The sequence below is a fragment of the Rhinopithecus roxellana genome, chromosome 4, assembly GCF_007565055.1.
Source record: "Rhinopithecus roxellana isolate Shanxi Qingling chromosome 4, ASM756505v1, whole genome shotgun sequence".
Lineage (NCBI taxonomy): Eukaryota > Metazoa > Chordata > Mammalia > Primates > Cercopithecidae > Rhinopithecus > Rhinopithecus roxellana.
This window is the reverse complement of record NC_044552.1, coordinates 123,793,843-123,865,931: the sequence shown is the minus strand read 5'-3', so window position 1 is coordinate 123,865,931 and position 72,089 is coordinate 123,793,843. Positions and strand designations below refer to the sequence as shown.

Below are 72,089 nucleotides of genomic sequence, written 5' to 3'. Positions count from 1 at the left end.
AGAATTTAATGTACAGTAGAGACCTGTTTTGTAGAATAACTTTCCTAGTAGTCACTGTTGAAAGTAATCCTACTAGTTCACACCTCACACCACAGGGATTCCATTGAGGGATTTTCCCATTGAAGGCATTTATTTAGCTAAAAGGACTTCATGTTTAAGGCTGTAATGCAAGACAGATAACCGAGATAAAGGTAACAGGAGGTGATCTTTCAGCTCCGTGATTACATACCATATCAGCGACTGTTGCACAGAGAAACTCAAAAGGTAAAAATAAAATCTAAAAGGATATTTATGACCAAAAGGGAATTTTAACAAATTAAGAGCATGAGACATTTGTCAGCTGAAACAATCCCCAGTAATATTGTTCAATATAATTTTTGTCAAATTTGATTTTGCCATAAAAAACATTTAGGATTTATAATACAAATGGAAACTTGAAAATTCTATTGGAGATAATATCTTATAATTTCCTCTGACATCCTGGTGAATATGTGTTTTTTTTCCCCAGGAGCACTGAAAATCAGAAACAATCCTGTATTTTTTGTGACAATCAACAAGGACAAAACTTCTCTACGTGTAAATAACAGCGTTTTATGAGCAGCAACTCATCCCTGCTGGCAGCTGTGCAGTTGTGCTACGCGAACGTGAATGGGTCCTGTGTGAAAATCCCCTACTCGCCTGGATCCGGGTGATTCTGTACATAGTGTTTGGCTTTGGGGCTGTGCTGGCTGTGTTTGGAAACCTCCTGGTTATGATTTCAATCCTCCATTTCAAGCAGCTGCACTCTCCGACCAATTTTCTCATTGCCTCTCTGGCCTGTGCTGATTTCTTGGTGGGTGTGATTGTGATGTCCTTCAGCGTGGTCAGGACCGTGGAGAGCTGCTGGTATTTTGGGAGAAGTTTTTGTACTTTCCACACCCGCTGTGATGTGGCATTTTGTTACTCTTCTCTCTTTCACTTGTGCTTCATCTCCATCGACAGGTACATTGCGGTTACTGACCCTCTGGTCTATCCTACCAAGTTCACCGTATCTGTGTCAGCAATTTGCATCAGCGTGTCCTGGATCCTGCCCCTCATGTACAGCGGTGCTGTGTTCTACACAGGTGTCTACGATGATGGGCTGGAAGAATTATCTGATGCCCTAAACTGTATAGGAGGTTGTCAGACCATTGTAAATCAAAACTGGGTGTTAATAGATTTCCTATCCTTCTTTATACCTACCCTTGTTATGATAAGTCTGTATGGTAACATATTTCTTGTGGCTAGATGACAGGCTAAAAAGATAGAAAATACTGGTAGCAAGACAGAATCATCCTCAGAGAGTTACAAAGCCAGAGTGGCCAGGAGAGAGAGAAAAGCAGCTAAAACCCTGGGGGTCACAGTGGTAGCATTTATGGTTTCATGGTTACCATATAGCATTGATTCATTAATTGATGCCTTTATGGGCTTTATAACCCCTTCCTATATTTATGAGATTTGCTGTTGGTGTGCTTATTATAACTCAGCCGTGAATCCTTTGATTTATGCTTTATTTTACCCATGGTTTAGGAAAGCAATAAAAGTTATTGTGACTGGTCAGGTTTTAAAGAACAGTTCAGCCACCATGAATTTGTTCTCTGAACATGTATAAGCAGTTGGATAGAAGAAGCTCAAGATACCTTTAAAATTACCAAGTGAACTGTGTTTTAAAAAATCAAGTAAGACTATGAATGAATAGCAAATAAATTGCTCTTCAAATGAAACAAGATAAATCAATGTTTTTCAGTCTTGTTAAGATGTACACTTTCCTGTCCCTTCTGCAAAAGTATTTACTTGACTAATAAATGTTAAGTTTCTATTTGTCAACTGCTTAAGAGCTCAGCATATCCCACTCCCTGCAGATACTCTTTGTCTTTTAATCCATTGACTCTTCCTTCTCCTCTGGTATTTTTCCTAAAAGTATTTCTGTTCTTTTTTTGATTCCCTTTCCTCTTTTCTTTACAAAGCATTCTACTCTTTCTCAGCCTGCCAAAAATTTCATTTGTGAATAGCCTTTATCGAGTTCCTGGTTTCTTCTGCTTTGGTTATTTTACCACAGGAGCCCTTTTAGGTATCAGTGTAATCTATTCAATCTTGGGAGAGATCTCAGGGTGTGTGGGGCGATTTGCAAATGTAGACATCATCTTGACCAGGCTGTTGTAATTATCAAACCAGTTACTGCCATTCTTGTAATTATTTCCTCCCCCAAAGTAGGAAGCAGAAGCCACTGTACTTCCCAGAATGATGTTAGGATGCTTATTTGGCTGCTGTTCTTGCTATTTCACAAAACTGTTTAAAGAGTTGGTATGAATAGAACTCTATGTTACATTATTCAGTTCATACACATTGAATATTACTTGTTCCTTTAGAGAGGATATCTTTTAAGTGCAGTCTCTAGCTTTCTTTTTCCTATAGTAAAACTTAATTACAGCATGGAATTTGCAAGTTTTAAAAGCCATGTGAAATATACATCAATGAGAAGCATTCAGGTATTCATCCATTTTTTTTTCCATTTACCAAACATGAAACCTATGCCTATATTTTACTGAAATCAGTGCTAGATACCTTAGACACAGGCATAACATCCGACTTTTGTCTTTAATAAGCTGTGCCTCTGGCAAGAAGCAATGTTGGTCACTGGAAATTTTAAAAACGGCAAACACTAACTCAACCAGGTAATTAAGACTCAATATCAGTAGTAGTAAGGCTATTGTGTGTTCTTGACATTATGTAATGAGAATGGCTTTTACCTCTATGACCTTTCTTCTCCAAATCCATAACCCCCATGTAGTCACGAGAAAAACATCAGACAAAACTTTATTGAGGAATATTCTGCATAATATTTGATTAGTATTCCTCAAAAATGTCAAAGTCATCAAAAATAAAGTATGAGAAACTGTCATGATCTAGAGGAAACTAAGAAGACATGACAACTAAATGTAGTATGGCATCCTAAATGGAAAGCTAGAAAGAAAAAGGACATTAGGGAAAGTGAGGAAATCTGAATAATGAATGGAAATTTTATTGCTATATTGATAACAATATTGGATCATTAATTATCACAAACGTACTATACTAGTTTAAGATGTTAATAATAAGAGAAACTATTTGCAGGGTATATAGGAATTCTCTTTACTATCTTTGCAATTTTTCAGTAAGTCTACAACTATTCTGAAATTAAAAGTTTATTCAAAAAATATAGAGTTCACAATTCCTGCTTGATAAAATTTCTAGCCTGTCTATGTGAAGACAACAACGCACTTATCCTTCCAGGCATTCATTTATTCATTCCAAAAATATCTTTGAAGAGTTAGTGTGTGCTAGATTCTTGGTTCAGTGTGATCAGGAATAGAAAACCAGGAACTTAGAATATTTTGTGACAAAACCCAAAATACCAGTGATTATGACTTGGAATGCATGGAAGTTTAAGCTATAAAAGGATGTGTTTAAGGAACACAGGAGAAAGGAGAATTCAGACCTGGATAGAAAATGAAGGAGATGTATTAAAGAAGTGAAATTTAAGTAGGGCCCTACATTTTAAGAAGGATTTCTATAGGAGGGAAAAGATGGGAAGGGATTTTCAGGCATGAGCAAAGAAACTGAAGTGCAAAGTGTTCAGGGAATATGAAACTAAAACAACTAGGCTGAGCGCGGTGGCTCACGCCTGTAATCCCAGCACTTTGGGAGGTCAAGGCGGACGGATCACAAGTTCAAAAGATTGAGAACAGCCTGGCCAATATGGTGAAACTCCATCTCTACTAAAAATACAAAAATTAGCTGGGCGTGGTGGTGCGCACCTGTAGTCCCAGCTACACGGGAGACTGAGGCAGGAGAATCTCTTGAACCGGGAGGTGGAGATTGCAGTGAGTCGAGATTGCCCACTGCACTCCAGCCTGGGTGACAGAACGAAACTTCAACCAAAAAAAAGAAAAATAAAGAAGGAAGGAAGGGAAGAAGGAAGGAAGGAAGGAAGGAAGGAAAGAAGGAAGGAAAGAAGGAAGGAAGGAAGGAAGGAAGGAAGGAAGGAAGGAAGGAAGGAAGGAAGGAAGGAAAGAAGGAAGAAAGAAAAAAACACAACTAAACAACCACCAAGAAGTAGTCACACTTTTAAATCCTCCCAAGGTTGGCATCTGAACCCTGCACCTCTACTTCTCCTGGGGATCCTCCATTGTGGTTTGGAGACATTCTCCCCACTCTGCTCAAGTTTCAACTCCCAGAATTTTCATTGTTTTCGAAGAAACATTTCTCAAATGAGGTTTTGCAAAACAGTTATCACATAAAATATATCTGATTCAACAGGAAAAAGATACCTGATTCAACAATGTTTTGGAACTGTTGCATACTGTTTTCTGCTCTTGGAGAACAACACTACACATTGGCATATTGAAGACTTGGAGAAGCCCTGTTTGAGCAAAACCTGTTCAGTTTTGTTTAGATACGCATTCTAAAAATTTATTAAACCATGGGGATTCTTCTGATGTCAGGAACTGAATAACAGAGCTATTGTGCAAGGAAAACATTTCAGGAACTCCATCTCTATCATTGATTTGGTTCTTACCAAATGTATTCTTAATTTTTGTATTGGTCTTTTACACACAATATACTTCATTCAATTTATATTTCTAAAAGGTAGAGGTGATTTTCCAACCCATGGTATAATAATGAGTAAGCACTCATAACATGTTTTTTTGTCAATTATGATGTATAAGATAAATTATACAGTGTGTAAAATAGGATAAATTATGTGACTTTGAAGGAAGGACTGGATACTGTGGGCTGAAAAATCTCAGAAGGTTCCATGGAGAACTCAGAATATACTACCAGCTAAGCAGTGGAGGATTGGTTTTAATAGAAAAAAAACATAGAAAAGGAATTTCTAGGAGAATAAAATTTTCAAGAAAGGTATAAATTTAGCGGCACATCAAATGCAATTAAGCATACAAAAAAGGATAGCCAATAAGATCAGTCTGCCTAAAGCACACCATCTGGGTAGGAGAGTCACAATCAATCAATCCATCAGCCAAGATACTATTTTAAGCCCTATATCTGCACTGTCCAATATGGTAGCCATGAGAAACATGTGATTATTAAGGACTTGAAATGTGGCTAGTATGAGCTAAGATACTTTATAGGTAGAATTTACGTATCAGATTTCAAAGACAAACAAAAGAATGTAAGATGTCCCTTTTTAAAATATTGATTACATTTTGAAATTATCAATTTGAAGATGTATTGGGTTAAATAAAATATATTATTTAGATTAATTTATCTTTTCTCTTTTTACTTCTAAAAATGTGGCTACTAGAAAAATGTAAAATTATGTATGTAGCTTAAATTATATTTCTGTTGCACAGCACTACTCTAGAGAAAATAAAAATGAGCCATAATGCAATTCTAGCCCTCCAGGACTTAAAAATCAGGATGGGGAGACAATACATAAACATAAACAATGAAGTAAATATACATGAACTGTGGTAAAAGTTAAATAATATTTATTTAGCAATTGATGTTTAAAAACAGAGGTACAAAACCCAAATTAATCTTATATTCTGGCCATTTTATAAATGAGGAAATTGGGACTCAGAGAGAAACAAATTAACCTGCATGAAATTACACAGCTAGTAGGCCAGGTGCAGTTGCTCACACCCATAAACCCAGCACTTTGGGAAGCAGAGGTGGGAGGATCACTTGAGTTCAGGAGTTTGATACCAGCCTGGGCAACATAGTGAGACCTTGTCTGTACTAAAAATGAAAAAGTTAGCCAGGCATGGTGGTGAATGCCTGTAATCCCAGCCACTCAGGAGGCTCAGGTGGGAGGATCACTTGAACCCAGGAGTTCGAGGCTGTAGTGAGCAGTGATTGCATCTAGAAACAAAGTAAGATCTTGTCTAAAAAGAAGAAGAAGAAGAGGAAGAAGAAGAAGAAGAAGAAGAAGAAGAAGAAGAAGAAGAAGAAGAAGAAGAAGAAGAAGAAGAAGAAGAAGAAGAAGAAGAAGAAGAAGAAGTTGTTGTTGTTACACAGCTAGCGGAAAAATCTTTGCCATACTTTGAACCCAAATTATTTGAATTCTAAGCTCTTTTTTTTTTTTCCTCGACATGGAAATGAGAGTTTAGGAGAAACAAGAAGGGATATTACCAAGAAGTACAGTTAAATAAATGCTATCCACAGGAAGATATTTAGCACTTAGAGTTTCTCTCATAAGTCAGTGGTTCTTGATAATTTTTAGATCATAGTCACAATGAAATATGCTGAAATCTATGTATTCTCTTCTCTAGAAAAATGCACACAATCACATATACACAATATTTAGTGTACTGTTCTGGGGGTTCCATAACCTTTGGGGCCAATTATAGGTCATGGATACACTGTTTAGGCATGGACTAGACATGGATGAAGTGAAAATGACCTCAACTAACTCTGTGACTTAGCACAACAAAAGTTTATTTCCTGCTCATGTGAAGTCCACTATGAGTCTGAGGAGCTATCAAGGGCAGTTGTCTTCAACAGAGTGCAGGCTGCTTTGATTTCATGGCTCCATCTTTTCAACAAGAGACTTCTATACTTCAGCCTGAAAGAACACATGAACACCTTAACCTATTAGCCAGAGCCAAGCAGACAGTCCATCTAATGGCTTGAAAAATGCAGGACAGTAAGCACAATGTTTGCTGCATGCTAGGGCCTCTTCCAAACACTGTTTTACTGAATGGGACATCACATTGTGTGAATGATGTATCCCTCAGGGTTTGAATTTGGCAGAAAATATTTTAAACACATTAGGGTTTATTTTAATTAATATTAAGTCTACATGAGATAGTTGCTGGCTTCGGCTGGGTGACTCAAGTATGTTAGAGTCAAGGATGCTGTACAGATTTTCCTGATGCTTGTCTAAATGGTTCCAAAGTAACTACAGGAGTTCCAGTCAAATCATACATGTTCCTGGAAATAGGGAGGAGGAAGACCCATGCAGATGGGGCTCTCTGAAGCCCTACTTGACAACTTCAGTTTCCTCAAGGGGGAGAAGATTCTGATGCTATGGAGGAAATTAACCCAATGGTTGTTAGGTGGGAAATAAGCATTTCTGCCACATGAAGTAATCTGGAAAATGAAATCTAACAAGTGAAAATAAAACTTCTTACCAAATTCTCTCACAAGTATTTGCTGTATAAATCCAGAAAAAACTGAATTGAGAAAAAGAGAATGGAAGAAATAACAGGTTTTCTCAAAGACCTCTATACCATCTTTTTCCTAAACTTCTCATTTTGTATTATTTAGTATTGTATTTTCAGCCAATGAACATGCACTATGTATGTATTACATAGTAAATGGCCTGTTGACAATGCAGAGGTCATGAGAATGAATGAGACTCAGTCACTTTAGTAGAGTTTTCAATATTTCCCAGAAGGTTGTGGTTACAAGCAGAGCCAGACAGCCAGTCCTATTTTGGGACAAAGATATCTTGCTGGAGATCACACAGTGGGTCAGCACCAGGGACAGAGTCCCCAGAATTTGAAATAGCCTGGTTGTTACAGTCTTGGAGGAATCAGTAGAAACATGTAAAGGCATATTATTTTATTTTACATTTCAAGGTACATGTGCAGGATGTGCAGGTTTGTTACATTGGTAAACATGTGCCATGGTGGTTTGCTGCACTTCTCAACCCATCACCTAGGTATTAAGCCAGGCATGCATTAGCTATTTTCCCTAATGCTCTCTGCCCCTACCCTACCCTCTTCCAACAGACTCCAGTGTGTGATGCTCCGCTCCCTGTGTCCATGTATTCTCATTGTTCAGCTCCACTGAAGAATAAATATCATGAAAAAGGCCATACTGCCCAAAGCAATTTATAGATTCAATGCTATTTCCATTAAACTACCATTGACATTCTTCACATAATTAGAAAAAAAAAACTATTTTAAAATTCATATGGAACTTTAAAAAAGCTCATATAGCCAGGACAATCCTAAGCAAAGAGAACAAAGCTACAGGCATCATGCGATCTGACTTCAAACTATACTACAAGGCTACAGTAACCAAAATAGCATGGCACTGGTACAAAACTGGCACACAGACCAATGGAACAGAATAGAGAACTCAGAAATAAAACCACACATCTACAACCATCTGATCTTCAACAAAACTGACAAAAATCAAACAATGGGAAAAGTATACCCCATTTAATAAATGGTGCTAACCATATGGAAAAAGTACTGAAACTGGACCCCTTCCTTACATCCTATACAAGAATTAACTCAAGATGGATTAAAGACTTAAATGCAAGAACAATTAATATTTCACTAGTAAGGCTGCCCTCTACCAGATGTGTAATGGAGTCACAATGCAGGGCTAGGAGATGGAGGGCAGGGGATGCTGTGGCTAATTTTAACCACAGCAGCAAACACAGAAAAACCCACAAGGTCCTATAGACTCCTGACTAACCCCAGCATCAGATCTTGGTCTCTGTGGGCTGTGTGATTAATTCATAATTCAAAGCCCAAAGCCTAATTTCTATTGTGTTTGGAATCAAATTCTAACTCTGTGATTCTGATATATGAGGTTTTGCATAGTCTTACCCCTGCACAACTCTCTACCCACTACCTATTCTGTTCTCCCCTTACTTGTTATGCTCCAGATGTATCTGTCCAATCCCAGCCCCTTGGCTACGCCCCACAGGATGCCTCAGGAGCTGTGCACAGGCTATCTCATCTATTGTATGAAGTCACTCAGGAGATTTGCACAGGATATTTCATCTGCTGGATCACTCCGCCCTCAGATCTTCACAGGGTTGGTTCCTTATGTAGGTCTCAGCTTTCACATCACTCCCTCAGAAAAATCACAATCTCAGCTAATGTTGGTATCTATTTTTTATTCTTTTATTTACCTTGCTTTTCTTTCATTTCCTTAATTGTACATATCAGAATGTGTTACAATCTTATTCATCTGTTTATTTTCTTGTGTTTTAACTGTCTGTCTCCTAATGACATGTAAGCTCTAGGAAGTCAGATACTTGCTGAAGTATCACTATGAGTAAATCAGATAGCTTGTACTGGTGATTTATTTCTTTGCTCCTTTGTTGTTGTTTTACTTTGGTCAGTTGAGTAAATAAATGAGCGAATACATAAAATAGGAATCGATTCCCCAGCATTGGGAGGATACATTAAATGTATTCTTTTTTTTTTTTTAAGTTCTGGGGTATATGTGCAGGATGTGCAGATTTCTTACATAGGTAAATGTGTGCTATGGCGGTTTGCTGCACCTATCAACCCATTACCTAGTTATTAAGCCTGGAAAAATTCATTCTTTTTATAAACTTTTTTGGGGGGCAGGGCAGAGTCTTGCTCTGACCTCGGCTGAGGTACAGTGGCATGATCATAGCTAACTGCAGTCCCAAACTCTTGGGCTCAGGTGATACTCCCATGTAGCTGGGGCTACAGGCATGTGCCACCATGCCTGGCTAATTTTTTTAAAAGCTTTATTTTTGTAGAAAAGGGATCTCATTTTGTTGCCCATGTTAGTCTCAAACACGACTTCAAGCAATACTCCCATTTTGGCCTACTGAAGTGCTGGGATTACAGATTTGAGCCACTGTGCCCAGCCTTAGATGCATTTTTAAAATAATAAAATAGCTAGGTTGGCCTTATCTGAAGACTTGTTGAATGTGCCACTACATCTCTTAACATCTAGTGTTCAGCAAGACTTTTCATTCTTAGAACTCAATCAATAAAACTCAATCATAGAAAACTATTTCAAAAGACTCACTCTCTGAAAAAAAAAAAAAAAAAATCTTCCTAAAGAGTTTATGGGGTCTGGGGATGGTGGCTCACACCTATAATCCCAGCACTTTGGGAGGTGAAGGCAGGTGAATCCCTTGAGGCCAGGAGTTAGAGACCAGCCTGGCCAATAATAGTTAAACCCCCTGTCTACTAAAAATACAAAAAAAAATTAGCCTGGCATGGTGGTGCAAACCTGTAATCCCAGCTACTTGGGAGGCTGAGGCACAACAGTCATTTGAACCCTGAAGGCCGAGGTTGCAGTGAGCTGCGATCACTCCCCTGCACTCCAGCCTGGGCAACAAAGCAAGACTGTCTCAAAAAAAAAAAAAGAAAGAAAAAAGAAAAAAAAATTTATTGGAAAATATTTGAGACCTGAGATCTGAACCATTCATGAGTTTCATGTTACTATTAAACATATCTTTGCTTGCTAATCGTTTTCAGAGAAACCTCTAAGCTGTTTTCCAGCTTGCACTCTTTCTAAAGCCTACACAATTCAAGCAGCATGGCCCAGAGCAGTGTTGGTAAGAGGCAGACTGGGATTTGGAACCAACTCTGTTAACTCTAAAGGTCCTACTTTCACCTACTGTGTAATCCTCCTTCAAAGCAAGATTGAGGTGATGGAAAGTGTGCTGGCCAAACATTAGGTTTCTGGGTTCTAAGTCCTGTCTCTGCCAATCATAGTTTGTGGGACTTCAGACAAGTCAGTTTATCTTATTGGACCTTAATGTGAAATAATGTTAACTCCAATCCATGGCCACTAAAGTTCCTTCCAGTCCTAGAAATTCTAATACAAAGCACATGTGAGCAACATAGCAGGGCTTTCTCTGTGTACCCACAGTGGAGTTTGATGTGCTAAGGCTCTCAGAAGCCGATTTTGATGATAACCCAAGTTACTTGAGAGATGGTCAAGCCAACACTGGCACTGGAATTCACAGATTTGATCATGGGGTTAGATGGAAACCACCAAAAACAAGAAAAAGAGAAAAGATTACCCCAAGCACTGTCAGGGGAAGCAGTATTGGAAAATGAGCTCCAAGCAGGCAAGGAATTCACCTGAAAGCATGGATGAAGGGCAGGTCTGGAATGCACCAAATGACTAGGATCAGGAGTGTCTGTAAGTGTCAGAATGTAGCAGAGAGCATTGTACAGAGTTCTACCCGGAGACTTTAATACACAGACTTTCAAATGCCATGCTATATTTACCATCAAATGCAGTCAGTTAGGAAGCAGACGATCTAAGCTTGCCTGACTGAGCTGCCACATATTGCAGGAGAGTCTCCTGTAGTGTAAAGTGGAGCAGTTTGAAAACTTGGGAAGAGAAAGAGAGTAGTGAGGGCTGTGGTGGAACTCAGCGTCAGAGGCCAGGGTAACCAGTGCCATGGTAGCAGCAGAACATGAACTACCTGGGACTCACAGAAAAGAGTAGTGCTGAGACCTGGGGAGTTTTTTTTTTCTCCTAATGTCTTTTTGGCCTGAAATAAAAGAACACACAGAAACAGTCCTTGGATTGAGTTGTGGGAGCAACAGGTCAATGAAATAAATTCTTCTTTCCCATCACTTAACTGCATGAGGACTTGAGTTAAACTCATCTAAGCTACTGATTGTTCCTCAGGATGGTTGGTGTTATCTAGAAAGCTGCCCTTAACACACCCAACCACTGAAATGTCTCCCTGCTTGAGTTGTGCTTTCTTTAGTGTCATTTAGTAGCTGTGCTGTGCTTTCAGGCTAAAGCCACATTTTTTCAAGCTAGAATTGAATTAGGGTGTGTAGCTGGAAGCCAAGAGAATGCAGTCATTTTAAAGTCAGAAGCATGGGGGAATGTGTGGCTTTGATAGTACAGCATTCAAAGTAATTGATAGTGAAGATATAAGGTCTTGGATTAACTAGAAGGGAAGAACATCCTAGGGGCCTGTGGTAGGCAGCACCATCCCCCCTCCCCCAAACATGCCCATATCCTAATCCCTGGAATCTGTTAATATGTTACCTTGCTTGGTCAAAGGACCTTTGTTGGTGCAATTTAATTAAAGATCTTGAGATGTGAAGATTACCCTGGATTATCAATATGGACTCGATGTAATGTAAGAGTTCTTATGAGGGAAAGAGCGAGGTAAGAGGGCCAGGGTCAGATGAGATGCAATAATGGAAACAGAGGTCAGAGTGATGCAGCCACAAGCCAAGGAACACAGGCAGCCCCTAGAAGCTGGAAAAGATGTGGAACAGTCTCCTCGGAGCCTCTAGAAGGAACACAGCCCTGCCGACATCTTAATTTTAGCCCTACAAAACCCAGTTCAGATTTCTGACCTCCAGAACTATATAATAATTTTTTTTTGTTTTAAACCACTATATTTGTGGTGATTAATTACTGAAGCAATAGGAAACTAGCACAGTGCCATTTGCTACAATTCATCTTTTAGCAAGGATGGTGTTTAGGTCTGTCCCATTTCCATCACTACCATGCTGACATATCTGGAATCCTTAATTCGGTCTATCACTATGACCCTCTCCTGGAAAACAGAAAATGAATATCAGCTTCACAAATTATTACAAACCCACAGAAAAATAAATATAGAGAAATACAATCAAAGAACTGTATTTCAAAACAGCATGCTTTGAGTGGAAGGACTAGAACGTATAAAATGTTGACAGCAGTTTTCTCTAGAAAGTGGGAGTTAGGAAAAAATTCTTTTCTTCTCTGTGCTTTTGGGCATTTCCTAAATTACACACATGTGCCATGAATTATAATGTTTATAAACCAAAGAACTTATTTTAAAAAGAAAATAAAAAGCAAAAGCATATCATCTGTATTGTCTCAACCTTACCCATGTCCAGCAATACTCAACCCAGCTGAGTCCTTTAACTTTTGCTCCTGGAAAAGAGGAAGAGTGGTGTTCCAGAAATCACAGACACTTCAAGAGAGCACAGATGGTTTAAGTCTCAGCTCTTTTCCTTGCTGACTGTGTGAATTTCGAACAACATTCTTAACCTACCTGAACTTTACCCCTTTGCAGAGATTTTCTGAATAAGAATTCAAGTTTAGTAAAGGCGGTTTTTAAAAAGTAGCTATTAGTTTGTATACTGCTCTTTTGGTTTAGCTTCAAAGTATATTTTTCTACCTTTTATGCCTATTGGAAAGTGACCTATCTCTAAAACCCAGTTCAAATTTCACTTCTTTTTAAATTAAGTCTTTGTGATTGTGACAATTTATGGAGAACTTACTATGTGCCAAGTACTATGACAATTGGTTTATTCACATGATTATCTGATCTCATTTTCACAACACAATGAGGTAGGTGTTATTATTTTCATTTTACAGATGACGAAACTGAGGCTAAGGAGAGGTAAGTAACTCATCCAAGACACAGGAAATGCAAAAGCTTCAATTTGAAATTGGCCAGGCCTGTCTGACTCCTTAACCCTTGCTTTTGAATACTGGCCCCTCTGGAAAGAAGCCACAACTCCCTCCTGTGATCACAGTAGCTCTTTGTTCCACCTCTGTTGAGAACTGATTTTACACTGCTTTGTTTATTCTTACTTATAGTTATTTCTATTTGTTTGGACTGAAAGCTTTTTCGGTGCAGTGTTGACGTTTCCGGAATTTTGGATTCAACAGATTTTAGCATCACATTCTGCACATAGCAGGTTTCCAATAAACATAGAGAGGCTGATAAAAATCACATTTGAAGTATTTGAAGTAATATTGCACTTCTTCCAACTTAAGGCCTGGGAGAAATCATTCAGGGCCATGCGCTCTGGACCTCCGGCCACATACGCAAGGCTTTCAGAGCCCCTGGGCTTTCTGTTCAGGACCCAGGTCCACAGTGGATGTCCAAGCCCTCCCTAAGAGGGAAGAATTGAATAGGCATGCAGGAAAATTGCCTGCCCTGTGAATTCAAACTATTCCAGGATCACTGGTGTTGCCCCTCACAATACACTTAGGTGAGATCAAGATGTGGAAATTGAGAAAGGTCACTCTTAATGCTGGCAGGTACTTTCAATGTTAGCAGGACAGAAACAGAATAGACAGATGGCAGCATGGAACAAACACAGGGATTTTGCCTATATTCATCAACTTTCCAGCACAACAAACAGACTTTCAGTGGTTTATGACAATAAAGATTTATTTTTGCTTATGTTCCATGAGGGCTGCAGGATGGCTGCAGCTCTGCTCCAGCTGTGGGCTAATTGTATGTCTGCTCTTCTTGTCTTCTTACTCTAGGACCCAGGCTAAAGCAGCAGCTCCTACTGAGACAATCTGTTCTCAGGGCAGAACGAAGAAGTGCGAAAGCTGGACTGACCCGTGCAATTACATTTAAAGTTTTGTTTGAATATAGCAAGCGCCACATCAGTCTGTGTTGATGGATTGAGGCAAGTCACATAACCAAGCCCAACATCAGTGGGTCTGAGACATTTGCTCCTTCCAACGAAGTAGAGAGTGAGGAAAACTACAGTGAGAAAAGAGCATAAAATAGAGGTGGAAGGTGTAGAAACCAAACCTCTTAGTGACAACAGATGATAGGTGCCCAGGGCCAGCTCTGAGGATGGTGAATCCCTTCTTTTTGATGATCAGAGGTTTCCTTTACCTTTGCAACATTGCAGCCATCAGAGTTCCAGAGACAAGGTATGCAACCTGTAAAGCTCTGCATAGGAGAAGGGGCCTCATTCTCTCTCACTTTGTGGGCTATCGTTAGTGTGACCTCTTGATTCTCAGTGCTCTCTACAGAACTAACTTTATGAAACAGAGTGAATCAGAAGCAATACAGAGGGGCCCTTGCTAGGGAAATTGCCTACCTCAGAACCTTTGTCCATCTATATGGCATATAGGTCACATATTTCTACTCATACTCACAACATATACTCATACATATACACAGCTCTTTCTACTCATACACACATACACTCAAGTGTATTACATACTTAACACACGCTGCCAGTTGGGATGAGCTATAATGTGGTTTGACTAAGTTGTAAGAAAACAATATAATTAAGTTGAGAGATCTTTGTAGAAAAATATAATGGTCAGGTTTATATAAAACAAGAAAGATCTATCATGAAATTTACAACCATGCTGATACATTTAACGAAGCAGGAAGTTTTTTAAAATACCAAAAAATTCTAAGCAAGCACAAAAGCACCAAAAAATGATTGTACTTTTCCATCAATCTTCCAGTAGAATGCTCTTGATAAACATGAGTTTTTATTAGGCTTCAGCCTTTCAGTAGTTAATGGTGAAGTGTGACTGTCACTGCCTTCTGTTCACATATGATCACAAAGCTTTCATGCTCAAAAGAATGCCCCAGTGTTCACATTTAAAGGAGATTCTTAAATCAGGAGGTCCCTGAACTTATATAGGAAAAAATTCTATCTTTATATTTACTAACCTCTATCTGAAATTTTATCACTTCCTTCCATTTTAAATATAGGCAAAACCACAGTGGTATTAGCACTACCTCTCATGTTTGTCACTAATAGAAATTAATGGTTTTATATCTCAATATAGTTGTTGTGGATATTATAAAATTTCATTTATGCTCATCACTACTTTGAAATTACAGTAGTTTTATTGCACCTGCCAGCAGATCTTGCTATTTGCTGCTTTCAAAAAGAAGCACACATATGATTATATTACACATTTGACTATTTTTAAGATTTTTATACAATAAAATTTTAATAATTATTTTTCTTTATAATTCCATGTTTTAAAAAACTTTATTCCCTCAGAAGTTTTCATCATGAGTAGGGGTCTGTGGTCTTTACCAGAGTGTCAAAAACATCCATGGCACAAAAAATCAGTAACACTTGCCTTACATGTGGTTAATTCTCGCTCAACTAGAGAGAGTGAGTAAGGGTTATTATCACCACAGACACTCTACTGAGATCTCAAGAGAATGTCATTGAGTACAGGCTTTCATTTGTCCAAGGGCCTAACCCAATTTTCTGGGTGCAGCAGATTTGCTTCTTACATTCTATTCTCCTAACAAAGAGGATGAAAAAGCTGGGCTTCAAATCCTGGGGTCGGGTGCCCCCCCTCTCTACCCATCAGCTCACGCTTCCCTTTGTGGTGTCCACCGAAGGTGCAATTCTTGTTCTCATTCTCCCCTGGTTCTTTGGTGATGTAAACATTGTATCATGACACTCATGTCCTTGTGTTTCTGTGATTCACTGGAAACTGGAGTCTCCTACCTGCTCTTCAGTGTTAGTCCTATTCACAGATTTGTTAGCTGTCCAGGTTTCCCCAATATTTCAGAGAAATAGTAGACAGGTTAACAGCTTTCAAGTACGAAGATAGGTTAAGAGCTTTCAAGTAAGGATGCCAAGGTAGATTACCAGATCTTTGTGGGCCTCATCTGTTGTGCCCTGTAAGGGTAATAATATCCACCTCACAGGTGTATAGGCATTAAGTGAGATGCAGAACATCATAGGTTCTCAGAAACTGTTAGTTCCTTCCCTTCTTTTCATTGGGGGCCTATCTGGCTAAGGCAGCCTTCTCCACCTAACGGGAAACAATAATATATGCAAGAAGCAGAATCACTTCTTGCTTCTATCTAAGTGACTAGTTCAGAGCTCCACCTTGTGAAGCAGCCAGGTCTCTTACTTCCAAGATGGAGACTGCTATGCCTAGTTGATTGGGAATGGGGTGGCTTATATTTAGAAAGGCAAGAGAAAAAAAATGCTTTTTAAAGTAATGATTCACTTATAGGTTGCAAATTATATTTATTGTTATACAAAAGGCACAGTATTTCTAGCTTCTTAATAACTCAAAACTATATATACTAGGATAAGTTTTAGTTTATAATTTATCTGTAATTTATTTAATAATGCCTAAGAGTTAACAAAAAAGAAACTATAATTACTTCCAAAGAAAAATTAAGCACTAAAGAATACATAGAAAAATATTTTTACAACAATTTTTTTAAATAAGGAGGAAAGTTTGGGGTTAATAGCACTTCTTTCTCTCTCCATAAATCTATATATAAATAAATGGGATAAACCCATTTTAGCTAAATTCATTGACAAAATAAGATTTTTACTCCTTTAATGATTATTATTTATTTATTTATTTATTTTTGAGATGGAGTTTCACTCTCATTGCCCGGGCTGGTGTGCAATGTTGCAATCTTGGCTCACTGCAACTTCCATCTCCCCGGTTCAAGCGATTTTCCTGCCTCAGCCTCCCGAATAGCTGGGATTACAGGCATGTGCCATCACGCCCAGCTAATTTTGTGTTTTTAGTAGAGACAGGGTTTCTCCATGTTGATCAGGCTGGTCTCGAACTCCTGACCTCAGATGATCCACCCTCCTCAGCCTCCCAAAGTTCTGGGATTACAGGCATGAGCCACTGCACCCAGTCACTCCTTTAATGATTATTATTGAGATGTGAATGGTTGTTTTAAGTATTTGTTTAATGGCTGCTTATCTGACTATTGACATATGAATTGCTCTTGAAACACATTCGCTCCTTCATTGTCTAGGTTTCCTGTTGAGATTGATTCACCTGTGTCTGTATCTGTATCTATAGCTACATCTATCTGTGCATCTGTAGTTGAGAGGCTTTGAGGCTTTGAATTAATTCATAAAGAAGTTTTTCAAATAAGCAATTATTAATTTGAAAAAATCTCAGTAATAAATATAAAGGAATGGTGATTAGAGGCTTTAGGAAAATATTTAGGAGAAGACAGGCAGGCTGTACATAAAGGTGCTCGGGCCTTTACTAGTAATCGCTGCTGAGAAACCTTTGGTTCAACTCTGAGCAAGCATGGGGCACAGAGGCTTGTTTTTATAAAAAGCAAAACCAAAAACATATGCTGGTATTCCTGGAGAGATAGCTGGTCTAACTTGTGTGAGAAAAATTTAAAGGAAGAAATAATAAGATGAAAAGATGTGGATAATTACCATTTAAAATATTCCAAGTATGTTCAGGTTTAAATCATTCAAAAAGATAAGAAAAACATTCCTTCAAGAATATGATACTTTTACTCAGTGATTATCACAACGGACAAACCTGGCTGACAAATCAGCCTAGTGCTTGGGTTTCTAGGAGATGGGGATTCTAAAATGAACACTTTGAGAAAGAGATATTCTAAACAGTTGATTATGATTATGAAATATGAAATGAAATTATGATTCAAACCAGGTTTCCTGAAGTTAGATTATGCCGTATTTTCACTTAGTAGAAAGGAAATAGTACAAACACCTAATTTTAGCTGAGGAAACTCTGTGGTGGGAGGAGGGAGGATTCAAAGATTGTTGATATCTCTCCTGACTGCTCCGTGTGGCAGAACCAGTGTGAGAACTCAGAAAGCCAGACCTCAGTGCTCTGTTCCTTCCATCGTTGCATCTTAGTTGTTTCAAGGAAGCAATGAATGAGGAACCAAATACGTGCACAGTGTTCAGGCTTATCCAGTGGATATTAAGATGATTTCTTGCTCTCCTTTTCCTCCAACGTACTATAATACCATTGAATGAGGGGAGTGCTTACCCTTTTCCAAATTAAGGAGCTTGTCTTTCTCTTCTACTTAACCCATGCTGTCCTGGAAGCATGCCCACAAACCCAACACCACACAGCCCACGGTCACAGTGCCGCTCATCCTTCCTGTGAGGTTCTACTCCTTGCCTGCATTTAGTAGAAGGAATCATTCTTGGTACAAATCAACAGTGCGTGTCTGCGGTGAGAAGACCTTCTGACTCAGTGTGAGTTTCAGTGCCTTCCGAAACCACCGGTAGGAGAAGACATAGATGATGGGGTTGCAGGCTGAGTTGAAGTAAGCAAACCAGATAAAGATGTCAAAGACCAGTGGGGGTGTGACAAAGTGAAGGAGGCTGTCGACCATCGTGTCTATGGTGAAGGGCAGCCAGCACAAGAGGTATATGCCCACAGCAATGCCCAGGGTCTTGGCAGCTTTTCTCTCATGCTTGGCAGCCCCAGCCAGGCTATTGCTCAATGTAGTAATCTGCTGAGCCTGCCTGGTAGCAACCACAAAGATCTTCACATACAAGCTTATCATAATGAGGCAGGGGACAAAGAACAAAGGGAAGTTTAACCAGCCCCAAAATTTATTGAGCAGCAGCTGGCAAGTGCCCACACAAGGCTTCTCTTCCAGCCACTGGCTGAGCCTTGTCTCTACCATGTCTGTGTAGAGAAAGAAGGAAGTGTATGTTGCGGGCACCCCCCATCCTGCTAGGATGTACCTGAGGGCCACCCTCACTGTGAACTTGGAGGGATAGAGCAGGGGGTCACAGATGGCACAGTGGCGGTCAATGGAAATGAAACATAGATGGAAGATGGACGTGAGGCAGAAGAGGGTGTCCAGGTAAGTGTGCAGGCGGCAGAGGAAGTCCCCGAAGAACCAGCAGCTCTCCACTGAGCGAATGGTGCTGAGGGGCAGCACGAGCAGACCCAGAAACATGTCAGCCAGGGCCAGGGAGAGCAGCAAGAAGTTGGTGGGTGTGTGAAGCGCTTTGAAGTAGGACACAGCAAATGCTACAAATAAATTCCCTAGCACGATAATCAGCATGCCTGCTGCACAGGCCAGGTAGATGACCAACTGGATGCCCAGAGTATGTACTGTCCTGGGGCAAGACCCATTCACCTGGTAGCAGAACGCCGCAGGGTGCTCTTCAGCACCTTGGATAAAGACAGCTCTCATTTATGGTTTCTACTCTTCCTGTCTGAGAGCTGGCCACCTTCTCCACTGGGGGACAAAAAAAAAAAAAAAAAAAAAAAAAAAAAAAAAAAAAAAAAAAATCTGTCTGCTAAATAATCACAAAGTGAAATGAAGAGGAGGAAACTAAAGTACAATTTGGAACCTAGTGCATGTCCCTGGGTACTGAATCAACTGTGCCCTGAAAATCAAATGCAGCATGGTATTCAAGGTTTCATGAGAGTTATTTCTGCTAGCCCTAGTTTATATGACTAGGTAGTTTAAAATGAGTGTAGATAGTATTCTTAAAGAAAGAAAAGAAGAATGTAAACTGAATGTTTCCTCAAAGAAACTTTGATTATATCAGTAGGTAGTATTAAATAATAGAGAGTGTCTCTTGGATTTTGATAAGGTACTTTTTGTCAAATGCAAAGTGAAATTTAAAGCAATGATCTGAATCAAGTGACCAATTAATTCTTGTTAAATTATTCCTTGGAAAAAGTGTAAGTTCTAGTTTCCCTCTTTAAGAATTACACACATTGACAATAAAATCAGCAGATTAGGCTTTTTAGCTACATGTCAACTGTTCCCAAGAGAAGAATTCCGCATGCAAATACTAATAATTAAAAAAGTAAAAAATTGCTCTATTTTAGTTTTAAATGCTGCACATTTTATGATGATAGTACAAAGTGTTTACACATCTTGGTAGAACTATTTGATAGGCAAAATGATTTTATCCGTTTAACAGCTTAAGTCTGTGAACTATTCACCAAGTCCTAATATATTGAATTCAGGGTTTCTAAGCTACTTACACAGGCAGGAATCAGAATCCCTTCCTGGGAAGAAATGTTTCTTGGAGCAGGTGGACATAGGGAATGTTAGAGTACTCTTCTGTTGGCCACAATGACAGATGTGCAATCACTTAATGATTTTATACTCTCAATAGAAACTACTCCTCCATGTGCTATGATACAAATAAGCTGTGAAGAGGCACCATGGGACCTAGTTTGCACTATTCGCAAGTCTCAGTTGTTTAAGGTTCCTCCTCAGTACAGAATCACTTACCCTGACAATTAATTACAGATAAAATTTAAAGACACTGGATGTATATGTTCTTTTTTAGTTCTTCAGTTCTGGGATGTTTTGAAGGTATTCTTGTCTGCTGATGGCTGCTATATATTCTCTAATTTCATTTTTAGTGACTTCCTTATTTCTCTTCAGCTTTAGGGTTATTTGTGTATATTTCTCTCAACATGAGAAATCGCTGAGAATAATTGATCATGAGTTTTTTGGTTCATCAAGGGGTGGTTTGTGACTTCCACACAGGATTCATTATTATGTGTTTTTTGACCACTATATTTTGTGATGGTGAAAGAAAGCACGGTAGATGAAACAGTTTACCTGGAAAAAGAATAGTTAAATTACTGTTTCATCCTTTCCTGTGCCGTCACCTAACCTCTCCCTCTGTTTCCCCGTTGGTAAGATTATGTACAATTATACCTGTGTAACTTGATTTCACAGGGATGTTATCAAGGAAAATAACATGTTGAATCATATTCTGCTCTCTGCCTCTTGATATCTTAGAAGTTGGTATGCCTCTTTATGGTTACAGAGAAACTACTTCACAGTATCAGTCAAACTAAAGTTGTAAAAATGACAGAATTCTAGAGATGACACCAAATTACATCTGCCAGAGGGGCCTGGAAGAGGAGGTGGGTCAGGTTATAAAGAAGGAAGGAGGCTGGTATGCACCTCTCCTTTCTCTACAAATCCATGGCTAAACCCAGTGTTTTCCAAGGCAAAGCTCCTTTGGCCCAGTGACCACTGGAATCTTGCCTTATCCCAGCTTCATATGTGTGGAAATAAATTTCTGGCTCCAGAACTTAGTCAGACCAAGAAAGAATATTGCATTACTATGTACCTTGAAACCCCTTTAGCTTAAAAGTCATAATGCACATATAATTGGCTAAGGAGTCCTATGAACTTATATTTAATTTGACCAAGAATTTGTGAAAAATACAAACAAGTGTCTTGCAGCTGGAATAGGACTGAAGAAGAAACAGAGAAAGGTTTTCGGTTCTGGGATAGATTACATCAAACCTACTAAAATGTAACATGTAACACAATTGTATTTGAAAATGCAGAATTTTATAGACTGTTTCTAGTATGATCTCTATGTCTCAGATTACTTAATGCCACTGTGTCCAGTTTTCTCATCTATTAATTGAATATAATACATTATCTATGTCACAATTTTGTTGTGAATATTAATGAGTTAAAATTCATAAAGTGCAGCCTCTGGCATGTAGAAAGTTGAGTTGGGCAGACAGGAGTTTCAATGGATATCTAGTGCATATAACTCTTAACCTTCCCAAGTTAGGGCTCTTATCCCTTCTTCCACTGACTTTTAGAAACACATTCCATTACATAACAATCACAGGCAAAAGTAATTGGATTCTGGATCTTCTAAAGTTTCTCGCTTACCTTGGGGATTCACTAATGTTGCAGCAAGCTGCTAAAGGTCTTGAATAGAGGAACATTTTGATTTCTTTTAAATCTCCCCACTGCATCCTGTGTAGCCTCCTCTGCACTGTACTCACATGTTGAAATAACTAGTGCCCAGTTCCCAAAGACCATACTATGTGTCCCACTCACATGCTTTGTAAATACTCCGTACTTTCTTCTTTTACAGCACCCTTAAGACACTGGGTTACAGATTAGCATTTACTTCTGGTCCCCCATCCAGTATAATCTTCATGAGAGGATGTACTATGTCTTATTTACCAATACAACCTGATACCTATCACAGTTCCTGGGTGTGTTATTATTAGTTATTATTATATTAAGGTTATTGTTAGTCACAAGAAAAACAAATTGAATGTAATTGATTAGTCCCTGAACAAACTAACATTGTAGGAATGCTATGAATAGATCACTCACATTGTGTGACTTTTATCAGCAGCTTTTCTCCTAATACTCAGGTACTAAATCTGTTATGAGACATGGGGAGCAACCCAATTTAGAAGTTGTACTGTTATTACATGTGTATATATATATATATATATATATATATAACCTGAAAGACTCCACCAAAAAACTGTTAGAACTAATAAATAAATTCAGTAAAGTTGCAGGATACAAAATCAACACATAAAAATCAGTGTTTCTATATACTAATAGCAAACTATCTGAAAAAGAAAATCAAGAAAGCAATCCTACTTACAATAGCTACAAAAAATGCACTAGCCTCACACAAGAACAAGGTAGGAAGAAAGAAAAAGAGGGAAGGAAGGGAGGAAGAGAGGAAGGGAAGGGAAGAAGGGTGGGAAAGAGGAAGGAGAAAATGTAGTTGAAATACAACTCATGCTCCGTCCACTTATTACCAAATGCTAGATAATGCATTCATCCTGTGAATTCTTTAATCTCTAGTGAAAGTTTGACTCATTTTATATCTTTTCTTGAGCCCACGGAGGTCAAGGTTGTAGTGAGCTGTGATTGTGCCACTGCATTCTAGCCCGTGTGACAGAGTAAGACTCTATCTCAAAAAAAAAAAGAAAGAAAGAAAGAAAGAAAGAAAGAAAGAAAGAAAGAAAGAAAGAAAGAAAGAAAGAAAGAAAGAAGAAAGAAAGAAAGAAAGAAAGAAAGAAAGAAAGAAAGAAAGAAAGAAAGAAAGAAAGAAAGAAAGAAAGAAAGAAAGAAAGAAGGAAAAGAAAAGAAAATTGTCAGCAATTATTTGGGACAAATCTAATGATGCAAAATTAGTATTCTTATTTAGTACAAACAATCATCAATCAAAGCCAGTTTTTCCCATTGTAAATCTTAGGATATGTGCATTTGCGTGAATGTATTATGTGCGTATGATTAATACATTTTCTCTCAAAAAAAAAAAAAAAGAAATGACAAGGGGAATCGATATTGCTGGTATTCATTTTGGAAATGATCTTTATATATTTGTCATTTATAATATTGGTAATGTTTAAGAGAATTTAGCATGTTAAAATACTTAAAATAACTTTGTGATTACCACTTAAAATATATTATTAAATAATTGATTTAAACATAATTTTTAAGTTGAAAGGCACAAGAGAAGTTTAATGTAAAAGGTATTATAATTTTAGGAATCTTCAAATTCACTGTATTTGTAAGTAAGTAATTAAGTTTACAATTTAAGTATTATGGAAGTTTTTATGTGTCTGATAATTAAATCATCAATAAGAGAACTTATTTAATAAATTCAGATAAAATATTAAGGGAATTAAATTCACTAGTCTGTAACTGCCACTTGAAAGCTGTTAAAAGTTGCTAAATGTAGGCCGGGCGCGGTGGCTCAAGCCTGTAATCCCAGCACTTTGGGAAGCCGAGACGGGCGGATCACGAGGTCAGGAGATCGAGACCATCCTGGCCAACACAATGAAACCCCGTCTCTACTAAAAATACAAAAAACTAGCCGAGCGAGGTGGCGGGCGCCTGTAGTCCCAGCTGCTTGGGAGGCTGAGGCAGGAGAATGGCGTGAACCCGGGAGGCGGAGCTTGCAGTGAGCTGAGATCTGGCCACTGCACTCCAGCCCGGGCGACAGAGCAAGACTCCGTCTCAAAAAAAAAAAAAAAAAAAAAAAGTTGCTAAATGTATATACAGTATAACTTCTGTTTATAAGTTATAAATTAAATAAAGTTTATAGATTATAAGCTAAATAAAAGTTACATATTAAGTAAAATTTTAAGGAAGAGCTAGGCTTTTCAATATTATTTTCTAAATGAAATATTGGTTGTAAAAGCCAAAATTACTTTGACGTATCTTTTCTTTTCTTTTTTTTTCTCTCTCTCTCTCTTTTTTTTTTTTTTTTTGAGATGGAGTCTCTCTTGGTTGCCAGGCTGGAGTGCAGTGGCTCGATCTTGGCACACTGCAACCTCCGCCTCCTGGGTTCAAGCAATTCTCCTGCCTTAGCCTCCTGAGTAGCTGGGACTACAGGAGTGCGCCACCACACACAGCTAATTTCTGTATTTTTAGTAGAGATGGGGTTTCACCATGTTGGCCAAGATGGTCTTGATCTCTTGACCTCAGGTGATCTGTCCGCCTCAGCCTCCCAAAGTGCTGGGATTACAAGCGTGAGTCACCGTGCCAGGCTGACGTATCTTTTCTATACACAAAAAGAACACAGAAAACTCAAACTGATCTTAAAAATTAAAAAAGAAATTAGCCAAATGGAAGAGGGTGGTGAATAGCCCCCACATAGGGCAAACAGGGTGAATGACTAACAGAGGGGGCAATGATTCCTTAAGAGGAGTGTGCAGCTGGGAGGAGACATTCAATGTGCAAGGACAAAGAAGACCAAGTTGAGTACGTGCAAAATGTGATGCCTTTGGGAAGAATTTCAAAACGTTATCTCAGAGCAATGAAAAGCTACCTTTGTCAGCTCCAATAGGAAACAGATGGCACAGTCAACCTGGCTGATTGAGGAGAGCTTAATAAAGGACCATTTACTAGGGTGTGGTGTGGGCGGTGTTTAAGGAAACTAGGAAAAAGCAGTCTCATAGCCAGGGGTAGCAATAGCAGCGAACCACCACCTCAGCTAGACCAGAAGTGGCAGGGGAAGGAAGCAGTTATGGGAATTTTGAGAGGATGACTGCATGGAGAGGGACTCCAAATGGCCTTTCCTAGAGGAACACAACCAACCCCAGGGCAATGTGGCAGAAAAGTTGCCTGGGATAAGTATCCGACTTCACCCTCCTTCCACCAGCTGATCTCCTGCAGGTGCTTCCCAATGGTAAACCGTCATCTGAAACCCTGAGCAGGAGAACTCCTTAATCCAGTTTGTACGGGCCAACCCCCTACCCAGACTGGGTGGAGAAGGCTTGAGGCCTATAAAAGGATCTAGCATAGAAACTGTTTAAAATACTTACAAGTGTCAATGCCAGATAACTGTGCAGAATCTATTGGAAAGCTGTGAAACTGGAGAGAAGACAGGGGTGGGAGGGAAGGCACATTACAGATGAATTTCCAAATGAATATTTATATTCTTTAATGAGTACTCAATGTCTATCTTAATGAATATACACAGATTCCATATAACCTTACAGCTATAGGTTTCATGCAGCTACTTAGCTAAGTCTATCCAAAAAGATTATCCCAGGTCTATCTAGGTATATTTATACCTACAGACAGTTCTCATTCTAACAGCCGTGTGCCAGTGTCCCAATACTGAAGCTAGCTGTCCCTATACTGCTCCCTCCCCTCTTTAAATCATCTAATGCTGCTTCCAGAGTAGTACATGGGCACACACACACATACACACACACACACACATGCACACACACACACACAGAGAAAGAGATAAACATATACACCGAAGTTTTTAGAGTAAAGAAGTAGACACTACCTGGCTAATGGGATTATTTATATCCCAAACTTCAGCATCACACAATATACCTATGTAACAAATCTACACACGTACCCCCTGAATCTTAGATAAACATTGAAATTATTTTAAAAAAAGACTCATGCACCTGTATATTCATCTCAGCACTATTCACAATAGCAAAGGCATGGAATCAACCCAGGTGCCCAACAACAGTTGATTGGATAAAGAAAATGTGGTATATACACACCATGGAAGACTATACAGCCATCAAAAGAATGGAATCATGCCCTTTGCAGCAACGTGTATGTAGCTGGAAACCATTATCCTAAGCGAATTCATGCACTAACAGAAAACCAAATACCGCCTGTTCTCACTTATAAGTGGGAGCTAAATATTGGGTACACATAGTCATAAAAATGGTAAAAGTAGACACTAGGGAATACAAGAGAGGACAAGGAGGGAAGTAAGTGTTGAATAAAATTACCTGGAGTTCACTGTACTCACTACCTGGAAGACGGATTCATCCATACTCCAAACATCAGCATCGTGCAATATACCTAGGTAACAAACCTGATCATGCATCTCCTGATTCTAAAATTAAAGTTTAAATAAATATCCCTCCAAATTAAATAAATAAATAAGTAGAGAAACAAAATAGAATTTTTAAAACAGGAACTGAAAAGAAGCCAAAAGTAGAAGGACCACCGGGTATAAACAATCTATCACTACAGAAGTGGAGAAAGTTAATTTTAATGTCCTCACCTGTGAAGGGAGAGGCATGGCTGGGTGATGTCTCCTGTCCTATTGAGACTGTCAGAAAGAAGGCGCTTGGCAGTGCTTCTCACCCTAATGTCCCTTCCTAGACAGAGCCAAAATTATTCAAATCTAGATCAGCCCTTAGACTGGATTATCGTTGGTAATTATGCAAAGGTAAATATCCTTTGGTAAAAATGAGAATATTTTACTGCTATCAATTATGCATTTATTAGGCACATTTACTATTTGCCTAACAAGTAGAGGGAATAAAAACTGTAACAATGGTGACAGGGAGGCAGCCCTTACTGACTTACAATGCCCTTTGAGATGGAAGTTGAGCCTGGATAATTTTCCATGATTGGATTTAGGACAAAGAGTATTTGGGTATTGAGAGAAAACAACTTAGAAAAGAGACAGCAAAAAGACAAAATTAAAATATCCTATTTCAAAGTTTGACCTAAGGCTGACCTTGGTCAGGAAAAGAGGAACATTCGGCTGGGTGCACTAAGGGTGGATCATGCCTGTAATCCTAGCACCTTGGGAGGCTGAGGAGGGCAGATTGCTTGAGCCTATGAGTTCAAGACCAGCCTGGACAACATGACGAAACCCTGTCTCTACTATAACTACAAAAGCTAGCCAGGTGTGATGGTGCACACTTGTAATCTCAGCTACTTGGGAGGCTGAGGTGGGAGGATTGCTTGAGTCCAGGCGGTGGAGGTTGCAGTGAGCTGAGATTGTGCCACTGGACTCCAGCCTGGGTGACGGAGTGAGACCCTGTCTCAAAAACAAACATACAAAAAAACTTAAAAATTTTTTATAAAAAAAGGAAGAAAAGTTAATATTCTAGTCTCCTTCTCCTTTTCCTCTTCTCCCTCCTACAACATAATCCCAGGTATGAGGGTATGTGGACATGACTGACATGTGTGCTCATGTATTTCCCAACTCATGAAGGTTCTGTTGATCTCTTAATGCTTCACAGAAAAGTCACTGAAAAACTGTTCACCAAAGTTAATGATCTGATATAGATTGTAGGTGTTATGGTGTGATGAAATTTGTTTGGGGGCACCCTAAGGAAGACTTTTGGAGAAAGTGGTTGAAACAAGGACAAGGATGGCCGGGCGCGGTGGCTCAAGCCTGTAATCCCAGCACTTTGGGAGGCCGAGACGGGCGGATCACGAGGTCAGGAGATCGAGACCATCCTGGCTAACACGGTGAAACCCCATCTCTACTAAAAAAAACTACAAAAAGCTAGCCGGGCGACGTGGCGGTCCCAGCTACCCGGGAGGCTGAGGCAGGAGAATGGCGTGAACCCGAGAGGCAGAGCTTGCAGTGAGCTGAGATCCGGTCACAGCACTCCAGCCTGGGTGACAGAGCGAGACTCCGTCTCAAAAAAAAAAAAAAAAAAAAAAAAAAAAAAAAGAAACAAGGACAAGGAGAGACCTTGTAATTGCTGGCCAATCATGAAGACATACCAAGCAGATTAAGATGCTAGAGAAACAGGAACCAGAAAGTCATTTCAAATGTAAACCACAAAGTAAATAATCGCAAAGGCAAAAGCTCAAATTGCATATGTTGATTCATAATCAATCTGTCTCACCTATGGAAAACTCTTTGCAGTGAGCCTAAATGTATCAGAAAATAACTGAATAATTTATAAAATGATGGCTAATGATTCTCCCAAGACATATAATAAGGCAGGCCACTAGTTGATAATAAAGGCCGACCTTAAGGCACACTTCCTTCATGGACCCACAGGCCGCAATGATCTTCCTTTTCCTGAATTCCTGGAATGGTATCAGATAGGAACCAAAGCCAACACTTTTTAAAAAATTCTTATATTGCTTTTTAATTGTCTCATGTATGTAAATATAGGCCAACCTATTCTGAACTATGTTGTATATTTCTTTTGTACATTTTCCCCACCAGTCAGAGGTGAGTGTGGATTGGAAGTGAGTTAACAATTAACAAATAATTGAATAATAGATTTACTAGTCAAAGATAGTGAATGTGCCTCTTGTGTAGGTGATAGAACACTTACCTCAATTACTGAAATTTAATAGTATCATGTTTGTAGTGATCTGGAGATGTAAGGTATATGTTGCAAGTCAAAATAATAACAATCTCATTTGCAATATTCTATTCCCTTTCACAACAGCTTTTTATTAATGTGCGTCAGGAAACAAATTTGCAGTTTCTGAATGGGAACTGAATATTTTTCCTGACACTATGTACTTGAGTGCTTTCTGAAACCATGGATAAAAAAAAAGCCATGAATAAGAGGGTTGCAAGTAGAGTTGAAGTACCCAAGCCACACTAAAAGATCCAATATTAGTATGGGAGTGGAGTAGTCTAGGTATGGGTCAATGAGAACAGCAAGGAAACAAGGCAACCAGCAAGCCAGAAACACCCCCATTACTATCCCCAGGGTCTTCGTTGCTTTCCTGTCCTTTTTCTTGGATAGGTGTTTTTTCTCTGCCCCCTTTGTGCTTTCAGGCACATGGCTGATGACTCGAGCATGCTGTTTGGAAACGATAAAGATTTTGCCGTAAATACCAATCATGATGGAGCCAGGGGTAAAGAAACATGTAGTGAACAATATTGTCCCCCAAAATTTGTTGAAAGTAAGGGCACAGAAATTGAAGCAAACGACAAGTATCTCATAGCTCTGCATACTGGAAACATTGGCCTTGGATAGAACTAAACCAAAAGAAAAAAGAGCAGGAACTGACCAGCAAAATGCCAGCAGTCGCTTTATGGTGGAGCTCGTCATTCTGGTTGTGTAATATAAAGGGTAACACACAGCATAAAATCGGTCAATAGCAATGGAACAGAGGTGGAAAATGGAGGTCAGGCTGAGCATCATGTCAAAGCTCGTGTGGAATTTACAAAAGCCATCTCCAAAGTACCAGCAGCTCTCCACTGATCGCACCATGCTGTATGGCATAATGACAGAACCCAGCAGAAAGTCCGTGGTTGCCATGGAGAGGATCAGAAAGTTTGTGGGAGAGTGAAGCTGTTTGAAATGTGATATAGAAACCATTATAACCAAGTTTCCAAAAATAGTGATAATCATGGCTCCAGTCATAACCGAATACATTATCACCCGGACATGAAAAGAGCGGTTGGTGGGAGGACAGGATTTATTTACAAATTTTGGACAACTGGATAGGTCTTCGGGAATATGTTAGATCCATGGTGCTTTACCACTTGAAATTTCTTTCCAGAAGGATGAGTCACTGTTTCTTCTCTTCTTAAAATGATTCCAGTAAATTTCAGCTCCTAATAGTACAAGAGTGTTCAAAGTTATCTCTTATTAATTCACTGCCACTGCAATTTATTTAAATATTTTAAATTATATCAACTGTCTTTGCTTTCTGAGTTACTTGCTGCATTAGAAAAACGAAATTTTTCAATTGTGTATTCTTTCTTGTGTTATCCTATTTAATTCTATTTCATCCATCTATCCATCCATGTATCCAACATAGGTTTATCTATTGACTGTTTTATTCCTGGTAAAGAATTGGGAGATTTTCAAGAATTTTTGGTCAGCTTTCACTTTGAACAGACACATTCCTAGAAACTGTTTTGAATGTGGCTGCTAACATCTCTTGCATCATAAAAAATACTCAATACACAAAAACCAAGTGAAATGCCAAAGTTTTTCTTCAGACATTCTTTTGATAATTTGCAATCTTCATTTGTAATCAGTGTGCAAATGTTTTAAGAGTTATAAATGGCATATTGCTGCCAAAACATGCAGTACCATGAAACATGGCTGTTGAAAGTCATGTGCCTATGGGTTAAACCATGCACCTGGGTCAGTGCTTCATAGCTTTTCTGTTTGCTACTCTCTTCCTGTTCTTGCTTCTGCCTCTCCTGTCCTCTACTCTTCATGCTCCTTCCCTGTGTTTCTTAAGTCTTATAGCTTCTCTGAGATTCTGACTAGTGAAGCTACGTCATATGTTCCATCCCTGAGAGACCAATGAAAATTACAAATTCCACACTCACAGACCCAGTTACTCAAATCTCACATGACTCCTTTTGGTCACAGTGGGCTGATTAAAGGAGGGTGGACAAATCGCATAAATAAAAACTTCCAATGAATTGTCACACTTGCTTTGCTATTTGCTTTGGAATACACATCACCCTGAAAAGCCACTCCCTGGCAGCCTCAAAAGAAGCTTGACACTGTGCCTATAACAAAGCATGGAGTCTGCTCAGTGGGTCACAGAAAAGTAGGTTCAATCTTGAGTGAATCAGACAGAGGAGACACCCTGGGCCTATGCTGAATTCTCCCAAGTTATATAAAGATTCAACTGCAGTGTACATTTAACAAATTCATCTAGTTAGGCAGATTCAGTTTAGTTTTTCCTTTAGAATCCTAAGACAGAGCACAAAAATAACCTCCAAAAAAGAGCAAACACTGACCCCTTCCTCATCTCAAGGTGCTATTAGTTCCCTTCCTTCCTTTTGATTCTGTCATTCTTCCTGACTGACAGGGAAGAAAAGGAACTTTGTGGTGACAAAAGAACCTGAATTTTGCTGGTTAGATACATTTCTTATTACCAAGTCACAGGAAGGTGTCTCCTTGGAAAGTCTTAGGAGGACCTTTTATAGAGCTGACTGTTGCATGTGACTCCCTCGTTTCTCTAAGTTAAAGGTTTGCATCAGAGACTTCCAAAGAGGAGGTAGCAAAAGAGGCTTGCATTGAGAGTTCTAGTCCAGCTTCTGCCATCAGCCAGCTGTGAACTCTCAGTGATGGGATGTGTGCTGGGGTAGATGAGGAGCCTTGCAGGCTTTTCCAGCTCTGAAAGTGTGGAATCACTGGTAACAGAAATGTGGTTCATTTTAAATCATCTTCTTGTAAACAAATAAGAAACAAGAGCAGAGAAATAAGATGAAAGAGAGATATGAAATAAAGTTTGGGGTTCAATGCAGAGATTCACTGAATGGTACTTTAAGTCTTGGGACATGCCTGATCAATATTAGTTATTATTTAGCCTTAGCCATAAAAAAGAATGAAATCTTGTCATCTGCAACAGCATGAGTGGAACTGGGGGATAATATGTTAGCTGTAACAGCCAGGCATAGAGAGACAAATGTCTCACGTTCTCGCTTATTTAGGAAAAAAAAAAAAAAAAAAAAAAAAAAAAAGCATTGAACTCATGGAGATAGGGAGCAGCATGGTGGTTATCAGAGGCTGGAAAGGATAGTGGGGAGAGGGGGATAAGGAGGGAATGGTTATTGGGTACAAAAATACAGTTAGATAGAATGAATATGATCTAGTATTAAGTAGCACATTGGGTGATTATAGTTGATAATAACTTACTGTATATTTTAAAATGACTAAAAGAGTAGAATTGGAATATTCCTAACACAAAAGAAATAATAAATGCTTGAGATGATGGATACTCCAGTTACTCTGATTTGACAATTACACATTGTATGCCTGTATCAAAATATCACACGTACACTATTAATATGTACAACTATTATGTATTCGTAGTAATTTCAAAACATTTTAAAGAAAAAGTTGATCAGGTTCAGGATAGGGTACCCCAAAATATGGCACCTTGGCATTTGAGGAAACAGTGGAAGCAAGTTTACTCTGGCCTTCTCCCGCTTCTTCCCTGAAGCAGACCCTAAAAGAATGATCTGGTCTTCTCCTAAAATAGGTCATAAGACCCTCTTGTGTCCTATACTCAGGGGAAAAGAATGTCACACAGAGATACCAAGAAGAATCTGAACAAACAGGCCTTGTTAAGTTAGCACCCAGTTTATTGCTATTATATCATATCTTTTTGTCATACTTTTGCATGACTGACTGTTCATAAAAATGCACAGCTTTACTGTTTTGAGGCAGTATTCATTATTGAAGTATCCTGTGTCATGTAAAATTTATATTAAATAAACATGTGTGTTTTCTCTTGTTAAAAATTACCTTGAGGATACTTTTCTCTCCATTATAGATAGTCCTCCACTCACTGCCGCTCTTTATTCTCTGGTTTTCACCAAGGAAAGGTTGTGAACATCTAGCCTGGGCCCCATTTGAGCACATTAGTGATAGCACTTGAGAAATAATTGTTGAATTTATATCTGTGTTAAAAAAGATATGAACTCACCACCGTAAGTCAAGTAACTTGTCTATCCATCACCACTGGATTCTCAGTATCTAAGTTAAGGCTTCTAGTATACACTAGAGACATATGTTTGAATGAATAAACCTACACATAAATTGTAAATCATTACTGCTTTAAAAATATCTGCATTGTTTCAATGAAAGCAATTAATTCAATGTGCTTAAAACGTCCCTATAAATGAATGGACTCGTTTCAGGAGCACACTTCATGAAAATTTCTTCTGGTATTGAATTGTTGACGGTGTTCTTATAAAATAACCCCTCCCAAAGTAGCATTTAGACAGAAGGAGCTGAGAGATTTTGTGTAGACATAATTTACTCATCCTGTAGCATGAGAAAACCAGAGATTTTGGCTCCGGACAGCGATAGACAGTGTTAGTAGAAGAAAACAAAAGTGGAAGTATTTCAGCTAAATGCAGTTGGGAGGTGCTGCTATCAGTGGCATGACACCCCTCAATGTTCCACTGAAGTGTGAAGATGGGGTTGTCTTGGCTCTTTTCAGTCCCATATGTGATGTTCGCACCTTATCTACCACTTAGAGGAATTGGGGATTTTCTTCCAGCTAAAATGCACATACTCTCAAAGATAAAAGGAAATACTCTTGCAGAATACAGACTTGCAGTTAAACTCATACAGTATTTAAATCCATGAATACATATGCAGTTAATGTTTATGATTACACAGGAGACTCTGCCACACCCCAGTTGCCCCTATGACCTTATTGATCACAGTCACGACATTTAAGCAACCTCACATAGGTCTTACATATAAGTAACTGTTTCATGTTTTAAGTATTGGGAGGATTCTATAAGATGTTTCAATATGTGATCAAATCTTTCACTATGTGCAACTTCCTATATACACAAGGAAAATTCATACACTTTCAGAACTGGAGAAGGCCATAAATGAAATATTTACAAAGATGTATTATGTAGTGCAATTTCTAGCCTCATTGTTATCTTAACATTCCACAGTGGGCATCTGTGTATTAAGAACACAATGAGGCTCACAATAACCAGCTTTGGCCGGGCGCGGTGGCTCAAGCCTGTAATCCCAGCACTTTGGGAGGCCGAGACAGGCGGATCACGAGGTCAGGAGATCGAGACCATCCTGGCTAACACGGTGAAACCCCGTCTCTACTAAAAACTACAAAAAACTAGCCGGGCGAGGTGGCGGCGCCTGTAGTCCCAGCAACCTGGGAGGCTGAAGCAGGAGAATGGCGTGAACCCGGGAGGCGGAGCTTGCAGTGAGCTGAGATCCGGCCACTGCACTCCAGCCTGGGTGACAGAGCGAGACTCCGTCTCAAAAAAAAAAAAAAAAACCAGCTTTAACAAACTAACAATGTTCTTTTGGAAAACTGTATTCTAATTTCCAAATAACTGATTTGCAAATAAACTTTTACTGTTTCATAATACGTTTATACATTTGAAGTTGACATGCAGATCTTTGCGGTCATTAACATTGTTAACATTGTTCCTACCTTCCTCCCTGCTTTTCTTCATAAAAATTATGCTAGCTCCTTTAACTTTTTTAGACTTTTATGTCATCTATTATGTTGAATCACATAGCCTGTATGAAATTCTCATTTTTTAAGTTACAAATGTTCAAATATTAATAATTACAAATAATTTCCTGCTGGGACCTTTTCATTTTCCTCCTCAAGTTTTAGTTTTAAGCACTGGCTAAGGTTAGCATATCTCCAGCCACATACATTTGGAAAAAGTCAGATTTGCAATGCAATATATCATGGAGTTAATGCTTGTTGAAGAGAATCTTTGATTGTCTGGACACATTCATTTTAGTAGGAGGTAGAGATGACTTAATAGCAACACCAAGTTAGGAATCTAATTTTCACAGCCTTCCGGGATTAATACCATATAACCTGTAGTAGACTGTAATCGTGGTTCTGACCATAGAGGCAAGCATTTGTACATGTGCTCTACCTGGCACCAAATAAAGGTGTCACTACTGCCACAGAACATGTTCTCCTCTTCTAGAACCTACCTATCTGGGCAAAGAACTTACAGTTGCCATTGCCACCCATGTATGTACGTACAAACACATAAATCAATATAAATTATAATTTCATTTTTCCTTGTTGGAAAAACAGGTAAGAAAGATAAGCAAAGGAAGATATGAGCTATTAGTGTTCCCCTTCTTCAATGTATTAACTCAGATTACATGTACAAAGAAGCAGATTTTTAAAGGTTTCTCATTTGAACACAAATTTGGATAATGTCATAAATAATTCTTTAAATTCTGACAGCCCTAGGGCTCTTGGAATTTAAGACTGAAGTCTAAAACTATTGATATATAATGCCAGAGAGGAAAGTGCATTTTAGCATTGTTGAAATACCTAACTACGTTTACTGAATCATGTCTTGTATAGTTCTTGTACTTTGCAAAAGTATTTTATATGCCACTATATAAAAATTTACAAACCTTGTCAAATGAATTTTGATGGAAAAATTAAGACCTTTCTTTCACCAGAAAATTATAATGATTATTTTTTAGTTAAAATCTATCTTCTCAATTGCAACCCATTTCAACAATTTCTGATTCTTTATAAAATGCAACTATCACTATTCACTTATTTTGAAGAAGAGAATAAATCAGCAATAATTTAAAAAGAATAGAACATTTCCAATTATTTTTATTGACCCAGTACCTTCCCTTTCCTGATATGTTTGTTGTGAATCAATGACCTTCTTCTTGTGGCTTTGCAGGTGCGATATCAGGAAATTCCAGAAAGTTCAGTGTAGAGGATTAAGATATCTGATTCCTATATAAGTTTGCTTCTGCTCTCAAGAGAACTGGAGTAGAGAACTCAGATCCAGGAGCTTCCAGATAGGCACTAACTGTGGAGTCCCGGTGGGATTACTCTTTTAACTTTCTCAATAGATACTGAAATATCCTGGGTTTTTTGTTTGTTTGTTTGTTTGTTTGTTTGTTTTGATTTTTTTTGAGACAGAGTCTTACTCTGTCACCAGGCTGGAGGGCAGTGGTGCGATCTCAGCTCATGGCAACCTCCGCCTACTGGGTTCAAGCGATTCTCCTGCCTCAGCCTCCCAAGTAGCTGGGACTACAGGTGCATGTCACCATGCCTAGTTAATTTTTATATTTTTAGTAGAGACAGGGTTTCACTTTGTTGGCCAGGCTGGTCTCCATCTCTTGACCTCATGATCCGCCCACCTGGGCCTCCCAAAGTGCTGGGATTACAGGCATCCCTGTGTGTTTTTAACAGCCCAGTTTGTTGTATTTTTCTTTCCAAATGAAAGACTATTTTATATCTGATTTCATGATCATTCCAGGAAGATTAATACAGACATTTCCATATATTGAAAATACATAGATGTATGGGCTCAGTTAAATGCTGGCTAATATCCAAGGGGGGAATAATTGTCTGAATCATAAAAGGTTTCTGTTTATACTTTGATTCCTAAAGGTAATGAGAAAGTACTGGGATGGGAGAGAACTTTTATTTTTACTTCAGTGATTTGTACAAGTTTGAATTTTGAAAATCTTTATTTTAAAAAAAGCCAGTTAAAATGTCACAAATCCGAAAAAATAAAAAAGTTCAGTAAACAAAGAACACAGAATAAGAAGTCAAGAGAGCTGGGCTCTAGTCCTGCACTTATAACTAGTTGTATAATCCAGGGTAAACCACTAAATCCCCCAGGCTCAGTTTTCGCATTTGTAACTTACTATAAAATTCTGGGTGTTGAGGAAGATGACTTTACTAATCCTGGGAAATGAAGGCAGAGTGAATGGTAGAAGACAGCAAGTATGCAGGATGTTGGATCTCTCTGTCATCCTCACTAGAACACAGCAAGGTGATTACATTTTGAAACGTAAAAGGACATTGAAAAGGTATTGACAGATTTGCTTTCATAACTGCACCTGGATACAACTACTCTCTTCTTGAAAACTTACAATTTTCATTGCTGTAATGTAAATGAAGAAATTAAACAAGGAATATTTCAGTGAAACACAGTTCACTACCATATATAAACACACACACACACACACACACACACACACACACACACACACACACATTCACAGAGATATATCTGAAAATAAAACTTCATGAAGCTATACTTAGCCTCGGTGCAAGTGATGTATTTTGATATTATCTATTTTCTTCTATTCTAATTTGCTTTTCATTAAAAATGTTGTTTGCAGCCAGTGGTTTACTGGAGCCACTCATGATTATTTTCAAGAATAGTTTGTTAACTTTTTAGGACATTACACTTATAGGTTAAAATCACTTATAAGGAAAGGGTTTTTAAATGTATATACCATGGAAATCCTCAAACTCTACAAATTAGGACTTTTTTTTTAGAGCCCAGTGTTGAACTTATACCAACACCTCACTGGTCACAACCCATCAGTTATTAATGAGTCTCAGCCTGAAGTTAATAATTTTCTTCTTTATCTCTCCCTCTCATTCTTGTGTTATTAAAAAGTATATGTATAAATATCAAGCAAAAAGGAAAGATGGACTCAAAACAAAACTTAAATAGATATTTCACATTTATTAAAACATCAGAACACCAAATAGCAATACAAAATGTGGATGAGCCTATGGAGGAAAGGAAGACACTGAACAGAGTTCTACTGCATGTAACATGGAAACTAACCAGCTGTTGTGATTAGGATGGCTCCTGAATGAAAACCTGCCTGAAGTCTGTAGCCCCAGTTACTCAGTTTGCCATTTCTTCTTTTAGTTAAGAAATGTTTGTTCTCACAACAGCAGAATCTAGTAAAGGCTTAACTCTCAGCTAACACATAACTGACTCCTGGAAGAATATGGGTTTTCGAAATTGTTATTTCCACATTTACTCACCTACCATTTTTGGTTGCTGATGTTCCAAAGTACATCTGATAAGATACTGAGGAACAAAAATGAAATGGGAATATCACACGAAGTGTCAGTGGTGGAGTGGGGGACAAGCAGTTCCCAAGCTCAGCCTATGTTTTGACCCCTTTTGAACGGTATAAAAGCTTTTGTGTGTCCTCTTTGTTCCATCTCTGGCTTTCCCCCATGTTCTCTTTACTTTTCTAATTTTCATTCTTTTTTCCTCTACCAGGAAGTAGTAGATGTGTAAAGAATTCTGAAAACTATTGGAGGAATTTTGGGCTCAAAGAGAAGCTTCCATTTTTTTATTCTCATTTTAGAAACTAAGAGCTTTCCATGGTACCTAAATTAATACACACATGCACAAAAACACACATTTTAAACAACTTCATTCTTCTAAATTCTAGTTTTTTGCTTCAATTTATTCATGCAGAATAAGTCTACTCATTTTCTTTTTGTATACACAAATTAGTATTATGGAAATGTGAGCTGAAAATTTTACCTAGCAAAATGTACTTCAGTGCTCTGCGAAACCAAGGATAGAAGAAACCATATATTAACGGATTACATGTGGAGTTAAAATAGCCAAACCACGTCAAGGCATCAAACAAAATTACAGGAGTAGAGAAGTTCAAAAAGGGATCCAATAAAATTGTGAAGAAACAAGGAAACCAACATAATAAGAAAACTCCCATCACTATTCCTAAAGTTTTGGCAGCTTTTTTGTCTTTCTTCACTTGATTGTTTTGATTTTCTGGCAAGTTATTGATGGCATGAGCATGTTTTCTGGATACTGCAAAAATTTTGCCATAAATCCCCACCATCATAGACCCAGGAGTGAAGAAACCTGCCATAAACAAGGTGGTCCCCCATAGCTTGTTGAACATCACTGAGCAGGAACTGGAACAAGCAACCAAGATGTCATAACCCTCTATTCCATCTGCATAGGACTCTGAGAAGACCACCCCAAAGGCAAATGCTCCAGGGACTGACCAGCATAAAAGTAGCAATCTTTTAATGACTGGAATAGTCATTTTGGTGGAATAACGTAATGGGTAACAGATAGCATAAAATCTATCAATGGCCACTGAGCAAAGATGAAAAATGGATGTTATGCTAAGCATCAGGTCAAAACTATAATGAATCTTGCAAAATGTAAGCCCAAAATACCAGCAGTTCTCCACCGATCTGATCATACTATATGGCATGATGGTGAATCCCAGGAGGAAATCAGTGATGGCCATGGAGAGGATAAGGAAGTTGGTTGGTGTGTGAAGCTGCTTGAAGTAGGAAATAGAAATTATCATGGCAAGATTGCCAAATATTGTGATGAATATGGCTCCTGCCATAAATGAATACATGGCCACTCGGACACCCAGAGACCTTTCATTTTCTGGGCAAGATCTATTTCCATATTCAGAGCAATTGAATGTTCCCTTCAAAAAAAAAGAACAGATAGAATTTTGTCAGAATATAAACATTCTATGGTTTATATATGCTTTCATAGAAAAACTCAAGAAAGGCAGAGAAGAATCAAGGAAGATGATTTATGCTGCAATATTACTCATGATCTTTCCCATTTACTTATTTTAACCTTTATTTGTAATTTTGTAAAATTATAACCTGATTGGCTTAAAAGATGGTTATTGACCAGGTGCGGTGGCTCACGCCTGTAATCCCAGCACTTTGGGAGGCCGAGGTGGGGAGATCACCGAAGGTCAGGAGTTTGAGACCAGCCGGGCCAACATGGTGAAACACCATCTCTACTAAAAATACAGAAGTTAGCCAGGCGTGGTGGCACGTGCCTGTAATCCCATCTACTCGAGAGGCTGAGGCAGCAGAATCGCTGGAACCCAGGAGGTGGAGGTTGCAGTGAGATGAGATTGCACCACTGCCCTCCAGCTTGGGAGACAGAGAGAGACTCCATCTCAAAAAAAAAAAAAAAAAAAAAATCATAATTTACTCCATACTTTCCTCTATACTACCAACATTTAGGAAGCTCTTATTTTATGCCAGGCTTTGAAATTTAAAAGAAGAAAAATCAAATTATTGAGTGAACTCTTACGTGTGTAGGAAGAATAGATATCTATTAGACAATACGTGTACTTCTTCCTCCAAGGAGTTGGAAATATATAATGAGATTTGATTGTGATCTATATAACCTGTGGGATCAGAAGGTTATTATTTGAAAATAATTTCAATCTTGTGTTCTATTATTTTCATTGTGCTTTGTTTTGCTTTATTCATACCAATGCTGTTTTAAGGGGGAAGAATCATTTTTTTTTTTTTTTTTTTTTTTTTGAGACAGAGTCTCGCTCTGTCGCCCAGGCTGGAGTGCAGTGGCCGGATCTCAGCTCACTGCAAGCTCCGCCTCCCGGGTTCACGCCATTCTTCTGCCTCAGCCTCCTGAGTAGCTGGGACTACAGGCACCCGCCACCGCGCCCGGCTAATTTTTTGTATTTTTAGTAGAGACGGAGTTTCACTGTGGTCTCGATCTTCTGACCTTGTGATCTGCCTGCCTCGGCCTCCCAAAGTGCTGGGATTACAAGCGTGAGCCACCGCGCCCGGCCGGGGAAGAATCATTTAATGACCCCTAATTATCTGGTAGAGTCCATCTATAAGGCAAATCCTGAGGTCTTAACAAGCATCGCATCAGCCAGAGCAGCTAAGTCAGAGGTGGGCGGAGACCAAACCTGGACTACCCTCAGTTCTTTGTGAAGAGCAACTGCACCTCCTCAGAGCCCTGTGCAATGACAGCCTGACAAGTTGCCATGCGTAGGCCACACACAAGGCTATGAGCAGAGGGCTAGAGAGCTTTTAGAAAGCAAGCCATCTCCACTGCAAGAAAATTAAGCACATGCCCTCCTTGTGTTGGCCCAGAATGCTCATTTTACATATTAAAATCTGCATGTTATTCTTTCCATATATATGTGAAATGTCACTTGTTCATGAGTTAGAACAATTTTCTTTTTAAGAAGGATGTTAGGGAGAAAAGAGCTGTCTATATGCAAAGCATAAATCTTAATATTGTGGAAATGCCTTTGGCCGTCAGTGACCTCACACATATCAGATCTTACCAGTTTCCAAGAGATAAACCAATAAATTCTCGGCCTCTACGATATAAGAGCACATCACAAATAGAGTAAGACATTTTTCTTGAATGGCCACAATATGCAAGACACAAGGAAGGGAAGAAGAAAGCATGAAGATAAACCCTGCAGCAGAGATTCTAGAATGCAGCTGAAGAGACAAAGCACATCAACACTTAAAACCTACGTGATTCTGCATCATAGATGAAAGCAACAGCGGCAATTACCTGACCAAAAAGAGATCCAGGCAAAATGTACAATCAAAGATCAAAAATGGACAAGATCATTTCAGGCTGGGCTACACAGGAATGTTCCAGCAAGGATATGACTTTGATCTGGGTCTCAATAGGTGAGTAGGGTTTGAATAGAAGAGAAAAAACCTGTTCTACACAGAAGGTAGGATGAAGAAAAGACACAAGACTGTATGTGTTCCGTGACCTTCTAAAAGGAATTCTCAGGACCCCTAAAACACCGCAGAGAAAATACGGGGTGGAGGGGAGAATAGAGTGAGAGAGGCAAGTGTTGCTAGTTCCCCTGCTGTACCTCAAGCCAGTGTTCTTAGCCAGCATTAGTCAAAAGAGATTTCCCACTTTGTTCTTAAATTTGGGTAATGTTTTTTTTTTAATTAAAGTAATTAATTTAGTTACAAGAGAGTGAGTACAGATTTGAAATTAAAAGCTTCCTCCAACTGATGCCAAGTGGCGACTCCAAGGCAGTTTTCTCCTTGTTATTCTTCCTTCTTGGGGGCCTTGTCCCCACTTGCAGAGAGCTAACGGCCTGATACATGACGGGATGTATTTCAGCAATAGAACTAAAGGTCTTTATACCCGCCACCTGGGTGATTGCACACCACAAAATAGAAACACTACCAAACTGCATTTTAGGTCTCTGCCGACACCCTAAATGCTGTTTACAGAAACAGCTGAGTTATTCATGAAAGAGTTTCATCAGAACAGTTTTGTCCAGATCTGTCTAAAATGTGTACAACCAATTATCAAACTATATTCATTTTTAGCAGCTGAAATGGGGGTTTCTAACCAAATACTGCATGCTCTCACTTATAAGTGGAAGCTAAACGATGAGAACTTATGAACACAAAGAAGTAAACGACAGACACGGGGGTCTACTTGGGGCCGGAGTGGGGAGGAGGGCAGGAGGAGGGAGAAGAGCAGAAGAGATAACTATTGGGTACTGGGCTTAATACAGGGGTGATGAAATAATCTGTACACCAAACTCTCATGACATGAGTTTGCCTACGTAACAAACCTTCACATGTACTCCCTGAACCTAAAATAAAAGTTGAAAAACATAAAAATAAAAATTAAAAAACAGACACATTAAAAAGTAGGGGTTTCTAACATGCGCATATAGCATTTTGCTCTTCCTAACATTGTCACAGAAAAAAAAAAAAAGATAGCAAGAAAAACAAAAGAGAGGTGAGAGATTTCCCTCCTTCTTGGTACTAAGGTTTTTAGTTACTTGTCATTTCTTGTTAGCCACCTACTGACCAGTTAGACATCACCACAGAAGAAAATACTGAGAGAAAATGCAGTATTATCAAAAAGAAAAAAGGATTTCTGACCATCTTCAGTATGCTCATTAAAAAGCATAGGAAATCCAAAGCAAAATTTGTTGGTTTATTTTTAAATCACTTTACTTCTTAGAAAGTAAAGCAAAAAAAAAAAAAAAGAACAAAAACAACAACAAATAATGTCCTTTTAAAACACATTCAACATTCTTGTGCTAAAGGCAATTTCACAACAGTAATTTTTTTTCTTTTTCTTTTACTTAAGTTCTGGGATACATGTACAGAACGTGCAGGTCTATTGCATAGGTATACATGTGCCATGGTGGTGTGCTGCACCTATCAACCCACCATCTAGGTTTTAAGACCCGCATGCATTAGGTATTTGTCCTGATGTTCTCCCTCCCCTTGCCCCCCACCCCCTGACAGGCCCCGGTGTGTGATGTTCCCCTCCCTGTGTCCATGTGTTCTCATTGTTCAGCTCTCACTTATGAGTGAGAACATGTGGTGCTTGATTTTCTGTTCCAACAACAGTACATTTTAAGATTTAATTACCTGCAAACTTCTTTGTGTTCCTGGCTTAATCACTTTGATATTATTAATCATCTTGCCATCCCACTTTTGTTAAAATCATGCTGAATCCTTCTAAGTCTAAAATCATAGGCTGCAGAGCTTGACTAATTTTCCTTTTTACCATCAGAAATTTTAATTAGATAATTAGCTCTAAGTACTAAAGTTCTTTGAAACACATAATATGACGTCTACATTCACACTTGAATTCCTCATATACAGGCCACAAAGTATGGAGGGGTGTATCAGATGATTATTTGATGAATTCATCAAATAATAATTTTAATTCCATTTAAATATCACATCCCTCACAATTTATTTGGCATAGTTCCTTCATGTGACATCTATCATCAGCTTGAACCTTTCAAAAACCGTATCTTTCATATTTGTTGTCTAAGGAAAGCTAAATGTAAAAGCAGTATTGTAAAGGTTATAATTTTCAAGGGTCATTTTTTCTATTTTTTAAACTTGTTAACATAAGCATCTATAGATACATGGATTGCCGTAGAGTTAAATGGAAAGTCAGATCTTTTCGCCATTGCTGTTATCTTTCTAGAAGAAGCTCAGACACAAAGTAATAGATTTGTAACATAATGAATTGTTTGCCCCTTCCACTTATGAATAAATAAACTTTATTCTACTAAATTGTTAAAATAAAAGTGTTTTCTGTATTCCCTGAGAAAGTGATCAAACTACAGAACCATGAGCACAATGATAAAGAGTGTTCTATTTTTTCTAAATTTTTTATTATTTGTTATTATTTTTTAAGGGGTAGGGAGGAGGAAGCAGAATTTTCTGAGTTTTCTTATGTGATGTCTTTTCTTTTTGCCTAGTCTTTATATTTGATTACTGCTTCATTAGTAAATAAATATTCCTCTGCTTTAGTAACCACTTTTTTTTTTTTTTTTTTTTTTTTTTTTTTTGAGACAGAGTCTCCCTCTGTAGCGCAGGCTGGAGTGCAGTGGCATGATCTCGGCTCACTCCATTTCCTGGGTTCAAGTGATTCTCCTGCCTCAGCCTCCTGAGTAGGTGGCACTACAGGCATGAGCCACCACGCCTGGCTAATTTATGTATTTTTAGTAGAGACGAGGTTTCACCACGTTAGCCAGGATGGTCTCAATCTCCTGACCTTGTGATCCACCCATCTCGGCCTCCCAAAGTTCTGGAATTACAGGCGTGAGCCACCACGCCCTGCCTAGTAACCACTTTTAAGACTTAATGTACTTCACTATGTCTTTCTGCCAACTAATCATTATTTCTCATTTCCTTGAATTATTTTGCCCTTACCCAAGCTGTTGATTTCTTTTGATTATTCAATTTATATCAAATATTTAAAGTTAATGAATCTTAACATATTAAATGGATGGTATAATATATAATATGAATAGCCTTAGCACAATGCCTGATATATAGCATGCTATCAAAAGCTACTTTCTTTCCCTCCCTCCTTCCTTCCTTTTTTCCTTCCTTCATTGTTGTAAATAATCACCACGTTCAAGGACACATTTGACCAGAAAAGATTTCTCCTAAGAAAGAGAGGAAATGGGATTGTAAGGAAAAAGGCCAGGTAACTGTCTTAATACTCAAGACAGTTATAAACACTTAATAGGACAGTGATAGATCATTTGCTCAGCCACTTATAAGGAGGTAACCTTTTCCAGGGTTCTAAATATTCTTCCCAGGAAACTTGTTACACTGCCAGAAGGCAGCATGTTATTTCTTTCACGTATTAAAATGACTGCCTTTTATTACAGATTCACATTAAGTCCTGCACCTTCCACAATCTTCCACATGCCTACACATTCTCTCTGCACATGACCAAAATTCAAAAAGAAAGACCCAATGCACCAGCAATCGATAGCATTATTAGAGTGGAAATTTACTCCTTAAGGAAACCTCAAGGAAGAGAAGACACACATCTTTGTTTCATAATCCCCATTTTCCACATACCTGTCTCACTGCAGAAGATTCCATTGTTAACTCCTTACTGAAGGAACTGTTTTCTTTGTTTCTTCTCTAACTACTGTTAATGTTTATACGGAACCAGAAGACCTAAACTATGTGAGTTGTGCTGATTTATAACTTAACAATTCGTCTTAAGGGTATTAAATGTGAAAGTGAAAAAAAAAAAAAAAAAAAAAAACGAAAACAAAATCCCTGTCATTCAAAAGTTTAACAGCTCAATGAGCTTAAACCACTCCTCCATCCTCCCAGGAGTCTCCGCTTACCTAAGTTTTTATCACCTACAGCATTTAAGACTCCAAGTCTCCTATTACATGAAACAATTCTGAGCCCTTGAGTTATGCAGGGTTCTAAGGAGCCTGATCTCAACCACACATGGATGGGATCTCTGGTTCAAGCAGAAAAATGGACATTTGTCCTCTATCATTTCAGAAAGATCTGACAGTCGCAGTCCATATTTTGTCTCACATGCTAGTCACTGAGGGCTTACCCATTGCTTTCCTCATTTTTTCTTTGTACAAATGTGATTAAAAGAACACATCTCATCAACACTTTTAGATCTGGAGGAATTTAGCATAATTATTATCTTTGTAAATAATTCACATGATTATACCAAAATCATCTCAGATGCTACTAGTTTAAATCTACTCATGTTTAAGTGCCTACCTTTTTTGTTTGTGTTCTTTTGGAATGTGAAAGTTCGTGTTGCTCTGATGGGACAGCCTTGGGAGGCAAGATACCCCAGATGTAGATGAAATATAACCCTGGTCATTAGAAGAAACCAGGGTCCTGCTTGAATAAAAATTACAGTGCTCTGTGTGATCTTGGTCAGCTCTGCCTAGGGCTACTGCATGGGCGTGCAGATTGTGCAGTCATACGAGGAGCTGAGTTTTGAAGAAGTCATGCTTAACTTAATGCTCTGATGTGATCTCTTGAAATTCTTAATAACTTTCTAACAAGGGGCTCTACATTTTCATTTTGTACTGGACCTCGTGAAAATATATAGCTAGTCCTGGCTGAATCTCCCTTAGTAGTTTTTTTTTTTCTTTTTCTTTTTTAGAGACAAAGTCTTGTTCTGACACCCAAGCTGCAATGCACAGGCATGATCACAGCTCACTACAGCCTTGAACTTCTGAGTTCAAGCGATCCTCCAGCCTCAGCCTGCCAAGTAGCTGGGACTACAGGTACATGCCCCACCACGCCTGGCTAGTACCTCTTCTTGAAGAGGTGAAAGAGGAACAACAACAAAAACTCTCTTCATCTCGAAGCATATTCATAGTTACATTATGAATGAGATGAGATAAAATAATGACTTATATTATGAATAAGATGAGATCACGTACATGAAAGTATTTTTAAAATAAATCTTTATACCTATTAGCCAAAAGCGTAGAAATAGCAAAACACATTGCTACTCAAAAGTTGCCAGCAGGCCGGGCGCCGTGGCTCAAGCCTGTAATCCCAGCACTTTGGGAGGCCGAGACGGGCGGATCACGAGGTCAGGAGATCGAGACCATCCTGGCTAACACGGTGAAACCCCGTCTCTATTAAAAATACAAAGAAACTAGCTGGGCGAGGTGGCGGGCGCCTGTAGTCCCAGCTACTCGGGAGGCTGAGGCAGGAGAATGGCGTAAACCCGGGAGGCGGAGCTTGCAGTGAGCCGAGATCTGGCCACTGCATTCCAGCCTGGGCGACAGACCGAGACTCCGTCTCAAAAAAAAAAAAAAAAAAAAAAGTTGTCAGCAACTTTTATTTCTTCTGGGAGAGACCAAAAGTCATTTTGAACAAATTTCCTGGGTTCTGTAAAGAATTACTTAAGTGTTCTCTTTTAATTATGTAGATGGAAGACAAGCAGGAGAGTAAGGTTAGAACTTAATGTGTATTTTTAACACGCAAAAATGTGTTAACGTGGAGCAAAGAGAATGAGACTTGTCAAGCCCAGGAGTTCAAAATCAGCCTGGACAACATAATGAGACCTCATCTCTACAAAAAATTGAAAAAATTAGCTCGGGACAGACCATGACAAATGGCAGGAGGAGAACCAGGGATGAAAAGTTAAAATCAAAGCCCGGAAACAAACAATATACAGCTGAGCCTAAGAAAAGTCTTCAGAACCAGTGTCTCCAATCCTGAACACAAGATTTAAGAATAACAGCTCGGTAGTGATGCAAATGTAATGAGTACCAGCTCATTCCTCTTGGTTTTTTCTAAGCCCTCAGAAACCACAGCTTCCCCCCACAACCTGGTGTCTCCACATCATGGCAGTCGGAATGGCATCATCAGAGAGGGTGACCATCTATTTTCAACAGTGACACCTGCTGGCAGCCTGGGAAAACAGTCTTTGGATTCAGTCCCCAGAGAATATAACCAAAAGACAAGCCCCCAAGGGAAATGGGAAAAATGCAAATTAATTTGAATATTACAAAGAAATATGATCTTATTTTGTACCTTACGCTAAAGAAAAGGGTTATATCATGAACATAAGTTCACATTTTTTAATGAAACTCAGGTACAAAGAATTTGAATTAATTACAATAATTATGCCAATTACGTCTTGCTTTCCTTATGTGTTTGTTTCTAACAAAATGAACATACATGACTGTGAACGAGATTAACAATAGCTTGCATACATCTCTATGGTACTTTCTGCCTATCACCTCAGGTAGCTACTCTCTTAACTTTTGTGCTTATCATTTTTGGTATTCATTTAATAGTTGTGTCGTGTATATGTATATAAGTAAATCAAAACATTGTTTGGCTTGTTTTTCAAACTCTTTATGAAATGGTATCATGTTGCCTTTTGGAATGTGTTTTACCATCTTTTGGAATTTGTTTTGTTCTTATTTTTTCATTTAACTTTATACTACTTGTAGCTGCACTTCTTTCATTTCACTGCCATCTAACAAATCTTTTCTAACAATTGTTTTTTTTTTTTTTAGTTTTTTAGCTACTATGAACAGTGCTATTTTGAAAATTCTAATGCAAGTCTCCTGGAGCATGTATATTCAAGAAATTTCCTGGGAAATATACATGAGAAAGTAATTGCAAAGTCAGAAGGAATATGAATACTCATCCTCACAAGACAAAACCAAATTGTGTTTCCAAATGGCTATCCTGATTTATATCCTTATAATCAACATATAGAAATTCTATTGACCTATATCCAATACATAGTATTCTCAAAGTTAAATTTGTGACAGCAATTTAACAAGTAAAACATCGTATTTTATTGCAGTCTTGATTTGCATTTTCCTGATTACCAGTGAGGTAGAAAATGTATTTACTGTCCTTATTTGTTTATCCTTCTGTGGAATTCTGTCCTTTTTTTTTTTTTTTTTTTTTTTTTGCCAATTTTTCTTTCCTCTTGGATTTATAGAAATTCCTTTTATGGCTGAGTACAGTGGCTCATGCCTATAATCCCAGAGCTTTGGAAGGCTGAGGCAGGAGCATCACTTGGGCCAAGGAGTTGGAAACCAACCTGGGCAACACAGTGAGAGCTTGTCTCTACAAAAAAAAATTTTTTTTAAATTAGCTTGGCATGGTGGTGCATGTCTACAGCCCCAGCAGCTGTGAAGGTAAAGGGAGGAGGATCACTTGAACCTGGGGAGGTTGAGACTGCAGTGAGCCGTGATCACGCCACTGCACTCCAGCCTAGGTGACAGAGCAAGACTCTGTCTAAAAAAAAAAAAAATATTTTTATATCCTTAATAATAAACTTTTATTAGTTGCATATGTATCAAATATATTCTCCCAGTGGATAGCTTGCCTTTGCCTTTCAGGTATTTTTTGATAACCAAAAGTTGTTTCATATAGCTCAATTTTTCAATCTTTCTTTTTTTTGGTGTGTTTTTAATTTGAGAAATCTTTCACTACTTCAAAGTCAGAGAAATAATCATCTATATTTTCTACTGAAAATTTCAAACTTTTGCTTTTAACATTTAACTTTTTAATTTATCTGGAATTACATGTGGTATGAAGTAAAGACAGAATTTAATTTTTTCATGTAAACCATTATTTGCAATTCCAGTAATTGAGTAGACCTTCCTTTCTCCATGGATCATCCCTGCAGATATGTCATATATGAAAGTCCATAGCTGTCTTTTGAGCTCTCCATCTAATTTAAGTTACTAACTTGTATATTGTTGCACAAACTATATTGTCTTAGTTACCATAGCTTCATGCTGACTTTTATAATTAATAGACCAAGACTTCTTTTTTTTCTTCTTCTTTTGTTCTCCTTGTCTTCCTCCTCTTCTTCTCTTCCTTTCCTCCTCATTCTTCTGAAGTGTCATGGTTATTTTTGTGTTTTAAGCACCTATATTAATTAGCCTTCTAAGTTTCATGAAACCTATGTTTAAATCTTGAGTGGATAGCATTAACATCTCTTCAGTATTAAGTCTTCCTCACCATAAACTTGAACTAGCTTCACATTTATTTGGTCTTATGTAATACTCTTCAGTAAACTTTCTTAATAGTCTACAAGTAGGTCTTGTACATCTGTTGACAGCTTTATTTCTAGATACCTCATACTTTTTATTTACGACTTTTTAAAAAGACATGTTCTATTTGCAGACATTCAATAGGATTTTTGTATGTTGGTCCACGCTGTATCCAGGCAACTTGCAGAGTTCTTCCATCATTAAAAAAATTTTATCTGTAGCTTCTTTTGGTTTCCATGTGGTCAATCATATCATCTGCAAATCATGATTATTTTATTTCTCCCTTTCCAATCCTTTAAGTCTTCAATTCTTTGTTCTTAATATATTGCACTGTTTAAGACCTCTGGAATGATGTTGATTGAGGAATAATTATAAAATGATGAAACTGCTTTTTAAAAAATTCATACCTCTTATGACATTTAAAAAGTCTTTCAGAGATGATATCTTAGTTCAGAACCTTTTGGGATTTTCTTTCTGCCAGTCTTTATTTCAGTCAAAAAAAAATTAACTTTTCTCATTGTATCTTATGACGATATATAGAAAACAAACATCACAGTTTATCCTCCAGTCAAATCGCTGATACTTGGCTTGAAATGTTTCCTACTGTTTCTGAAATCCAATCCACATTAAAGATATTTTAAAATGCGTATTAACCATTTAAATCTGAAATAAGTAGAGTTAGTATTACCTAGGTCTGATAAAGACTTGTTAACTTATCTGAATTATTAAAGCAGTCATTGTGAAAGCTTTTGTAGCCACTCAGATGTTCCTTATTAAGGTTTTTTGGGTACGCTCCTTGAGACTTCAGTAATGCAGTTTATGCTGCATTACTATACCCTGTTGCCACTTCATTTTTATCTGTGTCCTCCCCCACTCCAAACATACACTAATAAAGTAGATTTTAAATAAAAAAAATTATACCACAAAAATGAGGAAAATATATGGGAAAAGGGAAGAAAGGAATCAAAGAAGAAAGAAGAAAAAGAAGGAAGGAAAGAGGAAAGGGGGGAAAGATACAAGAAAAGAAATAAGGAAGACCTGGAGGAAGAAAGATATGCATGACATGATTACCCTCAACACTCACCAATGGCTTCCCTTCTTAAAAATGGAGATAAGGCTCTTACTTTGGCATAAAATCCTGAATGATCTGGCCCTCAGATATCTATCTGACCTCAATTCCTACAACTCCTCTCATCGATACAAAAAAATCAGATTTGATAGAAGAAGAAATATCTCCCTATAAGTTGTCTTAAGCATAGATCTAAAACATAAGAATAAAGAAAATTTGGAAGTAAAAGATTTAAAGAGCATATACCAGAAAAATGTAAACCAAAGAAAGCATCTATACTCATGTTAATATCAGATAACAAATATGTTAAGGCCAAAAACATTACAAGTTAAAAGGATAAATAGTAAAAAAGAGTTTCATTTACCAAGAAGATATATTTCTAGATTTAATAACAAAGTTTCCAAATATTAGGTAAAAGTGACATCTACAAGAGAAAACAGACAAAATCTATATTTGTGGGAGATGTTTTGATATACATCTAGCAAAATTAATAGAATAAGTGGATTAGATATTAGTAAGATTTTTTTTATTATTATACTTTAAGTTCTGGGATACATGTGCAGAATGAGCAGGTTTGTTACATGAATATGCATGTGTCATGGTGGTTTGCTGCACCCATCAACCCATCATCTACATTAGGTATTTCTCCTAATGCTACCCCTCCCCTTGACCTCACCCCCTGACAGGCCCTGGTGTGTGACATTCCCCTCCATGTATCCATGTGTTCTCATTATTCAACTCCCACTTCTGAGTGAAAACATGTGGTGTTTGGTTTTCTGTTCCTGTATTAGTTTGCTGAGAATGATAGTTTCCAGCTTCATCCATGTCCCTGCAAAGGACATGAACTCATTCTTTTTTATGGCTACATAGTATTCCATGGTGTATATATGTCACATTTTCTTTATCCTGTCTATCACTGATGGGCATTTGGGTTGGTTCCAGGTTTTTGCTATTATGAATAGTGCTGCAATAAACATATGGGTGCATGTGTCTTTATAGTAGAATGATTTATAATCCTTTGTGTATATAACCAGTAGTGGGATTGCTGGGTCAAATGGTATTTCTAGTTCTAGATCCTTGAGGAATCGCCACACTGTCCTCCACAATGGTTGAACTAATTTATACTCCCCAAAACAGTGTAAAAGTGTTCCTATTTCTCCACATCCTCTCCAGCATCTGATGCTTCCTGACTTTTTAATGATCACCATTCTAGCTGGCGTGAGATGGTATCTCATTGTGGTTTTGATTTGCACTTCTCTAATGACCAGTGATGATGAACTTTATTTCATGTCTGTTGAACACATAAATGTCTGCTTTTGAGAAGTGTCTGTTCATAGTCTTTCCCACTTTTTGATGATTTTTTTTTTTTTGTAAATTTGTTTCAGTTCCTTGTAGACTTTGGATATTAGTCCTTTGTCAGATGTATAGATTGCAAAATTTTTCTCCCATTCTGTAGGTTGCCTGTTCACTCTGATGATAGTCTCTTTTGCTGTACAGAAGCTCTTTAGTTTAACTAGATCCCATTCGTCAATTTTGGCTTTTGTTAACATTGCTTTTGATGCTTTAGTCATGAAATCTTTCCTTGTGCCTATGTCCTGAATGGTATTGCCCAAGTTTTCTTCAAGGATTTTATGGTTTTACATTTTATGTTTAAATATTTAATCCATCTTGAGTTACTTTTTGCATAAGGTGTAAGGAAGGGGTCCAGTTTCAGTTTTCTGCATATGGCTAGCCAGTTATCCCAACACCACTTACTAAATAGGAAATCCTTACCCCATTGCTTGCTTTTGTTAGGTTTGTCAAAGATCAGATTATTTGTAGATGTGTTGTTATTTCTGAGGACTCGGTTCTGTTCCATTAGTCTATATATCTATTTTGGTACCAGTACCATGCTGTTTTGGTTACTGTAGCCTTGGAGTATAGTTTGAAGTTAGGTAGCATGATGCCTCCAGCTTTGTTCTTTTGCTTAGGATTGCCATGGCTCTGTGGGCTCTTTTTTGGTTCCATACGAAATTTAAAGTAGTTTTTTTCTAATTGTGTAAAGAAAGTCAGTGTTAGCTTGATGGGAATAGCATTTAATTTATAAATTATTTGGGGAATATGGCCAATTTGACATTGATTCTTCCTATCCAGGAGCATGGAATGTTTTTCCATTTGCTTATGTCCTCTCTTATTTCCTTGAGCAGTAGTTTGTAGTTCTCCTTGAAGAGATCCTTCACATCCCTTGTAAGTTGGATTCCTAGGTACTTTATTCTCTTGGTAGCAATTGTGAATGGGAGTTCAGACATGATTTGGCTCTCTGTTTGTCTGTTATTGGTGTGTAGGAATGCTTATGATTTTTGCACATTGATTTTGTATCCTGAGACTTTGCTGAAGTTGCTTATCAATTTCAGGAGTTTTGGACTGAGACTATGGAGTTTTCTAAATGTATAATCATGTCATCTGCAAGTAGAGACAATGTGACTTCCTCTTTTCCTATTTGAATACCCTTTATTTCTTTCTCTTGCCTGATTGCCCTGGCCCAAACTTCCAGTACTAGGTTGACTAGGAGTGGTGACAGAGGGCATCCTTGTCTTGTGCCAGTTTTCAAAGTAAATACTTCCAATCTTTGCCCACTCAGTATGATATCAGCTATGGGTTTGTCATACATAGTTCTTAGTATTTTGAGATATGTTCCATCAATACCTAGTTTCTTGAGTGTTCTTAGCATGAAGGGGTGTTGAATTTTATCAAAGTCCTTTACATCTATTGAGATAATCATGTGATTTTTGTCATAGGTTCTGTTTATGTGATGGATTAAGTTTATTGATTTGCATATGTTGATTCATCTTTGCATCCCAGGGATGAAGACGACCTGATTGTAATGGATAAGGTTTTTGATGGGCTGCTGGATTCGGTTTGCCAGTATTTTATTAAGGATTTTCATATCGATGTTCATCAGAGATATTGGCCTGAAATTTTCTTTTTTTGTTGTGTCTCTGCCATGTTTCAATATCAGGATGATGCTGGCCTCATAAAATGAGTTAGGGAGGAGTCCTTCTTTTTTTATTGATTCAGAAAGAATCATACCAGCTCCTCTTTCTACCTCTGTTAGAATTCAGCTGTGAATCTGTCTGGACCTGGGCTTTTTTTGGTTGGTAGGTTATTATTTTTTTTTTTTTTTTTTTTTTTTTTTTTTTTTCTGAGACGGAGTCTTGCTCTGTCGCCCGGGCTGGAGTGCAGTGGCCGGATCTCAGCTCACTGCAAGCTCCGCCTCCCGGGTTTACGCCATTCTCCTGCCTCAGCCTCCCAAGTAGCTGGGACTACAGGCGCCCGCCACCTCGCCCGGCTAGCTTTTTGTATTTTTTAGTAGAGACGGGGTTTCACCGTGTTAGCCAGGATGGTCTCGATCTCCTGACCTCGTGATCCGCCCGTCTCGGCCTCCCAAAGTGCTGGGATTACAGGCTTGAGCCACCGCGCCCGGCCGGTTGGTAGGTTATTAATTACTGCCTCAATTTTAGAACTTGTTATTGGTCTACTCAGGGATTCTATTTCTTCCTGGTTTAGTTTTGGGAGGGTGTGTGTGTCCAGGAATCTATTCAATTCTTCTAGATTTTCTAGTTTATTTGCATAGAGGTGTTTATAGTATTCTCTGATGGTAGTTTGTATTTCTGTGGGATCACTGGTGATACCTCCTTTGTCATTTTTTATTGTGTCTATTTGATTCCTCTCTCTTTTCTTTTTTATTAGTCTGGCTAGAGGTCTATTTTATCAATCTTTTCAAAAAACCACCTCCTGGATTCTTTGATTTTTTGAAGGGTTTTTTTTGTGTCTCTATCTCCTTCAGTTCTTCTCTGATCTTAGTTATTTCTTGTCTTCTGCTAGCTTTTGAATTTGTTTGCTCTTGCTTCTCCAGTTATTATAATTATGATGTTAGGGTGTTGATTTTAGATCTTTCTCACTTTCTCCTGTGGGCATTTAGTGCTATAAATTTCCCTCTAAACACTGCTTTAGCTGTGTCCCAGAGATTCTGGTGCATTGTGTCTTTGCTCTCATTGGTTTCAAAGAACTTATTTATTTCTGCCTTAATTTCATTATTTATCCATTAGTCATTCAGGAGCAGGTTGTTCAGTTTTCACATAGTTGTATGGTTTTGAGTGAGTTTCTTAATCCTGAGTTCTAATTTCATTGCACTGTGATCTGAGAGACTGTTCTATGTTGCTTTACATTTGCGGAAGAGTGTTTTACTTCATGTTACATGGTCAATTTTAGAATAAGTGCTATGTGGTGCTGAGAAGAATGTATATTCTGTTGATTTGTGATGCAGAGTTCTGTATTAGGTCTGCTGAGTCCAGAGCTGAGTTCAAGTCCTGAATATCCTTGTTTGTTTTCTGTCTTGTTGATCTGTCTAATATTGATGGTGGGGTGTTAGAGTCTCCCACTATTATTGTGTGGGAGTCTAAGTCTCTTTGTAGGTCTCTAAAAACTTATTTTATGAATCTGGGTACTCCTGTATTGGGTGCATATATATTTAGGATAGTTAGCTCTTCTTGTTTCATTGATCCCTTTACCAAAAGGTAATACCCTCCATTGTCTTTTTTGTTCTTTGTTGGTTTGAAATCTGTTTTATCAGAGATTAGGATTGCAACCACTGCTGCTTTTTTTTTTTTTTTTTTTTTTTTTTTTTTTTTTTTTTTTTTTGCTTGCTTTCCATTTGCTAGGTAAATATTCCTCCATCTTTTTATTTTGAGCCTATGTGTGTCTTTGCATGTGAGTTGTGTCTCCTGAATACAGCACACTGATGGTTCTTGACTCTTTATCCAATTTGTCAGTCTGTGTCTTTTAACTGGGGGCATTTAGCCCATTTACATTTAAGGTTAATATTGTTATGTTTGAATTCGATCCTGTTATCATGATGCTAGCTGGTTATTTTGCCCAGTAGTTGATACAGTTTCTTCCTAGTATTGTTGGTCTTTATATTTTGGTATGTTTTTGCAGTGGCTGGTACCAGCTTTTTCTCTCCATGTTTAATGCTTCCTTCAGGAGCTCTCATACGGCAGTGCTGGTGGTGACAAAATCCCTCAGCATTTGCTTGTCTGTAAAGGATTTTATTTCTCCTTTGCTTATGAAGCTTATTTTGACTGGATATGAAACTGTGTGTTGAACATTCTTTTCTTTAAGAAAGTTGAATATTGGCACCCACTCTCTTCTGGCTTATAAGGTTCCTGCAGAGAAATCTGCTGATGGCTATCCCTTGGTTGGTAACCTGACCTTTCTCTCTTGATGCACTTAACATTTTTTTTATTTGTTTCAACCTTGGTGAATCTGACGATTATGTGTCTCAGGGTTGCTCTTCTTAAGGAGTGTCCTAGTAGTATTCTCTGTATTTCCTGAATTTGAATGTAGGCCTGTCTTGCTAGGTTAGGGAAGTTCTCCTGCATAATATCCTAAAGTGTGTTTTCCAACTTGGTTCCATTCTCCCCGTCACTTTCAGGTACACCAGTCCAACATAGGTTTGGTCTTTTCACATAGTCCCATATTTCTTGGAGACTTTGTTTATTCTTTTTCATTCTTTTTTCTCTAATCTTGTCTTCATGCTTTATTTCATTAAGTTGATCTTCAATCTCTGATATCCTTTCTTCTGCTTGATTGATTCAGCTATCAATACTTGTTTATGTTTCATGAAGTTCTCATGCTGTATTTTACAGCTCCATCAGGTCATTTATGTTCTTCTCTAAATTGGTTATTCTAGTTAGCAGTTCTTGTAACCTTTTATCAAGTTTCTTAGCTTCCTTCCTTTGGGTTAGAACAAGCTCCTTTAGCTCAGAGGAGTTTGTTATTACCCACCTTCTAAACCTACTTCTGTCAATTCATCAAACTCATTCCCCATCCAGTTTTGTTCCCTTGCTGGTAAGGAGCTACGATCCTTTGAAGGAGAGGAGGCATTCCAGTTTTTTGAATTTTCAGCCTTTTTGTGCTGGTTTTTCCTCATGTTCATGGATTTATCTACCTTTGATCTTTGATGCTGAGCACCTTTGGATGGGGTTTTTGCCTGGGCATCCTTTCTGCTGATGTTGATGTTATTGCTTTCTGTTTGTTAGTTTTTCTTATAACAGTCAGGCCTCTTTTCTGCAAGTCTGCTTGAGTTTGCTGGGGGTCTGCTCCAGACCCTTTTGCCTGGGTATCACCAGCAGAGGCTGCAGAACAGCAAACATCGCTGCCTGCTCCTTTCTCTGGAAGCTTTGTCCCAGAGGGGCACTCACCAGATGCCAGCCAGAGCTCTCCTGTATGAAGTGTCTCAGTCAGGAAGCACCGGGTTCTGGGACCCACTTGAGGAAGCAGTCTGTCCCTTAGCAGAGGTCAAGTGCTGTGCTGGGAGATTCATCAGAGCTGGCAGGTAGGAACGTTTAAGTCTGCTGAGGCTGTTCCCACAGCTGCCCCTTCCCCCAGGTGCTCTGTCCCAGGGAGATCAGAGTTTTATCTGTAAGCCTGTGACTGGGGCTGCTGCCTTTCTGTCAGAGATGTCCTGCCCAGAGAGGAGGAATCTAGAGAGGTAGGCTGACTACAGCAGTTTTGCAGTGCTGTGGTGGGCTCAGCCCAGTGCGAACTTCCCAGTGGCTTTGTTTACACTGTGAGGGGAAAACAGCCTACTCAAGCCTCAGAAATGGCAGAAGCCCCTTCCCACACCAAGCTCGAGTGTCCCAGAACAACTTCAGACTGTGTGCTGCCAGCAAGAATTTCAAGCCAGTGGATCTTAGCTTGCTGGCCTCCATGGGGGTGGGACCCTCTGAGCAAGACCACTTGACTCCCTGGCTTCTGGCTTCAGCCCCCTATCCATGGGAGTGCACAGTTCTGTCTAGCTGGCGTTCCAGGTGCCACTGGGATCCAAAACACAAACAAACAAAAAACCCTCCTGCAACTAGCTTGGTGTCTGCCCCAACGGCCACCCAGTTTGTGCTTGAAACCCAGGGCCCTTGTGGTGTAGGCACCCAAGCAAATCTCCTGGTCTGCAGGTTGCAAAAACCATGGGAAAAGCATAGGATCTGGGCCAGATAGCACGGTCCCTCATGGCACCCTCCCTCACAGCTTCCCTTGGCTGGGGGGAGGAGTTCCCTTGACCCCTTGTGCTTCCTGAGTAAGGCGACGCCCCACCCTGCTTCAGTTCGCCCTCTGTGGGTTGCACCTGCTGTCTAACCAGTCCCAATGAGATGAACCAGGTACCTCATTTGAAAATGCAGAAATCACCTGCCTTCTGCATTGGTCTTTCTGGGAGCCACAGACCAGAACTCTTCCTATTCAGCAATATTGCCCGGAACCGGCAAACATTAGTAAGATTTTTTTTTTTTTTTTTTTTTCTATTGAGGCAGAGTCTCCCTCGTCGCCCAGGCTGGAGTGCAGTGGCGGGATCTCGGCTCACTGCAAGCTCCGCCTCCCGGGTTCACGCCATTCTCCTGCCTCAGTCTCCAGAGCAGCTGGGACTACAGGCACCCACCACCATGCCCAGCTAATTTTTTGTATTTTTAGTAGGGATGGGGTTTCACCGTGTTAGCCAGGATGGTCTCAATCTCCTTACCTCGTGATCCGCCCACCTCAGCCTCCCAAAGTGCTGGGATTACAGGCATGAGCCACCGCTCCCCGCCTTAAATTTTTTTTTTTTTTTTTTTGAGACAGAATCTCGCTCTGTCCCCCAGGCTGGAGTGCAGTGGCGTGATTTTGGCTCACTGCAATCTCCGCTTCTGGGCTCACCCCATTCTCCTGCCTCAGCCTCCCGAGTAGCTGGGACTACAGGCACCTGCCACCACGCCTGGCTAATTTTTTTTTTTTTTTGCATTTTTAGTAGAGACGGGGTTTCACTGTGTTAGCCAGGATGGTCTCGATCTCCTGACCTCATGATCTGCCCGCCTAGGCCTCCCAAAGTGCTGAGATTACAGGTATGAGCCACAGCGCCTGGCCTAGTAAGATTTTAAATAAGCTACACCTGAGCAAAATCTGTAAAACATTGTATGAAGCAACTGCAGGAAACACACATTTCGAGTGTAAACAAAATATTCACAAAATTCATAAAAATGTTGAAATATAAACTAAAGTCTCAACTAAAATCATTTCTATCATGTTCTCTGAGCATGAAGCAAGAAGGTAAAAATAGGTCAACAAAAAGGTAACTGGAAATATTCCCTATCTGTGGATATAAAAAAACACATCCTTCTAAACAACTCATTAACTAAAGAAAGAACCAAACATTAAATTAGATTTTACTTTGAACTGGAAAACGAATAATTTATTAAGGTTTGAAAAAGGCAGCCAAAGCAGAACTTTAGAGGGATAATTTTTCCCTCAAATTGCTCATGCTAGAAAAGAAAAAAGACTTAAAATTAACTCAATAATCATTCAAATTAAGAAGTTAGAAAAAGAACAGTGTAGAACCCAAAGAAACAAGAGGAAAGAAGAGTTGGAGCAATGATTGACACAGAAAACCAACACAATAGAAAGGATCAACAAAGCCTGGAACTTAGAAGATTAAGAAAGATAGGTTGTGGTGAGGGAAGATAAACAAACTCAGAAGTTAAAAACATGGCATATCTACATACTTAGCAAATATTTAAAAAGCAATAAGAAAATGTGTTGAACAACTTTTGCTGATACACTTGATAACCTATGTGAAACTGACAAATCCTGGGAAAAATGAATTTGGCGCAAACTGACTCAAGAAGAAATGGAAGATAGTCTGTGGTTCAACAGCATGTATTTCTATAAGAAAAACGTGTTCATATCTAATTGCTATGTAGGAGAATGATCTCAGTATAATTCAGAATGATTTGTTGGTTCTTATATGATTTTCCCCAACACATTCATGTTTTCAAGTGATTATGCTAAACCTCACAATTGAAAAAAATGCCTTGACAGTATATGGAGACCTTATTGAAGTTCGAGCAGTTGCTGCTTTGGTGGCCATGAAAATTGCCAAAGTTTCTACAGCATTAAGCTGTCTGGTGAAGCTGAGAATTGAGATGGAAAAGCTGTGAAGTCATTTCCTCCAGCGTCGAAAAATTTTTTGATTGATAATGAATGGCACTCCATAGGCTAAGTTTTCAATTTTAATGTTTTTAACTAAATTGATCTCTGTGGAAATTAAGTGCACGCGCGGACCCACAATTTAAAGGAACAAATGTGAGCTCTAGGCTCCAAGATATTGACTATGAAGCTGAGTGCAAATGCCCACAGATATTCAGTCTGCTAGTCTTTTTGTAAGGCTTCTCATTGCTTTTGTTAGGTCCCTGGTTCCAGTGCTACAGTGCTACACAGTACTTGGGTGATCTGCCATTAATCCTATTTTCCATCAACTCTATTATTCTTTGTGCACAATATTAAGGACATTAGTTTTTCAGGTACCTGCACATTATGTCAAAGTAAGTAGTCCTTGACCATTACAAAGGAATTAGTCGTTTTAAGTATTCCTATGAAGAAAACTCCATGTCATGTCCAGGAGGTTTCAATGGCAAGCTCTACTGAATATTCAAGGAACAAATAATTCCTGTCTTACACCAACTATTCGGGACACCGAGAATGGTTAACTTGCCAATTGATTTTATGAAGATAGCATAAACTAGATACAAATCCTGACAAGAATGTACAAGACAGAAAAATTAAAGTTTAATCTTACCTATATATGCAACAGTAATAGAGTTCCAAGTTACTTGAAAAAAAGAAAAGATAAATTATACCTACATTGGTCTACCCCAGGGACATAAGCATAGTTTGATTTTTTGACATAAAGACATTACTTAAAGTAATCTATCACAATATCAAATTAAGAGAGAACAATCATTTACTTATCTCAACAGACACATGGCAAAATTCAAACCTATTTACGATTTTAAAAAACCCTCTTGGCAAACTAGGAAAACATGGCAATTTACCTGATGAAGGGTATCTATAAAAACAAATAAAAAGCATTTTAGCAAATATGTTATGTAATGATGAAACATTAAAAGTATTTCCTTGAAGATGAGAAACAAGTCTAGAGAACCCTCTAAAGCAGGGGTTTCCAAATCTTTTGGCTTTTCTGGGCCACACTGGAAGAAGAATTGTTTTGGGCAACACGTAAAATACACTAACACTAATGATACCAATGAGCTGAAAAAAAAAAGAACGCAAAAAAAACCTCATCATGTTTTAAGAAAGTTTACAAACTTGTATTGGGCCACATTCAAAGCTATCCTGGGCTGCAGGTTGAACAAGCTTGCTCTAAAGCCATTTCAATTTCTTGCTTTTGCTGGAGACCCTAGCCAGTGTAGTAAAGCTAGAAGAAAATTTGCAAAGATTAGAAAAATGAAAAAAAATTGTTATGATTGACAAATGATATGAATGTCTGTATAAAATATCCAAGTATGCATATCCATTTTTAGAGTTAATACGAGAGATTAGCAAGGTTGCCAGTTAGGAATATTAAAATACATGTAACAAACCTTCATGTGTACACCCCAACCTAAAATAAAAGTTTTTAAAAAATTAAAATACAGAAATATATTGCTTTTCTGTCTAGCGACAAGAAAGGACTCAAAATGGTAATTTGTAAAATACAAATTATCTTTACAACATAATCAAAAAATAGAAAAAGTACCTTTAAAGACAGATGTACCAGTTGTTTATGGAAAAATTTTAAAATTTTATCAAAAGACATAAACAAACACCTAAAGAAGGATTAAAAGAATCACTGTGGTAAAGATGTTAATTTTCCCCAAATTCATCTATAGATTTAATGCACTCTCTATCAAAATCTCAGAGGATATATGTGTGTATGTATGTTATCTGACAAGTTGTCCCCAAAATTTATAAGGAGTTACAAAAGGTTACATAAAGCTAAATTCTTCAGATGAAGAAATAAACAAAGAAGAGGAAAAGAAGAGAAAATAGAGTGAAGGAATTTTTCATTTTTTTTGAGACGGAGTCTCCCTCTGTCACCCAGGCTGGAGTGCAGTGGTGCAATCTCAGCTCACTTCAAGCTCCTCTTCCCGGGTTCGCACTATTCTCCTGCCTCAGCCTCCCAGATAGCTGGGACTACAGGTGCCTGCCACCAGGCCTGGCTAAGTATTATTATTATTATTTTTTATTTTTAGTAGAGACAGGGTTTCACTGTGTTAGTCAGGATGGTCTTGAACTCCTGACTTCGTGATTGGCCCGCCTTGGCCTCCCAAAGTGCTGGGAATGAAGGTGTGAGCCAGTGCGCCTGGCAGGAATTTTTCTTAGCCTTATTTCAAGGCTTAAGTTAGAGGTATTTGTAAAGCAATAAATAAATTGATAAATGGATCCTTTAAGGAACCTAAACACTCTCCCACCCGGTGTGTATAATAACTTATATTAATTATAAATTATAATAAATTATATTGCCAACATACATGTTGGCAATATAAAAATCTACACACACGTATGTATGTGTGTATATAAATTTAATTTATTATAGTACCAACAGCAGGTTAAAGGGGAAAAGTTAGACTTTTCAATAAAAGGTGCTAGGACAATTAGTTATACAGAAATAATAAGGGAAATTAGGCCCTATCTCACATCATACACAAGAATCAATTTCAGAATTAAGGTAAGTTAAAAATCTAAATGTGAAAGGTATAACTATAAAACTCTTAGAAGACAATATAGAGAAATTTCTGTATGATCTCGTGGTAGGAAAGGATTACTTAAGTCACAAAAAGCACGAAACTTGAAGGAAAAGATTGATAAATTTGACCTCATTAGGATGAAAAAATTACGTTTAGCAAAGGTCATAATAAATGACTGAAAAAATAAGCTACTCATTGGGAAAGATATTTGTACCAAATATAATTGACAACAAGTTAACATTGGGAATATGCAGACCTAAAAATCAATAAGAAAATTTTTAAAAAAACATGATTTTTCCTAAACTGAGTGTAGGCTGCAAGGATGTTCATTGTGAGTTTCATATCTAATATTCACACTTTACATTTATTCTGTAACTTATTTTAATCTATTTATTAAAAACTACTTTTTTTTTTTTTGCCCGGGGCGCAGTGGCTCATGCCTGTAATCCGAGCACTTTGGAAGGCTGAGCTGGGCAGATCACGAGGTCAGCAGATCGAGATCATCCTGGTTAACATGGTGAAACTCCATCTCTACTAAAACACAAAAAATTAGCCGGGCCTGTGGTGTGTGCCTGCAGGCCCCAGCTACTTGGGAGGCTGAGACAGGGGAATCAGTTGAACCCGGGAGGCTGCAATTGCAGTGGGCCGAGATGGCACCACCGCACTCCAGCCTGGCAACAGAGCAAAACTCTGTCTTAAAAACAAAAACAATAACAACAACAAAGACCTGTTTTTTTGTAAGGAGAAATCATCACCATGCAATATGTTATGTACAATAATAAAACTATGCCTAAATTGCTTTTAGGTAACAGCGAAGGATACACCCTCCCCAGTCTGAATGGGATGACATCAGGAAAGCTTTAGAAAACGGTTGCACTTGAGGTAAAGCCTCAAGAACAAGTAAGTAAATTATTTGGTGAAGAGCATTCTGAACAGCTGGAACAGAATGGCCTAGGAGTTCTGAAAAGGCATTGGGGTTTTCAGGAAATTTAGGTAACTTGATATGGCTGAAATATAATACACTGGTAAGAAAGGGGCAGGAGATACAGAGACAAAACTAGGTCAGACAGATGACAGAAAATCTTTCATGCCAGCTGAGAAATGTGGACATTATGGTGTAACTCAGAAAGTAATATATAACCATTTAAGGATGTTCAACAGCAGAAAGACAAGGTCAAATTCAGGTTTTAGATGAGTCAGTGGCTACTGTGGGGAGAATGAACTAGAAGGGTGAAGACTTGAGGAATGAAAACCAGTTTGGGGATTAATCCAGAGTTCATAGAAGGGAAAGTTAAGACTTGCATGAAGATGCATTGCCCATCCTTGACTGGTGGATGGGGAGTAAGGAGAAGGAGAAGTGAAGGATTACCCCCAGGTTTTCAGCTTGAGCAATTGCAAGGAGAGTGATTCAACAGAGAACATGGGAAGAGAAGGGTGAGTAGTGAGATGATTCAGTTTAGTTCAGCACATGTGCAAAGGAGAAGACCAATTGATGGGAAAACACCAGTATATTTTATGTGGGTTGGACAGTCAAAGAAGGAAACTGGATGTCAGTAAGAATATGATCACAACAGTAAGCTTCCGAGTTTCCTACAATACATCATATAATGATATAGGATGATGTATAATGCTGTGATCTGGGCTCAGAATTGGCAGTTAGGGATATAGGTTTTAATTCTATCTCTGCACCTATGAACCAGGTACAATGACGAAGTGAATTGTAAATAATAATTATAAATCGAATTTATTGACAATGTGCTATGAATTATATGCTGTACATTATTCAAGCACATGACAAATACCTCACTTCATTGAGCAAAGGTTATCATAAGTGGCTGAAAAAAAAAAAGTGATACAAATAACTTCCATTTTGTGGGAATGAGAACTTCATTTAATTCCCATGGAAATTCCAGAGGGTTGGAGAACGTACTGGTCTTGTTCACATCTGAATCCTTAGCATCTAGCTAACACATCTATAGGCATATAATATATACACAATAAATACTAGCTATAGGAATAAATAAATAATTTATTTAATGAATATCTCTTCACAAGAACACTGAAAATTATGTATTACTTGAACCTTGAAAGCTATGTATTAAATATGAATATAAATATTACTCATATTTCTCTAGAAATAAGAAACCTGATAGTTAAAGAGGTTTAGTAAAACACTTTCTCTTGTGAAACATTGCTAGGCAGCCAGTCAACACAAGTGTTTGAAAACAAACTCAGGCCAGTATATTTCCAGGTATATCATAAGTAATGATTCTGGCTTCCTTTGTTTGTTGGTGGTAATAGAAGTGATGAAGAAGACAATTCAAATTATTTAATTACCGAGGTAATGATTGCCATTTTGCATTTCTTTTCTTTCCTTTTTTTTTTTTTTTTTTTTTTTTTTTTTAACATAGAACTAATCTGTGATCTGGCTGCACATGTTCTAATAGATCATTGTGGTAACTCCACCTCTAGTCTAATATGGTTGTAAAACACATTGTACCGTGGCGTTTCATTGTGTTCTGTTGTGTGTTTTATTTTACTGTTCCTAGTAATATAAACCATGGAAGGAAGACCAGTTGATGATCTGTATGTTCTTCCTTAATCCCAAAACTTTCTGTAATGTCCCACACTTAGGAGAAGACACAGACAAGATGAAAACTTTAAGCCATTTGGGCTTAGAGTTATCAACCCATTTCAAGCATATGAGATTGAGATCACTGTTTACAAACTCTCTGGTTGTTAAAAGTAGTCTTGAGAGGATTGCTTATAGAAGTAATTAAAGGTGTTGATTGGCTATTTACCAATGCCTACCTCAATTCATTTACAGTTTGACACTTTGAAGCTGTGATTTGGTAAACTTGAGTCCCCAGTCCAAAGAGACTCCTATAAACAGCATCTCTCTCACATTACTCTTATTTGTCAAACTTCAGAGTAAATAGAGACCAGAGGGCATCATTAACACGTCTGCTCTTTGGCTTTGATCATGATGGCAAATAATTTCACACTGTAAGTCAGTGGGGAAGTAGGTGTACTTAGTGGAGATAGGAAAACATTTATCACCAAACTTTATTTGAGGAACCAAATACCTGGGGAATTATCAGACTATTAAGGAAAGGTCAAATGTAAACCTGAGAAAGAAAACTTTAGCTGATGCAAGATACGCAAGAAAGTGACCTGTGCCTTAGTCTATCTACTTAGTTTATGTAAATGTTTATAGATTTGGCACATGAGCAAAGAGCAAGGAATTTCTTATCTGGAAGATAACAGAAGTTTCAGGAAAACCATTCAGCTAACATCATGTCTCAGCCCTGGTTGGCTGATACAGAAAATCCTTAATTAAATACTCATTTGGTTTGTCCCTTAATAAGTAATTTCAAATATTAAAATTATAAGTATACTGCGCACATTGAATAAGGTAAGCTCCTCCACCAAAAGAGGGAATAATACAGAATAAGGTCAACTTTTTTCTTAGTAGCAAAAATTTACTTGTGTTTGGCTGTGGTCTTTGTCACCAGTCTCTAGTGAATTGTGACTGTGGGTTGTTAGGAGTCCCTGGGCCTTTACTTTCCTTGATAATTGGCACTGACCATAGTCTCCCTGGTCCTTCTCAAGCCCACTATAAGACCTTGTTGCCCCAAACACCTTTCTTGCCCCTAGGGCAATTGAAAAGCTGGAATAGTGCATTCTGATATTTCATTAATAAACTTTTTTTAAACTTAGGGGGACAAATGTAGGGTTATTCAATACCTTCTACTATCACTATATTTTCGTAAATGAAAAGAGCATATTATTTCCGGAAATTTGGTAAGGACATAATCTTAGACAACAAATAGTCTATTAAATTGAGTAAGTTTTCCAATATGGAAAGCTCACCACATTGTTTTGATTTTCTCACTTTACAATTACCTGTATGAAGTTTGTCACAACCCACAGCAATCTTCATACTGAGAGGATTTGGGAATCCCTGACTTAGATGATAAAGGTACCATTAGTTTGAGAAAACATTAAAACACTGAAATCTCAAGAACTAACTTTAGAAATAAATTTTTTCCTTGCTGGTTTAAAATTATTGCATTCTAGTCAATATATCTTTATTCTCTCCCTTCCTTGAACAAATGTTCATCGAGCAGCAACCCTGTACCAAGCTCTGTGGCAGGGACGGGGAATGAATGAGGCTGCCTACAGGAGCTCATAGCCGAGGCTTCTGAGTGAAGTTTTAAACATTGTAGTCTTCATAATTCCTCTAAAATTTCAACCTACTATATACACTTAAAAGCTTAGAATTCCTTTTTATTAAAGATCTAAATCAATGGTTCTTAGAACTGCATTCATTTCAAAGAAACCAAGTCACTTATTAAAATTGCAGATTTCTAGGTCTCAATCCCATCCTCCCAGATAATTTCAATGCAGTTAGGGCTTCCAACATAGTAAAAGGCCATAAGCCAAATCTAGTTAATGGTTTCAGAATATATGTTTTAATAACTTTGCTTTTAAAATTGTATTATATTAATAAAGAATACATTTTTGCCAAAATTTAACCCATATAGGCACATTCTCTTAAATTTAATTGGGGATAAAATTATGAATCCCTACTTCCTGAGACGGGAAAGTGGGTACAGTTTGTAGCCTGACGTGGTTAGGCTTTGTGTCCCCATCCAAACCTCATCTTGAATTATTATTCCCCGTGATTCCCATGTGTCAAGGGAAAGAACAGGTAGGAGGTGATTGGATCATGGTGGCAGTGTTCCCCATGCTGTTCTCGTGATAGTGAGAGAGTTCTCTCCAGATCTGATGGTTTTATAAGTGTCTGATGGTTCCCCCTACATACACTCTTTCTCTTCTGCCACCTTGTGAAGAAGGATGTATTTGCTTCCCCTTCCGCCATGATTATAAGTTTCCCGAGGCCCCCCCAACCATGTGGAATTGTGAGTCAATTATACCTCTTTTCTTTATGAATTACCCAGTCTTGGGCAGTTCTTTTTAGTCATGTGAAAATGGACTAATACATAGCCTGACAGATTTGGGCTCAAATCCTATCTCTAACATTTATTAATTGTGTCCCCTTGGATATCTTATTATTTATTATTTATTCAGCTAAAAAACATGCAATGAGTGACTTCCTCTGTGCCAAACATGATGCTAAGTGCAGTAGTACTTAATAAATCACTGTCCCTAGCTTCTGCAATTCACTGTCTAGAGAGGGCAGAGGGCACCACAATGAATACATGCACTGACGGGGATGGGCGTGGGATATTTTGAGAGTTCAGAGAGACACTTACCTGGCCTGAGGGGATAACAGAGAGCTTCCTGGAGAGGCAATCCTCAAGATGAGCCCTTTCAGATGAGTAGATGTCAGCCAGTTACAGCGAGGGATTTGGGGGAGGCATTCCAGGCATATAGGGCTGCAGGAGCAAAAACACAAAGGAGGGAAAGTAAGGGAACTACAAAGAGAACTGGGATTTTAACCCCAGCTGACGTGGTTCCAAAGCCTGAGCATGTCCCCATATGCCAGGATGCTTCAGAGTGCTCTACCGTAGTGTGCTTCAGAGATTGCACAGAGTTTTCATGAAGCTTAATTACATTGGTAGATAATAGGTGTTTTGCAGATTGATATCAAAATATAAATTACTTTCATAACTTTACAATTTACATATTTATAGATTATGTGCTATATAATTACATATACATATACCAATAATTTCTTATATAAATTATCTTATGTGTATATATACTTGCTATATAAAATTTTTTCAAAATAAAATCCCCCCAGTTTCTCAAATAACTGACATATCACAGACTATGCACAAATGTGCCACCAGGTTACTTCCTTTTGTATAGAGCTTGAAATAGATCTTCTGCTATCCTTTTTGCATAATTATAATTGTAAAATTTATTAGGAAGGAGGATACTGGGATTCTGAACTAGTTTTTTTTTTTTTTTTTTTTTTTAAAGAACTGACATGTTACGTCTGTGTATGTCAACATCTCTGTGCGCAGCACCATGAGTGAACACTACTACAGCACACACCGATAAAATGACAGAGAATATCACTAATAATATATTGTTCACCAAGGGTTTTTTACATGTAAGACCCATGCTAGGCGATACTTCTCATCTGGTAATCAACAATCTACTGAAGGAGGTGAGATCATTGCCCTCACTTTATAGCTGAGTAAAGGAAGGTTTTGCATTTTTAGGTAACTTTGTCCAAATAATAGCTGATAAATACTGGAGTCAGAAATGCAGACCCATGACATCTGGCTCCCAAGCCTGCCCTCCTCACCGTAGTTTATCTTCAATGATGAGGGCTTGAATATTCTCAATTAAAATCTCCCTAGGAGCAGCCTGGCTTGAAAAATACTACTTTACCACATCACATTGTTAAAACATTGATCAAAAAACAAATTTTAGAGTTTGGCATCTCAGTGATTTCGTATCTGACTTGTACATTTATTAAGAGGGGTACTGTGGGATTCCTGGACAGGATGGCCAAATAGGAACAGCACCAGTCTGAAGCTCCCAGTGAGACCAATGCAGAAGGTTGGTGATTTCTGCATTTCCAACTGAGGTACATGGTTCATCTCACTGGGAATGGTTAGAGAGTGGGTGCAGCCCCCGGGATGAGCAGAAGCAGTGTGGGGGCATTGCCTCACCTAGGAAGTGCAAGAGGTTGGGGAACTCCCTCCCCTAGCCAAGGAAAGTGCTGAGGGAATGTGCCATGAGGGACAGAGCTATCCGGCTCAGATACTACACTTTTTTCACAGTCTTCACAACCCACAGACAAGGAGATTCCCTTGGGTACCTACACCACAAGGGCCCAAGCACAAAACTGGGTGGCCATTTGGGCAGACACTGAGCTAGCTGCAGGAGTTTTTTTTTTTTCATACCCCAGTGGCGCCTGGGATGCCAGCAAGACAGAAGCATTCACTCCCCTGGAAAAGGGGCTGAAGCCAGGGAGTCAAGTGGTCTTGCTCAGTGGGTCCCTCTCCCATGGAGCCCAGCAAGCTAAGATCCACTGGCTTGAAATTCTCGCTGGCAGCACAGCAGTCTGAAGTCGACCTGGGACACTCAAGCTGGTGTGGGAGGGGCATCCACCATTACTGAGGCTTGAGTAGGCTGTCTTCCCCCTCACAGTGTAAACAAAGCCTCCTGGAAGTTTGGACTGAGCAGAGCCCACTGTAGCACAGCAAAGTCGCAGTAGCCAGACTGCCTCTCTAGATTCCTCCTCTATGGACAGGACATCTCTGAAAGAAAGGCATCAGCCCCAGTCAGGGCCTTATAGATAAAACTCCCATCTCCCCGGGTCAGAGCACCTGGGGGAAGGGGCAGATGTGGGAGCCGCTTCAGCAGACTTAAACATTCCTGCCTGCCAGCTCTGAAGAGAGCAGTTTATCTCCAAGCACAGTGCTCGAGTTCTGCTAAGGGACAGATGGCCTCCTCAAGTGGGTCCCTGACCCCATGCCTCCTGACTGGGAGACTCCTCCCAGAAGGATTTGACAGACACCTCATACAGGAGAGCTCTGGTTGGCATCTGGCAGGTGCCCCTCTGAGACAAAGCTTCCAGAGGAAGGAGCAGGCAGCAATTTTTGCTATTCTGCAGCCTCCACTGGTGATACCCAGGCAAACAGGTTCTGGAGTGGACCCCCAACAAACTCTAGCAGATCTGCAGAAGAGGTGCCTGACTTTTAGAATGAAAAACAGAAAGCAATAGCATCAACATCAACACAATGGATGACCACGCAAAAACTCCATCCAAAGGTCACCAACAGCAAAGGCCAAAGGTACATGAATCCATGAAGATGAGGAAAAGCCAGTGCAAAAAGGTTGAACATTTCAAAAACCAGAATGCCTCTTCTCTTCTAAAGGATCACAATTCCTCACCAGTGAGGGAACATAACTGGATGAAGAATGAGTTTGACGAACTGACAGAAGTAGGCTTTAGAAGGTGGGTAATAACAAACTCCTCTGAGCTAAAGGAGCTTGTTCTAACTCAATGCAAGGAAGCTAAGAACCTTGACAAAAGGTTAGAGGAATTGCTGACTAGAATAACCAATTTAGAGAAGAGCATAAATAACCTGATGGAGCTGAAAAACACAGCATGAGAACTTTGTGGAGCATACACAAGTATCAATAGCCGAATCAATCAAGCAGAAGGAAGGATATCAGAGATTGAAGACCAACTTAATGATAGAATGTGTGAAGACAAGATTGTAGAAAAAGAGTGAAAAGGAATGAATAAAGCTTCCAAGAAATCAGGGATGATATGAAAAGACCAAACCTATTTTTGATTGGTGTACCTGAAAGTGATGGGGAGAATGGAACTAAGTTGGAAAACACACTACAGGATATTATGCAGGACAACTTCCCCTACTTAGCAAGACAGGCCAACATTCAGATTCAGGAAATACAGAGAACACAAAGGTACTGCTCAAGAAGAGCAACCCAAGACACATACTCGTCAGATTCACCAAGATTGAAATGAAGGAAAAATGTTAAGGGCAGGAAGAGAGAAAGCTTGGGTTACCCACAAAGGGAAGCCCATCAGACTAACAGTGGATCTCTCTGAGAAAACCTACAAGCCAGAAGAGAGTGGGGGTCAATATTCAACATTCTTAAAGAATTTTCAACCCAGAATTTCATATTCAGCCAAAGTAAGCTTCATAAATGAAGGAGAAATAAAATTCTTTACAGACAAGCAAATGCTGAAACTATTCCAAACAATAGAAAAAGATGGATTCCTCCTTAACTCATTTTAAGAGGCCAGCATCATACTGATACCAAAACGTGGCAGAGACACAACAAGAAAAAGAAAATTTCAGGTCAATATCCCTGATGAACATTGATGTGAAAATCCTCAATAAAATACTGGCAAACTGAATCCAGCAGCATATCAAAAAGCTTATCCACCACAATCAAGTTAGCTTTTTCCCTTGGATTCAAGGCTAGTTCAACATACGCAAATCGATAAATGTAATCCATCACATAAACAGAACCAATGACAGAAACCACATGATTATCTCAATAGATGCAGAAAAGGCCTTCAATAAAATTAAACACCCCTTCATGCTAAAAATGCCCAATAAACTATGTATTGATGGGACATATCTCAAAATAATAAGAGCTGTTTATGACAAACCCACAAGCAATATCATACTGAATGGGCAAAAGCTGGAAGCATTCCCTTTGAAAACCGGTACAAGACAAGGATGCTCTCTCTCACCTCTCCTATTCAACATAGTATAGGAAGTTCTGACCAGGGCAATTAGGCAAGAGAAAGAAATAAAGGTATTCAAATAGGAAGAGAGGAAGTCAAATTGTCTCTGTTTGCAGATAACATGAATGTATATTTAGAAAAATCCATTGTCTCAGCCCAAAATCTCCTTAAGCTGATAAGCAAATTCAGCAAAGTCTCAGGATACAAAATCAATGTGCAAAAATCACAAGCATTCCTATACACCAATAACAGACAGAGTGCCAAATCATGAGTGAACTCCCATTCACAATTACTACCAAGAAAATAAAATACCTAGGAATACAACTTACAAGGGATGTGAAGGACCTCTTCAAGAACTACAAACCACTACTCAATAAATTAAGAGAGGACACAAACAAATGGAAAATCATTCCATGCTCATGGAAAGGAAGAATCAATATCATGAAAATTGCCACACTGCCCAAAGTAATATATAGCTTCAATGCTATTCCTGTCAAGCTACCATTGACTTTCCTTACAGAATTAGAAAAAAACTACTTTAAATTTCACGTGGAACCAAAAAAGAGTGCCTATAGCCAAGACAATCCTAAGCAAAAAGAACAAAGCTGGAGGCATCATGCTACCTGACTTTGAACTATACTGCAAGGCTACAGTAACCAAAACAGCATGGTACTGGTACCAAAACAGATATATAGACCAATGGAACAGAACAGATAACTCAGAATTAACACCACACATCTATAACCATCTGATCTTTGACAGACCTAACAAAAGCAAGCAATGGGGAAAGGATTCCCTATTTAATAAATGGTGTTAGAAAACTGGCTAGCCATATGTAGAGAACTAAAACTGGACTTTTTCCTTATACCTTATACAAAAATTAACTCAAGATGGATTAAAGATTTAAACATAAGATCTAAAACCATAAAAACCCTAGAAGGAAACCTAGGCAATACCATTCAGGACATAGGCATGGGCAAAGACTTTATGACTAAAACACCAAAAGCAATGGCAACAAAAGCCAAAATTGAGAGAAGGGATCTAATCAAACTAAAGAGCTTCTGCACAGCAAAAGAAACTATCATCAGAG

The 72,089-nt window shown here is 38.5% G+C and overlaps 4 protein-coding genes across 4 annotated transcripts; 1 reads left to right on the top strand and 3 right to left on the bottom strand.

The window, feature by feature from the left end:
- Positions 1-593: 593 nt before the first annotated feature.
- Positions 594-1,630, top strand: TAAR6 (trace amine associated receptor 6). The gene is given in 2 exon segments (XM_010357897.1): positions 594-681; positions 684-1,630. Coding segments are annotated over 2 exon segments (1,035 nt in total).
- A 16,713-nt stretch (positions 1,631-18,343) lies between these two features.
- Positions 18,344-19,475, bottom strand: TAAR5 (trace amine associated receptor 5). Its single transcript, XM_010357896.1, has one exon. The coding sequence runs from the start codon at positions 19,430-19,432 to the stop codon at positions 18,419-18,421; it is 1,014 nt and encodes a 337-aa protein (XP_010356198.1). The 5' UTR covers positions 19,433-19,475; the 3' UTR covers positions 18,344-18,418.
- Positions 19,476-28,686: 9,211 nt separating this feature from the next.
- Positions 28,687-67,119, bottom strand: LOC104658001 (putative trace amine-associated receptor 3). Its single transcript, XM_010357895.2, has 2 exons — positions 67,065-67,119; positions 28,687-29,819 (listed from the first exon to the last, which is right to left on the bottom strand). Exon 2 carries the CDS (start codon positions 29,635-29,637, stop codon positions 28,765-28,767), a length of 873 nt encoding a protein of 290 aa, XP_010356197.2. The 5' UTR covers positions 29,638-29,819; positions 67,065-67,119; the 3' UTR covers positions 28,687-28,764.
- Positions 37,981-45,404, bottom strand: LOC104658000 (trace amine-associated receptor 2). Its single transcript, XM_010357894.1, has 2 exons — positions 45,353-45,404; positions 37,981-38,976 (listed from the first exon to the last, which is right to left on the bottom strand). The coding sequence occupies exon 2, from the start codon at positions 38,899-38,901 to the stop codon at positions 37,981-37,983; it is 921 nt and encodes a 306-aa protein (XP_010356196.1). The 5' UTR covers positions 38,902-38,976; positions 45,353-45,404.
- Positions 67,120-72,089: the final 4,970 nt, after the last annotated feature.

Excerpts from the sequence above, each read along its gene's own strand:
- LOC104658001 (XM_010357895.2), bottom strand. The coding sequence starts at position 29,637 with ATGTATTCGGTTATGACTGGAGCCATGATTATCACTATTTTTGGAAAC.
- LOC104658000 (XM_010357894.1), bottom strand. The coding sequence starts at position 38,901 with ATGTATTCATTTATGGCAGGAGCCATATTCATCACAATATTTGGCAAT.
- TAAR5 (XM_010357896.1), bottom strand. The coding sequence starts at position 19,432 with ATGAGAGCTGTCTTTATCCAAGGTGCTGAAGAGCACCCTGCGGCGTTC.